The 60,948-nt window shown below is 36.4% G+C and overlaps 2 protein-coding genes across 2 annotated transcripts; both read left to right on the forward strand.

Annotated features, from left to right (window-relative positions):
• The first annotated feature begins 32,465 nt into the window (after positions 1–32,465).
• LOC110937424 (transcription factor IIIB 60 kDa subunit) lies at positions 32,466–41,151 on the forward strand. The gene is made up of 19 exons (XM_022179845.2): positions 32,466–32,618; positions 32,719–32,785; positions 32,885–32,966; positions 33,046–33,121; positions 33,202–33,275; positions 33,347–33,423; positions 34,742–34,798; positions 34,881–34,993; positions 35,379–35,461; positions 35,997–36,083; positions 36,258–36,338; positions 36,481–36,720; positions 37,155–37,218; positions 37,311–37,468; positions 39,413–39,496; positions 39,699–39,749; positions 39,919–40,002; positions 40,083–40,133; positions 40,899–41,151. Exons 2-19 carry the CDS (start codon positions 32,721–32,723, stop codon positions 40,947–40,949), a joined length of 1,578 nt encoding a protein of 525 aa, XP_022035537.1. The 5' UTR covers positions 32,466–32,618; positions 32,719–32,720; the 3' UTR covers positions 40,950–41,151.
• Positions 41,152–52,755: 11,604 nt separating this feature from the next.
• LOC110933980 lies at positions 52,756–58,970 on the forward strand. The gene is made up of 8 exons (XM_035989485.1): positions 52,756–52,849; positions 52,941–53,231; positions 53,330–53,545; positions 53,802–54,068; positions 54,192–54,630; positions 54,751–55,691; positions 55,849–57,066; positions 57,307–58,970. The coding sequence occupies exons 1-8, from the start codon at positions 52,756–52,758 to the stop codon at positions 58,968–58,970; spliced, it is 5,130 nt and encodes a 1,709-aa protein (XP_035845378.1).
• Positions 58,971–60,948: the final 1,978 nt, after the last annotated feature.

Genomic DNA, 60,948 nt, shown 5'->3' on the forward strand with positions numbered 1-60,948 from the left:
ACCTTTCTTAGTTCGGTTTATACATAGTTCTAGCTTAGAAGTCAATCCGTCGTAATTAACGGTTGACTTAACGATAAATCACAAATGGTCCAGTGGTTTGTCGAATCAAAAGTAGTTATATGTTGGTCATCATGTGGGCATTAAACCCCTAAAAGGGCACCCTCTGATTCCCACTCTAACTAGTCCGAATGTCGAGTCAAACTTGCTTAGAAAAAGTCAACAGAATGCTATTTTGCGATTTTAAGCATAATCAGTAATGTAGATGGCATGTAATCTGTTTTAACACTCATATAACATGATAATAAGTATATTAACTAGTCTAAGCTTGTTCGATCCGACCATTAACTGTTTTGACCCGGTTCGAAACCGAAAGTCGCAAAACTTTGACTTTTGCTTTGACTTCAGTTCTGACCCGTTATGGTATGATTTAGATATGCCTTAGGACTCTCTTAGGACCAGGTTACATGATGGTATAACCCTCTGTGACCGGTTCGTTGTTTGTCCGAGTCTTTAGCACATTTTCGTTAAATGCTTAAAAGTTGACCGTAACGCCCTTTTCAATTTAAAACGAGAATTTTTGACATGTGAAAGGACATTAACCTTAGTCACTGATTTCTAAGCATGTCCCTAAAATTTCACGTCAATCCGAGGTCCAGAATAGGAGATATGCTAAATAGCGCAATTACGGAAACTTTAGTAATTAAATAGCGCAATTAGCATAACGCCTATCTAAACCCAAATTTCGACACCAAACCTTTTACCCACTGATGTAAAATAATATTTTGAGATTTTTAAAGATTTTTAATGATTTTTAACCTGCTCATAACCTGCGGTTATGGCATCGGTTCGGTAAATACCGAATATACCCTTTTCGAGCATAACTTGAGTTCTACAAGGTATTTTGACCCGATTCCAGTTGCTACTGATTTTAAATAATAAATAAAGTATTTTGGACTTTATAAACTGTTCGGAAAACTCAGATTTCCTGTAGAACTCAGAAACCTCTTTTATAATCCTTAAAAATGACCGAAATACCCCTACGGGGCATATGATGGATTTAAACTCGTTACGGGCATTATGGAAGGTATCCTACTGATACCACAACCTCTTTAAAGCACATTGACTTAGGAAACCTGTGTAGGACTCTTACGGTTACCCGTTACGCCTTTGGTGCGCACGGTTCGGTTTATGTAACTAGTTTACATAAACTAGCCGAAACGGGTCAAACCTTATCGTTTTCACCTCAAAATCCAGAATGTGATTATATTACCCATATGAAACAAGTCTTCAAACTTTTTGGGTCCAAATCACATTCCATTCCCGGTTTTCGCCTTTCACGCGATTAAGCCGTAATTATCCTTTGAAACCAACCGGTCTAGCTAAGGCTACATTAAAGACCCGTTAGGATTCTAATAGGTTGTTATAAACCTTCGTTCCAGAATAGGATACCAGTAAAAGATACTTGAATTTATTTGATTGAGGATATTACTTGCAAAGGTAAATACTTTTAACTTATTTTCCGTTATACGGGCTTGGGTTACGGTATTTAAAATACCGCTTGGTCGGGCAAGTGACCCCAACTCATTAGTAGTTGGGTATTATCAATGTGACCCGTTTAAAAACTTGTTTTGTTGGCTTTACGCCTTTGGGAGCTTAATGACCATGTCCCGGATATCCTTGGCATCATTTTACGAAATGGCCACGACCCCGACACACGGGTGTAGGCGTACACCCGTAATGTGTCTATATTATTAAAGGTATAACCGTTGGTTTTCCCGCCACGGCTTTATGCTTTGTGGCGTGTCTATTAACCTTTAACCCGGCACGACCCGGGCGACCGAACGCAAAGTAAACATGTAATTCTTTTACAAGATTTAATTATAAGTTATCCCAAGTTATAAAGAGTTTATGCCATGTGCATTCAAATCAATTTTATTAAACATTTTACAAAAGTGTCGGTTGAATGTATTTACCAGTGTAAACTGACGTATTTTCCCAAAAAGATTAAATGCAGGTACTAAGCGTAATAGGCTGGATATTTCTCCTTAGCATCAATAAAGAGTCTCGCAACCCTAAGATGCCTACGTCTGTTGAACAATTATTTTTCTATCTTATTTTGATCCTCTGTGGATTATATTTCGACGATTGTGATACTTGGATATTACATTCAATAGTTGAAATATATTTATCTTTATGCTTCCGCTGTGCATTTATATATTGTGTGGTTTGACTATATTGTTGCCAACTACGTCACGGCAATCCCCCACCGGGCCCACCGGTGAAACACGTGGAAATCGGGGTGTGACAGGTTGGTATCAGAGCCAACGTTGAGTGAATTAAACACTATCCTTATGTGTTTAATCTCAATGACACAATTGCACATACTCGAGTCTAGACAAGAACATAGGACAAATTCGAATTGTTATTCCAGTTTGTCTTTTATCGTTTATTGTGATTTAAAGATTTGTTAAGCAGGAATTATGCCACCAGCAATTAAGAGAGGAGGAAGAGGCAAAGGGCCGATCACTACTCATAATGATCACGAGGCCGGACCTTCGAACATGCGAGCTCCTTCCAGCATGAGGAGCGAAGAACCTCAGAGACGTAGAAGAAACCTCTTTGAGCCAGCAAGACGGTCTACCTCACACAGTTCGACACCTTCATACCGTCACTCTTTTGGACCAGATTCGGAAAACAATTCCAGTAACCCTCAACCTTCGTTTATACCTCTCCAGCAATCTGCATCGCACCGTTCCTATGGCGATCCTACTCCTTTCTTTCAAGGCCGATTTAACCCGGCTGATTATGTCCAAGAACCAATAGGTTATAACCCTTTAGGACCTGAAGACCATTTCTCCGAAGATAATGCGGTAGATATGGACGAGGATACAGATCCCATAGAACCTGCACGAGGTACTCCCAACCATCCAATCGAGATCTCTGATGGGTCATCTTTCCATGGAACACCCTATCAAGGTCCCGACAGTTACCGGGCGAGGTTTAACCAGTGTGATTGGTACTTCACACCTTCTCATCACTTCTCGCCTCATGAGCAGCAACAGCAACAGGATCCTTCCGAGGATTCGCGTTTCGTGGCAGTTACGCCACCGCCTCCTCCGCCACCAGTTCAGCAAGCACCTCCTGATCCGCCAAGGCGTAGGAGATCAGGCGCGCGGATGTCTACCCGAGGAGGGGAATTCCACTTTAGCACCCCTCGCCACTCGAGTGCAAGTCACTTTCCGCCAGTGCCTGAAGAACCACAGTTAGGGGAACCTTCTGGTCACCCTGCAGAGGTGAATTCTGCACCAGTTGCACCACCTCCGCCACCTTTCGGATATGAAAATCCGATACCAGCGTACGCCGGTTCCACCGCGTATGACCCGTTTGAGCAGCCGACTCACACGCACTACAACTATAATTACGATGCCGACCCATACGTGGTAGCGGCTAATTACAATGTCCTCCATCACGACAGAGCTTATGGAAACCTTTGGGGAGTAGATTACTCAGCTCATGGGTATCCAACACCTCCTAGACCTCCGGTTCAACAACCGTCGCAGCAGCCACGTTTTTCTCCACCGGAGCAAGAAGAAATCCTCCACCGTCTAAACCGAGTGGAACGAGACTTTGAACCAGAACACAAAAGTAATCGTGGATTCCTTAAAGGCCTAGCAAACCTACTAAAAGGGAGGAAGAAACGAGATCATTAGTCTCTTCATGTACTATAGTATTCACTATTACAATCAAGTCCCTGCGAGGACAATTTCCTTAAGTATTTTAGTCCCTGTGAGGACATCTATCGTGTTTAGTCCCTGCGTGGACAATTGCATTTCAGTCCCTGCATGGACTTATCTTTTTAGTCCCTATGCGAACATCTATTGATGTATTAGGTCCCTGCGTGGACTTGTTTTCTGTAAACCTCTGCGTAGGTGATTATCTATTTAAAAGTCCCGTTTAGGGCAGTGTGTAACCATTATTATGATTAATGGAATATATGTTATAAATTTCATTTTTGTTATAATATACAATGAATCAAAGATCATTCCTTTTTAAATTAATCTGCCTAAATAAAGAATCTTAATAGTGAAACCTAGCCTGGTGTCATTATAAGACCCGGCCAAGATGGTAAGACTTAATTAAAAGATTCAGATTCCAGTTAACCTCTGTAAACACGTTAACATCCTTGACAGATGTGATTCGTTAAAAATCACACCCGTCATTCTCATACAAGAATCCTTCAACGGATTCCAAGACCCGAATTAATGATTTATAAATCATGGGCTAAATCGTCAATAAAGATGATCATTTATCAAACATCCATTAGTGATGTAGTGCCCATGGGCCATACTTATTGTCAAATAAGGCAAAAGACAGTTGTAGTCTATGACTCCCTGTCAGAAAAGGTAAAAGGACTACGGTTCAAACCTCCATGCCTTGATTCTCTGTAATCCCGGCTTATATTATAAAAACGTCCTTGTGACTAGGCTTTTGTGCCACTGACTATATTAATTTGTAAAAAGGATAAGTTATATTCAGTCCTAAATAAAAGTGAGTAACAAGTTAACCAGATATGGTCTATGTTTACCATGGTTAATAAATTGCCATAACAGACAATTCCATAATAAAACTCCTAAATAAAACTTTGTCATTATCTTCTATAGCAGATTCAAGATACAATGACTGAACCAAGTGGAGTTAATAGTCATTCGAAGGAAGATGACAATGATAACGCTCAGATTCATTTAACGGGCGCTGAACTAAAAGCTTTGGTAGACAACGCTGTTAAGGCAGCCTTGGATCGGCAGTATGAAGAATACACCGAGTCCCGAAGCAGAACCCTATCTACACCACACTCAAAGCCAAAAACCCACTCTAAATCTCACAGCAAACCACCCTCAACTCCGTCTAAGCCTAAGAAGGACGACGATAGACACTCATCCAATGAGAATAGCGTCCACCCTAAGAAGAAAGTGGTCGATGATACACCTCGTGCCAGGGGTTGCACGTATAAGTATTTCGTTTCCTGTAAACCCCGAGATTTTACTGGGGAAAAGGGCGCGGTGGACTGTATGACCTGGTTAGACGAAATGGACACTGTTGTGGACATCAGTGGTTGTGCTGAGAGAGACTTAGTGAAGTTTGTTTCACAGTCGTTCAAGGGTGAAGCCCTAGCATGGTGGAGATCTCTGGTTCAAGCCTCTGGGAAGGTTGTTCTGTATAGCATGACATGGGAGGAATTTATGGCTCTCATCAAGGAAAATTACTGCCCTCAGCACGAGGTTGAGAAGATAGAGTCTGACTTCTTATCGTTGGTCATGAAGAACCTGGATTGCCAGGCATATCTCACAACTTTCAACACTCTGTCGAGATTGGTTCCGTACCTTGTTACACCAGAACCCAAACGGATTGCGCGCTTCATTGGGGGTTTGGCCCCAGAAATAAAAGCTAGCGTAAAGGCTTCTAGGCCTGCTACTTTCAGGTCCGTGGCAGATATATCTCTGTCTCTCACGCTTGATGCAGTGAGGCAGAGATCGTTGAGGAATGCTGATAGTGAGAAGCGGAAACGTGAGGATGATGATTCACGTAGATCCAGCAAGAAGCATCGGGGCAATCGTGACCACAAGAGGGGGTCGGAGAACAAGAAAAATGACCGACAGTCGGGCGATAAGCCCTTGTGCAAGATCTGTCAGAAGCACCATTTTGGAAGGTGCAGGTTTGAGAAGAAATCCCCACCGAAGGCATGTGGGATATGCAAGTCCTCTGAGCATAGGACTCTTGAGTGCAAGAAACTCAAGGATGCAACTTGCTATAGTTGCAACGAGAAAGGGCATATCAAGACGAACTGCCCAAAGTTAGTGAAAAAGGCTGAAGATGGGAAGAAGACCAATGCGAGGGTCTTTCAGATGGATGTTAAAGAGGCTATCCAGAACGACAACGTTATAACCGGTATGTTTCTTATCAATGATGTTTTCGCAAGAGTCTTATTTGATTTTGGAGCAGATAAATCCTTTGTGGATGATAAGTTCTGCGAGTTATTAAAATTGCCTGTTAAATCCTTGAATGTGAAATACGAAGTAGAACTAGCTGATGGGACTATGGGAACAGTCTCAACTGTTTTAGATGGATGTGTTATATCCATTAGGAATCACTCATTTCCTTTATCCCTGTTACCCTTTAAATTAGTTGGTTTCGACGTAGTATTAGGTATGGATTGGTTATCGCATAACCAAGCCCAAATCGTGTGCAACCAGAAATAAGTGGTAATCAAGACTCTGTCTGGAGAACCACTTACCATCCAAGGAGATACTCGACATGGATTGCCTGCACATGTATCTATGCTAAAGGCATCCAGATGTTTGAAGAAAGGATGTGTCATTTATATGGCACAGGTAATCATCGGTGAGGAGAAACCCAGAATTGAAGACATCCCAGGTATCTCTGATTATCCTGAAGTTTTCCCAGAAGAACTGCCTGGTTTGCCACCAGACAGACAAGTGGAATTCAGTATCGACATCATTCCAGGAGCCGCACCTATCGCGAGAGCGCCTTATAGATTGGCACCCACGGAAATGAAAGAATTGAGGACGCAGCTAGATGATCTGCTGGCCAAGGGTTTTGTTAGACCAAGTTCATCTCCTTGGGGAACACCAATCCTGTTCGTCAAGAAGAAAGATGGTTCGATGCGTCTATGCATCGATTACCGTGAGCTGAATAAAGTTACGATCAAGAATAGGTATCCTTTGCCCAGGATCGACGATCTGTTCGATCAGTTGCAAGGAGCGAGCTACTTTTCCAAGATTGACCTAAGGTCAGGGTACCATCAATTGAAGGTCAAGGACGAAGATGTGCACAAAACTGCGTTTAGGACTCGATATGGTCATTTCGAGTTCCTAGTGATGCCTTTCGGGCTCACGAATGCACCTGCCGCATTCATGGATCTCATGAATCGCGTTTGCAAGCCTTATTTGGATAAATTTGTCATTGTCTTCATCGATGACATCCTTATCTACTCGAAAAGTCAAGCTGACCACGAAAAGCATCTTCGATGTATTCTCAAACTGCTTCATCAAGAAAAGCTTTATGCCAAGTTCTCTAAATGTGACTTTTGGCTACGAGAAGTCCAGTTCCTTGGGCATGTAGTCAGCGAGCGTGGTATCCAGGTGGATCCCGCTAAAGTTGAAGCCGTCATGAATTGGCAGGAGCCGAAGACACCTACGGAGATTCGCAGTTTCCTAGGTCTAACAGGATACTACAGACGCTTCATCGAAAATTTCTCAAGAATTGCTGCACCCCTAACTTCTTTAACTAGAAAGAAGATAAAGTTCAATTGGGGCCCTAAGCAGCAAGAAGCTTTTGATATCCTCAAACAAAAGCTGAGCAATGCTCCAGTGTTGACATTGCCAGACGGAATGGAAGAATTTGTCGTATATTGTGATGCATCGCACACCGGTATGGGTTGTGTGCTTATGCAGAGGGGCAAGGTGATTGCCTATGCTTCGCGACAATTAAAAGTGCATGAAAAGAACTACACCACCCATGACTTGGAGTTGGGTGCCGTTGTATTTGCACTAAATCTTTGGAGGCATTACCTTTATGGCATTAAATTTGTGATCTATTCTGATCACAAAAGCCTTCAGCATCTGTTCAATCAGAAAGATCTGAATATGAGGCAGCGACGCAGGATGGAAACTCTGAACGACTATGACTGTGAAATAAGATACCATCCAGGCAAGGCCAATGTAGTCGCAGATGCCTTGAGTAGGAAAGAAAGAGTGAAGCCAATAAGGATCAATGCCAAGAGCATTGAAATAAAGAACAGTCTGAATGAACGATTGTTAGCTGCACAGAAAGAAGCTGTGTTAGAAGCTAACTATCCAAACGAAAAGCTAGGGGTAACTGAGGAGCAGTTATCTTATGGCAAAGACGGAATTCTGAGATTGAATGGAAGGATATGGGTTCCTGTTTATGGAGGTCTTCGTGACGTTATTCTTCAGGAAGCCCATAGTTCCCGATATTCCGTTCATCCTGGTGCTGATAAAATGTACCAGGACTTAAAGGCAAATTTTTGGTGGATAGGCTTGAAAAAGTCTATAGCCACCTATGTAGCAAAGTGCTTGACTTGTGCACAAGTAAAAGCCGAGCATCAAAAGCCGTCAGGCTTGCTACAACAGCCTGAACTTCCCGAGTGGAAATGGGAAATGGTGACGATGGATTTCATCACCAAGTTGCCAAAGACAAAGAAAGGAAATGATACAATATGGGTAATAGTTGATAGACTGACCAAGTCAGCACATTTCCTACCCATAAAGGAGACTCATAGCTCTGATATATTAGCCCAGTTGTTTGTAGACAAGATTGTAGCCCTTCATGGAGTGCCTGTGTCTATCATCTCTAATAGAGATACCAGATACACATCACACTTCTGGAGAAGCTTCCAACAATCTTTGGGTTCACGTTTGAATTTCAGTACGGCTTACCACCCTCAGACAGATGGACAGAGTGAGCGTACGATCCAAACGTTGGAAGACATGCTTCGTGCATGTGCAATCGACTTAGGTGGCAGTTGGGATAACCACCTACCATTGGTCGAATTCTCCTATAACAACAGCTACCATACCAGCATTAAGGCTGCACCTTTGGAAGCTTTATATGGTAGAAAATGTAGAACGCCCGTTTGTTGGGCAGAAGTTGGAGATGTCCAGATGACAGGACCTGATATAATATTTGAAACAACGGACAAGATTGTCCAAATTCGCGATCGATTGAAAGCTGCCCGAGATAGGCAGAAGAGCTACGCAGATTTGAAGCGTAAGCCTTTCAATTTCGAAGTAGGCGATAAGGTATTACTTAAAGTATCACCCTGGAAGGGGGTGATGCGATTCGGTAAGAAAGGCAAACTAAGCCCGAGATATATTGGACCTTTCGAGGTAATCGAACGTGTCGGATCGGTTGCCTACAAATTAAACTTACCGGAAGAGCTTAGTGGTATCCACATCTGTAACCTGAAGAAGTGTTTCGCTGACGAATCACTGGTTATACCGCATACAGATGTACACATCGACGAGAGCTTAAAATTCATCGAGAAACCTGTGTAGATCGAGGATCGACAGGTTAAGAAACTTCGCAGGAAGTATATACCAATAGTGAAGCTAAAATGGGATGCACGTAGAGGTCCCGAGTACACATGGGAGGTAGAGTCCACGATGAAGGAGAAGTACCCTCATCTATTCCAATAAATCTCGAGGTCGAGATTTCTTTTAAGGGGGTGAGGATGTAACACCTCGAAATTTTGCGTCCAATAAAGTATTGACACGTGTCTTAAGTTTACACATGGTGTTAAATACTAATTAAAGGACTAAAGTTGACAAACATTGAAAGTATGTAAATTCGAGGGTTAAAAATGTAAACGAGGGATAAATATACTGTACAGTAACCCTAAATGATGCTCGTACCTTCAAACGGATAAATCATGGATCGTACGGGACGAAATGCGGAAGAAAGTGAGAGATTACAAACTACAGGGGTTAATTGTGTCAACATGTTTAAGTTATACCTCTGAGTGACCCTTTAACATACCCGAGGCTTTGTAACAGTAGATTACGCTCACTAGAATATACGATATAAATTTCGCGAAGTTCCGTTTTAAAACAAGAAAGTTATGATCAATTTCGTATGCGAGGGGTTAGAAGCATCAACAATGAAAGTTAAGGCTTTTCGGATAGTAATTAAACTAACCGGGGACTTAACGATGCCGTTAAAAGTCGCGAGGCCCTTATTCGTAAATAATCGAGGCCCAAATCGCAAAGTTACCCCTTCGAAACCGAAAGGTCAGGCTAATAATGGCAAAAGATTTGAAAATCTTGAATTACAGGCCTCAGGCGGGCCGCGTTGAAGAAACCAGGAAGCTTACGCGGGCCGCGCGGGCAGTGAAGATCCGGTTCCTGACATAAGGATTCAGGCGGCCCGCGTAAGGGTAGCCTGATCCTTAATGCGGGCCGCGTTAGACCGCCAGATGCAAAATTCGGGGACAGGTTCACTGTTTGCTATTTTAAACGCCATAGAATGCCATTATGAGAGCATGGGCGCCCCCTACACGTCCCCTAGCACTCAGGGATAGCTGCTGATCATCCATGAGCAATTATAGACTTAGTTGTGATGATCTTGTGCTCCAATTTTCACTATAAAAAGGCCTTCATGTGCAACATTGTCTTCACACCTTCAAACTGCATTTGTGAAGACTTCTGGAGCTCCAAAGCAGAACCAAGCCATCCCTAGTCGTGCTTAGGACTTTGGTAAGCACCCTTAACCTTTCTTAGTTTGGTTTATACATAGTTGTAGCTTAGAAGTCAATCCGTCGTAATTAACGGTTGACTTAACGATAAATCACAAATGGTCCAGTGGTTTGTCGAATCAAAAGTAGTTATATGTTGGTAATCATGTGGGCATTAAACCCCTAAAAGGGCACCCTCTGATTCCCACTCTAACTAGTCCGAATGTCGAGTCAAACTTGCTTAGAAAAAGTCAACAGAATGCTGTTTTGCGATTTTAAGCATAATCAGTAATGTAGATGGCGTGTAATCTGTTTTAACACTCATATAACATGATAATAAGTATATTAACTAGTCTAAGCTTGTTCGATCCGACCATTTACTGTTTTGACCCGGTTCGAAACCGAAAGTCGCAAAACTTTGACTTTTGCTTTGACTTCAGTTCTGACCCGTTATGGTATGATTTAGATATGCCTTAGGACTCTCTTAGGACAAGGTTACATGATGGTATAACCCTCTGTAACCGGTTCGTTGTTTGTCCGAGGCTTTAGCACATTTCCGTTAAATGCTTAAAAGTTGACCATAATGCCCTTTTCAATTTAAAACGAGAATTTTTTACATGTGAAAGAACAATAACCTTAGTAACTGATTTCTAAGCATGTCCCTAAAATTTCACGTCAATCCGAGGTCCAGAATAGGAGATATGCTAAATAGCGCAATTACGGAAACTTTAGTAATTAAATGGCGCAATTAGCATAACGCCTATCTAAACCCAAATTTCGACACCAAACCTTTTACCCACTGATGTAAAATAATATTTTGAGATTTTTAAAGATTTTTAATGATTTTTAACCTGCTCATAACCTACGGTTATGGCATCAGTTCGGTAAATACCGAATATACCCTTTTCGAGCATAACTTGAGTTCTACAAGGTATTTTGACCCGATTCCAGTTGCTACTGATTTTAAATAATAAATAAAGTATTTTGGACTTTATAAACTGTTCGGAAAACTCAGATTTCCTATAGAACTCAGAAACCTCTTTTATAATCCTTAAAAATGACCGAAATACCCCTACGGGGCATATAATGGATTTAAACTCGTTACGGGCATTATGTGTAACACCTCGAATTTTTGTGTCCAATAATGTGTTAACACGTGTCATTTGTTTACACGTGGCATTGATATTAAATAAAGGACTGATTTTGACAAACCTTGAAAGTATATAAATTCGAGGGTTATAAATGTCAACAAGGGTAAATATACTGTATAGTAACCCTAAATAATGCTTGAACCTTCAAACGAATAAATCATAGATCGTGCGGAAGCGAAACGCGGAAGAAAGTGAGAGATTTCGAGCTACAGGGGTTAACTGTGTCAACATGTTTAATATTACCTCTGAGTGACCCTTTAACGTTCCCAAAGCTTCGTAACAGTGTTATACGCTCACTAGAATATACTGTATAAATTCCGCGAAGCTCCGTCTTAAAACGAGAGAGTTATACTCGAATTCGTATGAGAAGGGTTAAAAGCGTCAATAATGAAAGTTAAGACTTTCTGAATAATTAATAAATAAACCGGGGACTTTATAATGCGGGTAAATAACACGAGGCCCCTATCGGTAAATAACCGAGGGCCAAACCGCAAAGTTACCCCTTCAAACCCGAAAGGTCAGGTAAATCATTACGAAAGATTTCGTTATTAATTACCAGGATTTCGCAATCATGACAAAAGATTTAAAATTTCTGAAATCTTAACCTCTCGCGACCCGCGTGAAGGTTAGGCTTAAGTGTAGGCGGGCCGCGAGCCTCCTAAATAACACGCCTGATATTTGAACTTTAGGCGACCCGCGTTAAAGGAGCATGGAACTTCCATGCGGGTCGCGTAAAGTGCCCAGATGCAGAATTGTTGTAGTTACTTGCCTTTTGGAGCCTTTGAACGATCAAACCTCAATCAATGAGGCATGGGCACCCTACACTTGACCCATAGCTCTCTGGGACACCTACCCATCATCTCTGGACTATTGTGGGGGTTTGTAATGATCATAGATGCTTGGCATTGGCTATAAATAGCCACATTTTTGCACATAACATTCACACAACTTAAACATACACCTCTGGTCATTCTAAGGAGCTCCCAAGCACCCTTCTCTGCTCTCTAAGCAAGAATCAACTTCTGTAAGTGATCTAACCCTTTGTGGTTTCACATTTCCTTAGTAAATGGCTAAGAACCAAACCGTCGTAACTACGGTTTGACTTTACAATAAATCAGTAATGGTTCAGTCTTATGACGAATCAAAAGTGGTTATGAGTTGGTATTTATGTGGGTAATAAACCTCTAAAATGGTTCCCCCTGATCACCACTCTAACTATGTCAAATGTCGAGTCAAACATGCGGTTAAAAAGTCAACAGAAAGCTATTTTAGCGATTTATGCATAATCTGTAATGTATATGTTATGGAACCTGTTTTGATAATCATAAAACATGATAATAAGTATATAAACTTGTTTGCGCTCGTTTGAATCGACCATTTGCTATATTGAACCGGTTCGGAGCCGAATGTCGCAAAAGTTTGACTTTTGCTTTGACTTCAGTTCTGACCCGTTTTAGTGAGGTATAGATATACCTTAGGACTCTCTTAGGACCAGGTCACATGTTGGTATAAACCTCTGTGATCGGTTCATGAGTTATCCGAGTCTTTTGCGCATTTCCGTCATTCGCCTAAAAGTTGACCGTAACGGCCTTTTGAAACTAAAACGAGTATTTCGGACACGTGAACGGACCAGAACCTTGCTTATTAAATTATAAGCATGTCCTTAAATTTTCACGTCAATCCGAGGTCTAGAATGAGAGTTATGCTAAATGGCGCATTTAAAAGTTAACTTTAATAATTAACAGCGCAATTAGCATAACACCTATCTAGACCAAGATTTCGTCACCAAATCTTTTACCCACTGTTATAAATTAATATTTTGAGAATTTTAAAGATTTTTATAATTTTTACCTCGCTCATAACCTGCGGTTATGGCTACGGTTCGGTAAATACCGAATATGCCCTTTTCGGCCAAAACATGAGTTCTACAAGGTCTTTTGACCCGATTCCAGTTGCTACTGGTTTTAAATAATAAATAAAGTATTTTAAGCTTTATAAGCTGTTCGGGAAACTCAGATTTCCTGTAGAACTCGAAAAGCCCTTTTTAAGTCTTTAAAATGACCGAAAAGCCCCTACGGGGCATAATACTAACTTAAACTCGTTACGGGCGTCACGGAAGGTATCCTACTGATACCACAACCCAATTAAGGCATATTGACTTAGGAAATAAGCGTACGACTCTCATAGTTAACCGTTTCGCCTATTGCGCGCACGGTTCGGCTTATGAAACTAGTTTTCATAATTTAGCCGATACGGGTCAAATAATATCATTTGAACCCCAAAATCCAGAGTGTGAACCATTAACCCATATAAAACAAGTCTCTGAACTTGTTGGGTCAGAATCACACTCCATTCTCGGTTTTCGCCTTTTCGCGCGATTTAACCATATCTATATATATCGGAACCAACCGGTCTAGGCTACGGCCATTATAACGACCCGTTAGGATTCTAAGAGGTTAATTAAAACCTTCGTTCCAGATTAGGAGCCCCAGTAAAAGCTATCGGTGATTTAATCCAAAATAAGGAAATATACTTGCAAAGGTAAATACTTTAACTTATTTCCCCTATATGGGCTTGGGTTACGGTATATTAATACCGCTTGATTGAGCATTATATAATTCCATCGCTTAGGTGGTTAATTGATTAAATATGATCGGCTCATTTAAACAGTTTTGTTGCTTATAAGCCTTTGGGGGGTTTAATGACCTTTGTCCCGGATATCCTTGGCATCATTTTACGAAATGGCCACGACCATCGACATCCCGGTGTAGGCGTACACCCGGTATAAAGTGTCGACATTAAATTAAAAGACGTAGCCGTTGGTTTTTATACTACGGTTTTACGCAAACGTGGTGTGTCTATAAATCTTTAACCCGGCACGACCCGGGCTACTGAACGCATAAAAGAACATGTAAAACGTTCACAAGATTTTATTATAATTTTCCCAAGTTATAAAAGAGTTTGTGCCTTGTGCATTCAAATCAATTTTAATAAACATTTTCAAATGTGTCAGTTGAATGTATTTACCAGTGTAAACTGACGTATTTTCCCCAAAAAGATTAAGTGCAGGTACCTAAACGTAAATTGGCTGGTATTAGCTCCCTAGCGTCGTGATAAGTCTCGCAAGCTTGATTGCAGTATCTGATGGAACAATACTTTATGTTTATTTACGATCCACTGTGGATATATTCAACCCCTGTAATACATTTGATATTACAACCAGAGGTTGAAGTTTATATATTTATCTTTAAGCTTCCGCTGTGCATTATATAATTGTGTGGTTTGACTATATTGTTGCCAACATCGTCACGGTAATCCCCCACCGGGCCCACCGGTGAGACACGTGGAAATCGGGGTGTGACAGGTTGGTATCAGAGCCAACGTTGAGTGAATTAAACACTATCCTATTGTGTTTAATCTCAATGACACAATTGCACATACTTGAGTCTAGACAATAACTTAGGACAAATTCGGATTATTACTCCTTTTTGTCTTTATTTTCGATTCGATTTTTAATAAGTTTTGGAGCAGGAAAATGCCACCTGTTATATTCCGAGGAAGAGGAAGGGGAAGAAGAGGCCGAGGAGAAATCGTGACACATCACGATAACGAGGCTGGACCATCTGGTACAAGACATCCTTCGATGACACGGAGCGAAGAGCCACAACGACGAAGAGATCTTTACGAACCCGCGAGGCATTCCACTTCGCACAGCTCAACGCCATCCTACCGGCACTCCTTTGGGCCAGATTCAGAAAATGATCCCAACAACCCACAACCTTCCTTCATACCTCTACAACGTTCGGTTTCGCACCGGAATTATGACGACCCTACTCCTTACTACATAGGTCAGTTTAATCCAGCTGACTACATACAGGAACCTTCAGGATTTGTTCCGCTTGGTCCACAAGACCACTTTTCTGAAGATCCCATGGAGGAAGATGAGGATCCTACTGAACCAGCTCGTGGTACGCCCACGCATCCGATAGAAGTTTCTGATGGGTCATCCTTCCATGGAACGCCCTATCAGGGACCAGACAGTTTCCAAGCGATGTTTGACCGACATGAGTGGTACTACACACCACCTCAACAGACATCTCAACAACCGAGACATCCACAGGATCCCTCTGAGGATTCACGCTTTGAGGCAGTTACGCCACCACCTCCGCCACCAGCGCAACCAGTAATACCTGATCCGCCGAGGCGTAGGAGGACAAATGCTCGTATGTCTACACGAGGAGGAGGGGGTATCCACTTCAGCACTCCTCGACATTCTAGTAGTAGCCACTATCCGCCGCTACAAGAAGAAGGACCTTCAAGTCCTATACAGGAGGCGAACTCCGCACCAGCTGCACGAAATTCGCCACCATTTGGGTATGACCAACCCATACCTGCTTATACGGGTCCAACGGCTTACAACCCGTTCGAACCGTCACAAGCACAATACAACTACGGCTATGAGCGCGACCCATATGTGGTGTCGGCAAGATATAATGCGCGCTACCCTGACGGAGCACATGGAAACATGGGACCACCGGACTACTCAGCTCATGGGTATCCAATACCTCCCAGACCTCCTGTTCCGCATCAAGCGCCACAACCACGTTTCTCTCCTCCTGAACAGGAAGAAATACTCCATCGACTAGATCGTGTGGAGAGGGAGTTCGAGGAAGAAAAGAAAAGCCACCGAGGATTTCTCAAAGGCTTGGCGAACCTACTAAAGGGCAAAAAGAAGAAACGTGACCATTAGCCCTTAATAGTTGTACGAATGTAATTTACTTTAAAATAAGTCCCTGTGTGGACAACTTATCGTATTTCAGTCCCTACGCGGACTTATCTTTAGTCCTTGCATGGACATCTATCTTGTATTAGTCCCTGCGTGGACTTGTCACTTATTTTTAAACCTCTATGGAGGTATGTACTATTTGAAAGACCCGTTTAGGGCAATATGTAATTGTATTTGAGATTATGGAATGTATGTTATGAGTTTTGTTTTAATATATATAAAATAAATCAAAACCATTCCTTTTATATTGATCTGCCTAAATAAAGAATCTTAAAAGGGTGAAACCTAGCTTGGTGTCTTTTAGATCTAGTCAAGATGGTACGACCTAATTGAAAAGATTCTGATTCCCTGTTAACCTCTGTACGCATGTTAACAATCATGGCAGATGTGATTCGTTAAAATCACGCACGTCATTCTTATACAATAATCCTTTAAGGATTTCAAAACCCAACTAAATGATCTATAAATCATGGGTTGAATCACCAATGAAGGTGATCAATATTATTAAAACATCCATTAGTGATGTGGTGCCTACGGGCCAGTATTATAAAAACATCCATTAGTGATGTGGTGCCTACGGGCCAATATTATTAAAACATCCATTAGTGATGTAGTGCCTACGGGCCAATATTATTAAAACATCCATTAGTGATGTGGTGCCTACGGGCCAGTATTATAAAAACATCCATTAGTGATGTGGTGCCTACGGGCCAGTATTATAAAAACATCCATTAGTGATGTAGTGCCTACGGGTCAATATTATTAAAACATCCATTAGTGATGTGGTGCCTACGGGCCAGTATCATAAAAACGTCCATTAGTGATGTAGTGCCTACGGGCCAATATTATTAAAACATCCATTAGTGATGTAGTGCTTACGGGCCAATATTATTAAAACATCCATTAGAGATGTAGTGCCTACGGGCCAACTATATTAAAACATCCATTAGAGGTGTAGTGCCTATGGGCCATAATAATTGTCTTATAAAGACAAAAGACAGTGGTAGTCTATGACTCTGTGTCAGAAAGAGATAAAAGAACTACGGTTCAAATCTCTATGCCTTGATTCTCTGAAATCTCGGCTAATATTATAAAACATCCTCGTGATTAGGCTTTATGCCGCCAATACTATTTATATAGCTGAAATAGGATATATTCAAATCCTAATATTTAATGAAATAATAAGTTAACCAAATATGGTCTCTGTACCATGGTTGACAAATTGTCATAAAAGACAATTATATAATAATCGCCTAAATAAAATTTTGTTATCTTCTGTAACAGATTCAAGTTACCATGGCGGATCCCAATGGAGAGAACAGCCACACAAATGAAGATGACTATGACAATGCGTCAGTGCATTTGACAGGCGCACAACTGAAGGCTCTGATTGACAATGCTGTTCAGGCAGCTATTGATCGTCAATATACTGAGTCCCACGGCAGAACCGTGTCAAAACCACCCTCTAAACCAAAGACACACTCCAAACCACCCTCTGAACCCAAGAAAGATGACGACAAACACTCGTCCACTGAGCACAGCGTTCATCGCGATAGAGAATATACTGATGCATCCAGTGCTAAGGGTTGCACCTACAAATACTTTGTATCATGTAAGCCCCGTGAATTTACAGGGGAGAAAGGTGCGGTTGACTGTATCACCTGGCTAGACGAGATGGACACGATTGTGGACATCAGCGGGTGCGCTGAGAGGGACGTGGTAAAGTTTGTGTCCCAGTCGTTCAAGGGCGAGGCCCTGGCGTGGTGGAGAGCTTTGGTGCAGGCTTCAGGTAAGTCTGCCTTATACAAAATGTCATGGGGGGAGTTTATTGCCCTCATAAAAGAAAACTACTGCCCTCAACATGAGGTTGAGAAGATTGAGGCGGATTTTGTCTCACTAGTGATGACAAACCTGGATTGTCAAGCATATCTGACAAGCTTTAACACCATGTCACGCCTGGTGCCATATCTTGTGACACCAGAACCTCGAAGGATTGCCCGTTTCATTGGGGGCTTAGAGCCGGCGATCAAGGCCAGTGTGAAGGCCTCTAGGCCGACGACCTTCAGGTCAGTTACTGACCTCTCCTTGTCTCTTACACTTGATGCTGTCCGTCTGAGGGCACAAAGGAGCAAGGAGGCTGAAAAGCGAAAACGTGAGGATGATACCTCACGAAAGTCTGGGAAAAAGCACCGTGGAAACGGTGAGGGCAAGAGAGGGTCGGAGGCAAAGAAGGAGGGGCAAGCTGATGGAAGACCTCACTGCAAGGTCTGCAAGAAACCTCACTCCGGGAAGTGTAGGTTTGCGTCTGGTTCACAGTCGCAACAAAAGACTACATCCTGTGGGCTATGCAAGTCCAAGGATCATAAGACCGTGGAGTGCAAAAAGATAAAGGATGCAACCTGCTATGGTTGTAATGAAAAGGGGCATATCAAGAGTAATTGCCCAAAGTATGCCAAGAAGGCGGAAGAGACGAAGAAGTCGAATGCGAGAGTTTTTCGCATGGATGCAAAGGAAGCGGTTAAGGACGACAATGTGCTTACAGGTACTTTCCTCGTAAATAATATATTTGCAAGAGTACTATTCGATTCTGGCGCTGATAAATCCTTTGTAGACCAGAAATTTTGCCAACTACTAAATATGCCTATCAAAACCCTTGATGTGAAATACGAAGTAGAATTAGCAGACGGCACGATAGAAACCGTCTCTACTGTTCTAGAGGGATGTGAAATGTCCATTAAGAACCATTCTTTTCCTTTATCTCTACTTCCCTTCAAATTAGCGGGTTTTGACATTGTGCTAGGCATGGACTGGTTATCCCGTAATCAGGCCCAAATCATTTGCGGCAAAAGGCAGATAGTTTTAAAGACTCCGAGTGGTGAATCTCTTACCATTCGAGGGGATACGCATTACGGATTGCCCGAAGACGTATCTATGCTGAAAGCTTCAAGGTGTTTGAACAGAGGCTGTGTAATTTACATGGCTCAGGTGATAATAGAAGAACCAAAGCCGAAGATCGAGGATCTTCCCGTCATTTCTGAATACCCCGAGGTTTTTCCCGAAGAACTACCTGGTTTGCCACCAGATAGACAAGTGGAGTTCAGAATAGACATTATTCCTAGAGCAGCTCCGATAGCAAGAGCACCTTACAGGCTAGCTCCAACGGAAATGAAAGAACTGAGGACCCAGTTGGATGAACTGCTGGCGAAAGGTTTTATCAGACCTAGTTCATCTCCCTGGGGAGCTCCTGTCCTGTTTGTAAAGAAGAAGGACGGATCAATGCGATTGTGCATTGACTACCGAGAGCTAAATAAAGTTACCATAAAGAATAGATATCCTTTACCAAGGATCGATGATCTATTCGATCAGCTGCAAGGAGCGAGCTACTTCTCCAAGATCGACTTGAGATCGGGTTATCATCAGCTAAGGGTCAGAGATGAAGATGTACATAAGACAGCATTTAGGACTCGCTATGGTCATTACGAGTTCCTAGTGATGCCTTTTGGGCTCACAAATGCACCGGCTGCGTTCATGGATCTCATGAATCGCGTCTGCAAGCCGTATTTGGACAAATTTGTCATCGTCTTCATCGACGATATCCTTATATATTCTAAGAACCAAGCAGACCACGAGAAGCACCTCCGTTGCATTCTCGAACTATTACAGCGTGAGAAACTCTACGCCAAATTCTCGAAATGTGAATTCTGGCTAAGAGAGGTTCAGTTTTTAGGACATGTTGTGAGTGAGCGTGGTATTCAAGTAGATCCCGCTAAGGTAGAGGCGGTCATGAACTGGCAAGAGCCAAAGATGCCTACCGAAATCCGTAGCTTCCTGGGGTTAGCAGGATACTACAGGAGGTTTATTGAAAATTTTTCGAGGATTGTTGCGCCCTTGACTTCCTTGACCAAGAAGAAAGAAAAGTACATTTGGGGCCCAAAGCAGCAAGAGTCCTTCAAAATCCTGAAGCAGAAGCTAAGCAACGCTCCTGTGTTAACATTACCAGAAGGTACTGATGAGTTCGTGGTTTACTGCGACGCATCACATACAGGCATGGGGTGTGTGCTTATGCAGAAGGGCAAGGTGATTGCCTATGCTTCAAGGCAATTAAAGGTGCATGAAAAGAATTACACCACCCATGATTTGGAGTTGGGTGCCGTTGTATTTGCACTTAAGTTGTGGAGGCACTACCTTTATGGCATTAAATTTGTGATTTATTCTGATCACAAAAGCCTCCAGCACCTGTTCAACCAGAAAGAGTTGAACATGAGGCAACGCCGTTGGATGGAAACCCTGAATGATTATGACTGTGAAATCAGGTACCATCCCGGCAAGGCAAATGTGGTCGCCGATGCCTTGAGCAGGAAGGAAAGGGTAAAACCCATTCGAATCAATGCCAAGAGCATTGAGGTTAAGAATAATTTGATGGAAAGGATATTAGCTGCACAGCGAGAGGCTGTGTTGGAAGCTAATTACCCTAATGAAAAGCTAGGAGTAACTGAGGAGCAGTTGACTCTTAGCAAGGATGGAATCTTGAGGCTGAACGGACGTATATGGGTTCCGATTTATGGAGGACTACGAGATGTTGTTCTCCAGGAAGCCCATAGTTCCAAATACTCGGTCCATCCTGGTGCTGACAAAATGTACCAAGACTTAAAGGCAAATTATTGGTGGATAGGCTTGAAAAAGTCTGTAGCCGCCCACGTAGCAAAGTGCTTGACTTGTGCTCAAGTCAAGGCAGAGCACCAAAAGCCATCTGGCTTGCTACAACAGCCTGAACTTCCCGAGTGGAAGTGGGAATGCGTAACTATGGACTTCATAACCAAGTTACCCAAGACCAGGAAAGGAAACGATACAATATGGGTCATAGTCGATAGGCTGACTAAATCAGCTCATTTTCTACCCATCAAGGAGACGTATAGCTCCGATATGTTAGCCCAACTTTATGTTGATAAGATTGTAGCCTTACACGGCATACCTGTGTCTATTATCTCCGACAGGGATACTAGATACACATCTCACTTCTGGAAAAGTTTCCAGCAATCTTTGGGCACGCGTTTAAACTTTAGTACGGCTTACCATCCACAGACGGATGGTCAAAGTGAGCGTACTATCCAAACGCTAGAAGACATGCTTCGTGCATGTGCGATCGATTTAGGTGGTAACTGGGATAAGAACCTACCCCTGATCGAATTCTCCTACAATAATAGCTACCACACCAGCATAAAGGTTGCGCCTTTTGAGGCATTATATGGTAGGAAATGCAGATCGCCTGTTTGTTGGGCGGAAGTAGGGGAGGTCCAACTATCAGGACCAGAGATTGTTTTCCAGACAACGGACAAGATTGTCCAGATCCGGGAACGTCTCAAGGCTGTCCGCGATAGGCAGAAGAGCTACGCTGATCCAAAGCGTAAGGATTTTCCCTTCGAAGTAGGTGAAAAAGTGTTACTTAAGGTATCACCCTGGAAAGGGGTGATGCGTTTCGGCAAGAAAGGCAAGCTGAGTCCGAGATACATAGGACCTTTTGAGGTCATTTGAACGGGTCGGATCAGTTGCCTATAAGTTGAACTTGCCTGAAGAGCTCAATGGAATTCACAATGTGTTCCACATTTGCAATCTCAAAAAGTGCTTCGCCGACGAATCGTTGGTGATTCCACACACAGATGTGCATATAGATGAGAGCTTAAAATTTATAGAAAAACCTTTGTCGATTGAAGATCGACAGGTGAAGAAGCTTCGCAGAAAGCACGTACCGATTGTAACAGTCAAATGGGATGCTCGTAGAGGTCCCGAATATACGTGGGAAGTCGAAGAAACAATGAAAGAAAAGTACCCCTATTTATTTGAGTAAATCTCGGGTCGAGATTTATTTTAAGGGGGTGAGGATGTAACACCTCGAATTTTTGTGTCCAATAATGTGTTAACACGTGTCATTTGTTTACACGTGGCATTGATATTAAATAAAGGACTGATTTTGACAAACCTTGAAAGTATATAAATTCGAGGGTTATAAATGTCAACAAGGGTAAATATACTGTATAGTAACCCTAAATAATGCTTGAACCTTCAAACGAATAAATCATAGATCGTGCGGAAGCGAAACGCGGAAGAAAGTGAGAGATTTCGAGCTACAGGGGTTAACTGTGTCAACATGTTTAATATTACCTCTGAGTGACCCTTTAACGTTCCCAAAGCTTCGTAACAGTGTTATACGCTCACTAGAATATACTGTATAAATTCCGCGAAGCTCCGTCTTAAAACGAGAGAGTTATACTCGAATTCGTATGAGAAGGGTTAAAAGCGTCAATAATGAAAGTTAAGACTTTCTGAATAATTAATAAATAAACCGGGGACTTTATAATGCGGGTAAATAACACGAGGCCCCTATCGGTAAATAACCGAGGGCCAAACCGCAAAGTTACCCCTTCAAACCCGAAAGGTCAGGTAAATCATTACGAAAGATTTCGTTATTAATTACCAGGATTTCGCAATCATGACAAAAGATTTAAAATTTCTGAAATCTTAACCTCTCGCGACCCGCGTGAAGGTTAGGCTTAAGTGTAGGCGGGCCGCGAGCCTCCTAAATAACACGCCTGATATTTGAACTTTAGGCGACCCGCGTTAAAGGAGCATGGAACTTCCATGCGGGTCGCGTAAAGTGCCCAGATGCAGAATTGTTGTAGTTACTTGCCTTTTGGAGCCTTTGAACGATCAAACCTCAATCAATGAGGCATGGGCACCCTACACTTGACCCATAGCTCTCTGGGACACCTACCCATCATCTCTGGACTATTGTGGGGGTTTGTAATGATCATAGATGCTTGGCATTGGCTATAAATAGCCACATTTTTGCACATAACATTCACACAACTTAAACATACACCTCTGGTCATTCTAAGGAGCTCCCAAGCACCCTTCTTTGCTCTCTAAGCAAGAATCAACTTCTGTAAGTGATCTAACCCTTTGTGGTTTCACATTTCCTTAGTAAATGGCTAAGAACCAAACCGTCGTAACTACGGTTTGACTTTATAATAAATCAGTAATGGTTCAGTCTTATGACGAATCAAAAGTGGTTATGAGTTGGTATTTATGTGGGTAATAAACCTCTAAAATGGTTCCCCCTGATCACCACTCTAACTATGTCAAATGTCGAGTCAAACATGCGGTTAAAAAGTCAACAGAAAGCTATTTTAGCGATTTATGCATAATCTGTAATGTATATGTTATGGAACCTGTTTTGATAATCATAAAACATGATAATAAGTATATAAACTTGTTTGCGCTCGTTTGAATCGACCATTTGCTATATTGAACCGGTTCGGAGCCGAATGTCGCAAAAGTTTGACTTTTGCTTTGACTTCAGTTCTGACCCGTTTTAGTGAGGTATAGATATACCTTAGGACTCTCTTAGGACCAGGTCACATGTTGGTATAAACCTCTGTGATCGGTTCATGAGTTATCCGAGTCTTTTGCGCATTTCCGTCATTCGCCTAAAAGTTGACCGTAACGGCCTTTTGAAACTAAAACGAGTATTTCGGACACGTGAACGGACCAAAACCTTGCTTATTAAATTATAAGCATGTCCTTAAATTTTCACGTCAATCCGAGGTCTAGAATGAGAGTTATGCTAAATGGCGCATTTAAAAGTTAACTTTAATAATTAACAGTGCAATTAGCATAACACCTATCTAGACCAAGATTTCGTCACCAAATCTTTTACCCACTGTTATAAATTAATATTTTGAGAATTTTAAAGATTTTTATAATTTTTACCTCGCTCATAACCTGCGGTTATGGCTACGGTTCGGTAAATACCGAATATGCCCTTTTCGGCCAAAACATGAGTTCTACAAGGTCTTTTGACCCGATTCCAGTTGCTACTGGTTTTAAATAATAAATAAAGTATTTTAAGCTTTATAAGCTGTTCGGGAAACTCAGATTTCCTGTAGAACTCGAAAAGCCCTTTTTAAGTCTTTAAAATGACCGAAAAGCCCCTACGGGGCATAATACTAACTTAAACTCGTTACGGGCGTCACGGAAGGTATCCTACTGATACCACAACCCAATTAAGGCATATTGACTTAGGAAATAAGCGTACGACTCTCATAGTTAACCGTTTCGCCTATTGCGCGCACGGTTCGGCTTATGAAACTAGTTTTCATAATTTAGCCGATACGGGTCAAATAATATCATTTGAACCCCAAAATCCAGAGTGTGAACCATTAACCCATATAAAACAAGTCTCTGAACTTGTTGGGTCAGAATCACACTCCATTCTCGGTTTTCGCCTTTTCGTGCGATTAAACCATATCTATATATATCGGAACCAACCGGTCTAGGCTACGGCCATTATAACGACCCGTTAGGATTCTAAGAGGTTAATTAAAACCTTCGTTCCAGATTAGGAGCCCCAGTAAAAGCTATCGGTGATTTAATCCAAAATAAGGAATATACTTGCAAAGGTAAATACTTTAACTTATTTCCCCTATATGGGCTTGGGTTACGGTATATTAATACCGCTTGATTGAGCATTATATAATTCCATCGCTTAGGTGGTTAATTGATTAAATATGATCGGCTCATTTAAACAGTTTTGTTGCTTATAAGCCTTTGGGGGGTTTAATGACCGTTGTCCCGGATATCCTTGGCATCATTTTACGAAATGGCCACGACCATCGACATCCCGGTGTAGGCGTACACCCGGTATAAAGTGTCGACATTAAATTAAAAGACGTAGCCGTTGGTTTTTATACTACGGTTTTACGCAAACGTGGTGTGTCTATAAATCTTTAACCCGGCACGACCCGGGCTACTGAACGCATAAAAGAACATGTAAAACGTTCACAAGATTTTATTATAATTTTCCCAAGTTATAAAAGAGTTTGTGCCTTGTGCATTCAAATCAATTTTAATAAACATTTTCAAATGTGTCAGTTGAATGTATTTACCAGTGTAAACTGACGTATTTTCCCCAAAAAGATTAAGTGCAGGTACCTAAACGTAAATTAGCTGGTATTAGCTCCCTAGCGTCGTGATAAGTCTCGCAAGCTTGATTGCTGTATCTGATGGAACAATACTTTATGTTTATTTACGATCCACTGTGGATATATTCAACCCCTGTAATACATTTGATATTACAACCAGAGGTTGAAGTTTATATATTTATCTTTAAGCTTCCGCTGTGCATTATATAATTGTGTGGTTTGACTATATTGTTGCCAACATCGTCACGGTAATCCCCCACCGGGCCCACCGGTGAGACACGTGGAAATCGGGGTGTGACATTATGGAAGGTATCCTACTGATACCACAACCTCTTTAAAGCACATTGACTTAGGAAACCTGTGTAGGACTCTTACGGTTACCCGTTACGCCTTTGGTGCGCACGGTTCGGTTTATGTAACTAGTTTACATAAACTAGCCGAAACGGGTCAAACCTTATCGTTTTCACCTCAAAATCCAGAATGTGATTATATTACCCATATGAAACAAGTCTTCAAACTTTTTGGGTCCAAATCACATTCCATTCCCGGTTTTCGCCTTTCACGCGATTAAGCCGTAATTATCCTTTGAAACCAACCGGTCTAGCTAAGGCTACATTAAAGACCCGTTAGGATTCTAATAGGTTGTTATAAACCTTCGTTCCAGAATAGGATACCAGTAAAAGATACTTGCATTTATTTGATTGAGGATATTACCTGCAAAGGTAAATACTTTTAACTTATTTTCCGTTATACGGGCTTGGGTTACGGTATTTAAAATACCGCTTGGTCGGGCAAGTGACCCCAACTCATTAGTAGTTGGGTATTATCAATGTGGCCCGTTTAAAAACTTGTTTTGTTGGCTTTACGCCTTTGGGAGCTTAATGACCATGTCCCGGATATCCTTGGCATCATTTTACGAAATGGCCACGACCCCGACACACGGGTGTAGGCGTACACCCGTAATGTGTCTATATTATTAAAGGTATAACCGTTGGTTTTCCCGCCACGACTTTATGCTTTGTGGCGTGTCTATTAACCTTTAACCCGGCACGACCCGGGCGACCGAACGCAAAGTAAACATGTAATTCTTTTACAAGATTTAATTATAAGTTATCCCAAGTTATAAAGAGTTTGTGCCATGTGCATTCAAATCAAATTTATTAAACATTTTACAAAAGTGTCGGTTGAATGTATTTACCAGTGTAAACTGACGTATTTTCTCAAAAAGATTAAATGCAGGTACTAAGCGTAATAGGCTGGATATTTCTCCTTAGCATCAATAAAGAGTCTCGCAAGCCTAAGATGCCTACGTCTGTTGAACAATTATTTTTCTATCTTATTTTGATCCTCTGTGGATTATATTTCGACGATTGTGATACTTGGATATTACATTCAATAGTTGAAATATATTTATCTTTATGCTTCCGCTGTGCATTTATATATTGTGTGGTTTGACTATATTGTTGCCAACTACGTCACGGCAATCCCCCACCGGGCCCACCGGTGAAACACGTGGAAATCGGGGTGTGACAGTAACTTCCTTATCAGCAACAGAAAAAATGCTTAGGGGTGAGTCAAACAAGGACGGATCAACGCCGCATGTCCGTGGTGTGACAACAGGGTCGACGGTAACAACTACAGATGCGGTAGGCGTCGGAAGCGGCATGGCGCAGCTTATAACAGTGGTAACGCTGGCCTGGGTTTTGGGCTCTGTGGGGCCGCCAGTACCGGAACCAGGCAACGACACCCCCATAGACGATACATGAGCTGATGTAACAATCTCAGTTTGAGTCCCGCCAGAGATACCTGCACATCAAACGGCATGGTTCAGCAACATGAAGCTCTTAAACTATATCAACATGCAAGGTCGATCAATACATACCTAACGGCAGAGCATGAGCAGCTTGTACAGCCTCGAAAGCACTTAAAGTAGGGACAACAAATGTTTTCCGCTTTTTCGAGGTACGAACAGGGCTCGTCATAACGGCGGTCACAGAAATATCTCCCCCAGGAGACGCGGTCTCCTCCATGGAAGAAACAGCTACATTGGTCGCCGTATGTTTCTTTCCAGTAAGCTTTATCCGGGTGGACCTCTTCTCCAACGCAGGAACACTGGTGTTTGGGACAATTGGTAGGGGGAAATGTATATAGCAGGGTCTGCTGGTATAGCGGGTAGAGTAAACTGCTCAAGGTGCATCCCTAATACATCCAGCACGCGGTCAGCAGGCCTCAACGCAAGGTGTCGCGGAGGATCAACAAAATCAAACATACTCCATTCCCCTGTGGATTATGTGTACATCATTTTTAAAATCTAAGGAAAATGTGACCAAAGGTAATTAAACATACCTGCATCATCCCTTTGAAATGAAGGGTACTGCCTAATATCACGCCACAACAAACTCATGCCTGCCATCACCAGGGCACCTTCAGGGATCACCGTGTACTCGAAAGGACGACCACACAATTTCGTGTACAGGACATTCGACACACACGCATCCTCCGAAGGACCGTCATCCTTGACCTTATCCTTCGACCCTTTTTCCCTCCAGTACATCTCACCGGGAATAACAGAGGCATCAATATAGAAAAACTTTTTCTTCCAATCTTTGTCTCTAGAACTGGTAGGAATGTCCCTAAGACAGGACACATCGGTGTCTCTCCGGTCAAAGGTAAAGAAGGGGGATTTCCATACAAGAACGAAGAAGGCCCTAAATACAACTAGTTCCGGAATATGACCTAGGGCAATGCAAGCAAATTCGAATTGGCGAAGTTTCACCAACCCAAGGGGATGTAATTGAGAAATGTGAATACGGTAATAATCAAGCACCAATTTAAGAAACTTGGTAACGGGTAATCGAAAGTTGCAGAACCTGAAAAAATCACTAAACAACGTGATTTTGCCCGATTTCAATGGAAACGCGGTGTCCGTTTTGGACGGCAATACAGGGTTCCATTCGGCCCGGATGCCGTAGTCTTGCACAAGGTTGTTGTAAGACGTTACACCCCACTTACAGAAAAGCGCATCAGTGGTGGCAGAAGCAGAGGAAGACGATTCACCAGGTTTCGAAGCCATTTTTGAGAAATTAGGGAAATGAAAAACAAAGGGTGTGAGGGAAAGGAATTTGAACCCTCATATGTAGAAGTGTTACTTATATGCAAAGGTAACCTTTCAAATTCAAAAAGGCGTACGGACGGAAATACGTGTCCAAACAGGGTAAATACAATTGTCATCCCAATGATGACCCAACTGTCACATCCTATCTTGTCGCCGTCACTTCCCCACAACGTAACGGCACTACACCCAACGAATTTAGTATTGAGCATAATACACTAACTTTTCTTTTCTCTCCTAGTCCAAGCTAATGAAATTCTTTTCATGAACTCGGACTGGGGGGACATGACGAGGTATGACCCGCATCGGTCAACCCGACCCGGTCATTACCTATTATTTTAATATAAATAGATAATTATAAATGATTATTCTAGAACTTTCCATCTCCGCACGGAAGTTACACAACCAAATCTCCAACTTTTCGGGAAGATCATGCAAATCCCTAACTTATCGGAATATATCCTAAGTTAGAGGAAACCCTCATGGAAAAACTATAAATAAAGGTAAACGTATAAGGTATGATCATCTTGCTCTCATATAACTTTCTCCTCTCAATCTTTACTCCCACAAACCGAGACTTATTCTCACGCCGGAGGGTGGTTACATGAATAACCTCATTCCTGTAACGAGTCCTAACGGTGTTTCTGTTTTGCAGCTAACTGTTCGGGTCACTGATCATTGAAGTCCTAGCCCGTGATCACCGTGTAGGTCAATGTTTCTTCATATATCATATTTTCGACAAGAAGAAAATATATTATTTTTGAGAAGTAAAAATATATTTTCCTAGAGTTTTTAGAAGGTATATTATTTTTGGGAAAAATATACATTTTCTTGGGTAAACTTGAAAATATATTGTTTTGAAAATATATATTGGAAACATATTGGCATTTAGAATAATACACCGGAATATGACGCCAATACATGGCAAGATATACAAATACAACAACACGAATACACATGTATGAGATACCCCCATCCTTGGGAAGGAAATACGAATAATAATACTTGAAAAGCATTATTGCAAAAATGTTGTTTAACAATTATTCTGAAATTTAATAAATATAATTTAAGTTAAAATATTAATTATTTTAACAGATAATTATATGCTTGGAATAATAACGAAGACACTTTAAAACGTAACTCAAAGGCACTAATTAATACCAAGACAAGGCACGACCCGTCCGTCTAATAGACATTAGTACTTTGTAGGTAGTCGTGTTTGCTGAAGGAACGTGAGTTACGAGTATTGAAGACGCAAGACTGTGAGTTCATGTCCCCCTTTTCTCTTAACTGTTTTCATTTTTATAACTTCAGGGGTGAAGTACATGTTTCAAACGACTACAAATGCTTACAGACAAATACAATTGGTATGGTTAGCTAAGGAAAGTACAATAGATCATGTGAATGGGTAGGCGCATACTTAAGGCCATTAATCCTCGCAGTAGGACCGAGGGACAGGAGTGATAGATCTTTTGGGTGTAGCGAGCCCCATCCATGAGTCTGCCGAATGGGCCATGTGGTGACTATGTCTTACAGCCGGAAGCCCGGTACAAAGTCTGCTAGGTTTGAGTCTTCCTGCACCATGTCACGTATATTAATGTATTAGCTACACATTAATTGATCTGTTTCCTTGTTGCTTTCATACCGGGACTTATAAACTTACATACATACTTACAACGATTTCAAAGGTTTATACATACACACAAACAAACACATGAACTCGCTCAACTTTTGTTGATGTTTTCAAACTACATGTATTTCAGGGATTTAGTAAGTGGATCTGGTGGACGATGGAAGTTTTTATGCTGCGTTAAGGATAAAAGATGTCATCCATGGTCTTTGAGTATGGTCAGTGTGTCTTATTCCTGGACGAGACACGCCTTCAAAACCTTGGTGTTATTCAATATCTTTTGATGAGTCCTTAATGAACTCATAAACAATTTGTATGGTTTGTAAAACTTGAATTTGAAGTCTACGTTTTCAAAACAATGTTGTTATGTTTTAAACTTATTTAATGGTGACGAATCTATGGTTTTATCATATAGTTGTTGTTATGATTGAATGCAATGGTATTAAGAAAGTCACACCATAATCACGCTTCCGCAAAAGTCAGGATGTGACATTTGTGTCAAGATGGTTAGTTGTGAATGCATGGATGTGGGCATAAATAATCCAAAATAAAGAATTTAAATGTTTTATACTTATGTTATTTGTTTTTTTTTTGCCTGGATCTTGTTTTGGAAAACGTTTATTCTCCTAGTAAAAATTAGTATTTCTTTATTCCAAGTGTGTGATTCAATTCATCATGCCCCGATGTTTTTACATTAGGTCGGGGTGTGACACTTCACATAGTGAGTCAAAGAAGGCGATCACTACCTTTTTCTAGTGAGACGTAAAAGGTGGCTACTACATTGATATTAGTGAGACGAAGAAGGTGATCACTTCATTTGAAGAGTGATGATTGTACAATGTAAATTACCTTTATCTAGTGCGATATTGGTGTCCCGATGATCTATTGTTTTAAGAAACATTTATAGTCTTTTTACCCACTATCTATCTATTTAAAAGACAACCTAATGAACAATAATTATCTATCTATTTAAAAGACAACCTAATGAACAATAATTATCTATCTATTTAAAAGACAACCTAATGAACAGTAAATGTATTTGATTAGTGGATGGGGGCCGGTCTTGAGCTATGATTGAACTGAGTATTCCTTTGTTTTTTCTGCCCGCTACACGTCTAGACTTCACCATTGTTCTCCTCAGCCACATATTTATTCCTCATCCAACAGTTCCCATCCCCATTAAAGTGGCATCTGATCAAAGTGACATCGAATTTCACATGACGATTCATTATATTCATTAGAAGGTGTATCATGTATGGATTAGTCTCAGGCAAGGGTGCACATAAATTTTAATAAATTAATATAAAACAAAAATAAAGTTCCCATCTATATCTCTGTATCTCTTGCTACTTTTCTCCCTATCTCTACCCTTTTTATCACCTCTATCCATCATACTACCACCAACAACCACCATATATCTCTCTCTCACACACATCCTTCATCCAACCGAAACCCTAACCCCTCATGTAAACAATCCACCGGAGCTCCCAACCCTGCCACCGCAGCCGCCGGAGCTGATGCTGCGGTCGTCACGTCGCCGGAGCAAAACCACAGCAGGTGGTATGCGTACAGAAAATCACAAAGACGTGAAGCTAAAGGCTCGGATATATGAGATGGATCTTTGAATTGCGTGGATACACCGACACCGGAGGCTAAAGGCTTAGGTGTAGAGAAATATAAGTCGTGAAGCGGTTGAATTTCTCTTTTGTTGACAATGTTGTCAAAGAGGTTTCAAAGGGTATTCATGATTTTGCTAAACCGTTGATTGCTTTAATGAAGGATTCAGGATGGGATCTAGATGAAGCTGCAAGTTCAATCCAAGATTCGGTTGTGTACTCTGTTAGATCTCATAAGAAATACGCATTTGAAGCTTACATTTCAAGGAGAACGTTATATGGATTTTCTTTGAAATCCCACAGTGTTGATTATGTTTTGAGGTTATTAACTCGTCAAAATGGCAAGGTGGGTTAGGCTTCTTCAGGGTTTCACGGCTTCAGATCTAGAAAGTGAAATTTTTGTAGTGAATCGTGGAACCGGATTCTCTGATAATTATGTGGAGAGTATTGAAGGATTGTTTGATGATATGGGTGGTCAGAAAGAGAGAGGGGTCAAAGAGAGATAGAGAGAGATAACTTTTAAAAATCGTTAGGATTTTTATATTATTTACATAACTAGTCCCTATGAAGATGAATTGACAAAAATACCCTCATGTGCAAGGCACATGACTAAATTTAACTAAAAAAATTGACTGGGTTAGGCCTAAAGGACAAAACGTGCAAGATTTTAAAATATAAAGTATAAAACTCGTCGATTATAAACACAAAGAACACCGCTTGAAAATGAATATAAAGATAAAGGGCTATTTTTGCAATTCACTCTTTAAAAAAATATTAAGAATTGTTTTGTTAAATGATAAACGAATTAGAATTTAAACTGGGAAAAAAAAAAAAGAAAAGTATTAAATTTAAAATAAAAAAAAAAGACAAAAAAAAGGAAGACAAATAGTCAGTTAGTGACATAGGCTTAAGCTCTTTAGATTTTGTTTTTGCCGATAACCCCCAACCCAACCCAACCCAACCCAACCCTAGCCCCAGTGGTTCGCCTGGTATTTTTTCAGCTTCGATCGAGACGAAACATCCACCACTGCGAATCACCACTTGTTTTGGTCGACATCTCATCTCAAAGCTGCAGGTCTCCGATACCTTTCAATCTCTCTTTCTTTCTTTCACTTATGTGAAAGAAGTGCTTTGTTGTATATATAGATAATAACTTTTGTTTAATTTGGTGATAGAGATGACTTGGTGTCAACATTGTGCACAAAATACTGACACACATCGTGATTATTCAACCGGCACCATGTATCTAACCATTCTATTTCTCTTCCTTCCTTCCTTCCTTCCTTACTCTTTTATTTTATTTATTATTATTATGTTTAACTGTTACTACTTTACTTTCAGATGCTGTGTTGATTGTGGAAAAGTAGTATCTCAAGAAGTATACACAGAAGATACCCAATTTGTTAAAGATGCAGCAGGAGGGGTCTGTTTCTTTTACTTTTACTTTTTTTTTTCTAGTGTTCTGTCTGTCTGTATATCTAACTTGTTGTATATAATCGCAGGCCCGTATGGATGGCAATATTGTTAGATCGGCTACAACTTCTTTTGCGGACTCGCATAGAAGGACATTGAGTAAAGGTACTACATTTTGTGTTTGTGCTTGATTGTATATTGTTACATTGCATACTCGATTGCAACGATATTTTCTTATGCTGCAGGGAATGATATAATTTATTGGCTCATAGAAAAATACGGGATCAATGATGTTAATCATGCTACTCAGTATTACGTGGTTTGTGTTCGTGCTTTTCATATATATTAGTTTTTTTAGATATTGGCATATTGATTCGTTCGTAATTGTAGATAGCTGTTGAGCGTGGGTTCACGAGAGGACGTAGAACGGCACAAGTTGCAGGTGCTTGTCTCTATGTTGCGTGTCGGTAAGTGGTTACGCTATCGTGTTTTTATTTGCAGATAACATCTGAATGCTAATGGTTCAACAATATTAACTGTTTGGTTGTGACTTTGATTGGATTTTGATAAATATTATATTGGCTGTTTTTTTTTAAAATAAATTGAGACTCGGGTTATGATGTAGCATTAACAAACATCTTTTCTAGCTTAATTATTTAGAATTTTATAGGCCCGTTCAGTTCTTCTTGAGGTAAAATGTCACATTTGTGTGAGCCTGAACATGGCTTACAAGCAAGTGTGAAAGGCATTTGACAAATGATTTCACTATATATGTACTTACATATACGCACATGTCTATATAGGGGAATGATCAAATACAAAACAATCTTAACCAAGGAAGTGTAGGAAACCGGGTCAAACGGACTCTTGGTTTTAAAAAGCGGGAGGCGCACAAAAGCGACGAGGTCTAAAACCGAGGCGTGAAGTGCAAAGCGCCAAAGCGGTGGGCTTTTCGTACCCGAGGCGCAAGCTAATTATATATACTTTTCTATACATCCCATATGTTTTTAGCTTTCCATACCTAAAATATAGCTATAAGTATGGTTTTTGTATGATTTTAGCTGCATGTACATTCCAAAAAACCCAGGGTTCAACTGTTAGATGTATAAAAACCCCTGGGTACAAGAGGCGCGCGCCTCAGGCCAAAAAAGCCCAGAAAAATTCCCAAAAAGCGCGCTTTTTTGGCGCTTTTTGTAATTACTCTAGAGTCTAGGCGCTGTTTTTAAAACCAAGAACGAACTACAGTTGACCTCATTCCAACGGTGTTGGAATCGGCTTGTCGAACCCTATTCAACTGTATATATGGTTTAGCTTTTAGGGTTTAGAGTTGAACTTTTGGGGTTTAGCTTTAGGGTTTAACATTAGTATTTTTTGGTTTAGCATCGGTGGGTTTAGCTTAGGTTTTAGCCTTTAGGATTTAGCTTTTAGGGTTTATAGTTTAGATTTTAGGGTTTAGAATTAAGGTTTAGGGTTCAACGAGCCGGTTCTAACGCCAGGAATGAGCTCAATCGGAGTTCATTTGACCCGGTTTCCGATACTTCCTAGGTTAAGGACATTTTGTACCGGATCCTTACCCTGTCTATATATACACACACACACATACATGTCTTTGTGTTTACCCGAATTTCTTGCTTCTAATTTTGGTTTACGCTGTGCTATGTACCAATGTATGCACTTTCTAACTGTGAAATTGCTGTCAAGTGTTGCCCAAATATATAATTATTCTTCGTTGTCATTTGGCATGTGATTTGCGGATCTATTAATGGTTGTTGTTATGTTAAACAGGGAAAAGGAGAAACCGTTTCTGCTTATAGAATTCTCGAGTGAATTGGGTGTTAGTGTGTAAGCAATCACCTTCCTTAACTATCAAATATTTTTCAAGTTCTTTTAATAACAATATTTATTTGTTATTTATATTTTCTAGCTACGAGTTGGGCACTGTTTATTTACAGCTTTGCCAATTGTTGAGCCTCCAGAATCATCCATTTGTACAAAGACCAGTTGATCCTAGCCTTTTTATGCATAGATACACTAGGGGTAACAGCTGATTGTCTCAGATTTATTTGAATATCTTTTATTTTTTTCTTGAGTAAATTACACGAATGGTCCTGCTTAACTGATGTTAAAATATTTATTAATTCCATGTTTAGTTTTTTTTTTCAACGAACTTTTCAACCCATTTAAGTAAAAAGGGTATATGGTCATTTCACATGGTTTTAACAAATATTTTAATGCTCCTTAGTGAATGACCAAGGGTGTTACTGGTCGGTGAACAATAGGGACCGTATATGTAATTTCTGAAACAAAAAGGACCAAACTTACAATAAGACATTACCACAAGGACCATTCATGTAATTTGCTCTTTATTCTTTGTTTATATGGTTGATGTTGTTATTTATACCTTATTGTTTTTGTGTTTTAGAACTAATGAAAGATGGAGACAATAAGAACGTCCTGAACACTGCATTGCATCTTGCAGTTAGTATGAAAAGAGATTGGATTCAGGTTTTTTTTTTTTTTTGAATTTTTATAATTCTCATTTTGTGAGTATATTTAGGGGGTGTTTGGGATTGCGTTTTCAACCTGATTATTTGATTATTGTGTTTTGAAATCACAAAAAATCTATTTTGAGTGTTTGGTAAAAAATTAATAAAAAGTGATTTTTTACGTTTTGTAGAGTTCAAAACGTGATAATCCATAAGTAGGTCACCCCTTGCTGCAGGAAAACGTGATTATCCAAAAACTGATTTTTTACGTTTTCACTTATTTATTTTTTTGAAATATATATACTTGCCAAACACTCAAATAGTTGATTATCTGATTATTGTGATATCAAACAACATAATCAAATCCAAACAATGTTGATTATCTGATTATTGTGATATCAAACAACATAATCAAATCCAAACACTTTCTTTCTGCAGCACGTTTTGTTACAGCTAATTATCTGATTCTGATTATTCAAAACGCATAATCTATTTTCAAAACTCAACCCCAAACACCCCCTTAATAACTTTTCTTCTTCATGATGTTTTCACAGACAGGAAGGAAACCTAGTGGGATATGTGCTGCAGCTATTTATGTTTCTTCTGTGTTACATGGATATAATTTTTCAAAAGCCGATGTCGTGAGTATAATTCTAAAGCTTTTTTTTTAATCATATGAATGGTTATTTCAATTTGTTTAATAAATTCTGTTATGTTCAGTAACATTATGCTTTTGACATGTTAATATTTAATTGATGAAAATAGCATTTTGTTTGGTTATCTGAAGTTGAGATTTTTGCTAATATTATTCTTAGGTTAAAGCTGTACACATTTGTGAAGCAACGTTGACAAAGCGACTGATTGAGTTTGAAAACACAGAAGCTGGGAGTTTAACAGTGAGTTCTATTGCTCTGATCACAACGAAATGAACACATATATGTGCATAATTTGTCATCTTGTATAGTTTTGTCATTTGAATTACTTGAATATATATATTTTTTGTGAGTTTTCTTACATATGGTCTTGTTGAGTATGTAGATTGAAGAGTTCACTCAGAGCGCCTTGAGTTATGAGGAGGAAATGCAGTCTTGTAAACAATCTGCCGATGATCTAAAGTTGCCTGGAATGACAGATGTGGTTTGCGAGCACAAAAGGAGTGCAGTTCAATCTGGTTTTGGGCTTTGCAAGGATTGCTATATGGAGTTTTGTGGTGGACTTGAGGGTTCGGAACCTCCAGCATTTCAACGTGCCCAAGTGGAAAGATTATCCGTGATAGAGGTGGGTACTGTTTTATCCTTATTTCGTATCATTTGATTTTTGGAAGTTTAATCTTGATTTCACATGTGAAGGTTAGTTTGGCAAAAGTTAAAAGGGTTTAAAGTTGAAATTAATGGGTAGATTAATTAGAAAAGTATCGGCTGGAAGATCTGTTTGATTTTGTATTAGATTAGAATTCTTGTAGGTCATGTTGACTTGATTGATGATTAGCAAGGGTTGTATCGAGTATAAATATAGGGTTTAGGGGTCACGGATGATCTTTTGCTTTTATCAAAGTTTAAAACGTGACTTGTGATTTGTCACCAATATCGTGTTATGTGATTGCTCGATCCAGTTTTCCAACACTAATACGTGTACTTTGTACATGTAGAAGTTATTATTGTGTTTACTATGCTTAGTGTGAAATTAGGATTTTGACTTGTTCATAATTGTAGGGAACACAGGGTAACATGAAAGAAACTGAAAATACAGTCACTTCAACAGAAGTCGAACGCGTTGGTAAGTTGACTTTTTTCATTTTTTTTTTCTTCAGTTGAGAGGATTTCCTGATTTTACTGTTTGTTGTTGTGCTTCTGTGACAATTTTATCAGCTCTCAACTCTGGAAAACTTGACAATAGTGTTGATGCTGTTGAAAGCTCAAAGGAGGCTGTTGAAAGCTCAAAGGAGGCCCTTGCTGATGAAAATGATACGAATGATAATAACGAGACTGATGAAAGTGATGCCTTTGACGATCTGGATGATTCTGAGGTAAGTGAAACTGTTATTTGAAGCTGATAATCGGTATCACGCAGGTTAAAACACGGAATGATTGTCAAAATCCCTTTGCCACAACTCTTTTATTTGATAATAATAATAATATAATAATAATCTTCCTATACTAATAAATGAAAATCTTTTTGTACACGTGTCACTCTCTGGTGCCTCCTCCCTTTTAATAATAATATTACATATTAATTTTTATACACAATATAATATAATATTAATTAATATAATTAGAGATAAACGTATAAATTCAAATTTAATCAATCTATACTATATAATAAAAGAAACCAATGAAGGGACACTTGTCAATATTTTAGAGCATCATTAATTGTAGATAATTATTATTTAATTTAAATTATTAAAAAAATTATTGAATATTAAACCAATGTTGTATTCCATTGCACCTATACGCCTTCTACAAATTAGAAAAGTCCGGATTTAATGGGTGTTTGGATTTGGTTATTGTAGTTGCTTTACACTTTTGAATTAATCCAAAACAAAACATTATTATCTAAACAATTTTTTTTTTCCCAAACAATTCAAACTATTATTTGATAACAAAAAGCAGGAGCTGAAGCAAAGGATATCAAGGGGACCGCTAATCTCTTGTCATTGAAATTTATATGGTTTTTTTTTTAAGTTAACCGTCCCTTTCGTCCCTGTGGTTTGTCTAATTATGCAAGTCCAGTCCAAATTTCAATAAACATTATGTATGTTTCTCTATGTTAAGTGAAACAATTTTTTTTTTAGTTTAGATAAGACTTTAAGATTTGAAGTTATGTTTATGCCAATAATTTAGAGTTGATAATATGTATATTAATTTAATTAATATTTAATAATTTAAATTAAATAAAAATTATCTACAATTAAGGATGGTCTATAATAATGACAAATACATAGAGTTTTTTAAAGATATAACATTTTATTTATTATTTGCTATATAAAATTAGATTCATTCATCCCATACAATACACAGAGTTTTTTTAAATATAACTTTTTTATTACTTAATATATAAAATTATATTTCTTCCACCCGTGAATACATAGGTTTTTTTTAAATATAATATTTTTATTTTTTGATATATAAAATTATATTTATTCAAACCGCATAATAAACGAGATTCTTAAAGATAACTTTTTTATTATTTAATATATAAAATTATATTTACTTTAACACATGTAATAAATAAGGTTTTTAAAAATATATTGTTTTTTATTTAGTATATAAAATTACATTTACTAAACCCGTGTAATACACGGGGTTCTAACCTAGTAATTATCTATAACAAATATAAATGTATCAAATAATATAATAAGTATAATATTTTTAGTAAGTATAATATTATTTAATATAGTTAGAGATCAAACGTATAATTTCAAATTTAATTAATAGTAAATTACTTTTTGAGTCCCCATGTTTTAGTGATTTTAACCATTTGAATCCAAAATCAAAAAGTTTAACGCCCTGAGTCTCTAACCGCTCATTCACACCCTCTGTAAAAAATTCAAAAAACCTTTTGTAAGGTTGAGTTCTCTAAGTTCTCACAACTCGTAGAAGTTTTCATTTTACCCTAACCATATATATTTGTTAAGATAAAATATATTATTTGGATATAACCAATAATTACTAATAAAGTATCAAATCACATGTAAAAGTAACGAAAATATAATTGTTCTTTTGTTTTACTAATTTATCTAAATAAGTCATTTCATTAATAAGGATTATATACAAGTTTATAATTTACGTTTTTCGTCATTCAACTCGTGTAATACACGGGGCTGTAAGCTAGTAATAATAATACATAAACATATCTATATATACGGCCCTGTATACTTCTACACTATCTCTCAAACAGGAAATAACATACTGAGAATTCAATGATAGCTAATATTTTGTGCTGATATATTTACGTATATTTTGTGGTGTAGATCACTGGCTACATACTTGACCCTGAAGAAAGTTCTTATAAGACGAAACTATGGGAACTAATCAACGGAAAAGAGAATATGCAGGTGATTAACTAACTTCTTCATTAGTTATGTATGAAGGGCTTGATTATCTTTAATGGCTAACATTAAAACATTTAGCTTAATAGGAAACGAGAAGTGTATTTTGCAGTTCATGTTACTCATAACTTTTGAGACACTAGTTATGAAAAAAATTGAATTTTGGGCAAACAAACGTTTTGTGTCAACCTACCCTCTTTTCTTCCAGGAACGAGCTGCTAAGGAAGCTGCTGCTAAGGAGGCTGCAAGCAAAAAAGACGTACGTGCTTTTATTTTACATTACGAAATTTAAATTTGGAAAAATAAGTTGATAATTGTAAAACGGGCGGGAGGGAGGGCGGGCTGGGTAAGCAAATACTTTTTGACTTTTTTTATTGATGCATGATTAATTAGCGCCTCTTTGATTGTATGGTATGACGTGAAAACAGAAAATCAAAAGAAAGAGAGAGGTAGAGGCTAACATTAAGCCTCCCCAAACAGCGGGAGAAGCTGCCAGTCAACATTTTTCGAAGGTAATTTTGACCAACATAAGTTAAAATGATTGTACCGGTATTTTGTCTTAACTTGGCTGTTTTTTTATTATTTTGTGCAGAAATTTGGTTCAAAATTTAATTACGAGGCGATGGCTCGTCTCTTTGATGAGGTAACCAATATGTTCTTATCTTGGTTTCTTAATTTGTTACAATTTTATAAATATTTAGAAATAGGGGCATAAACGAGCAGAGCCCGAGCTTAGCCCATACAACATAAGAGAGCTTGAACTCTACTCAATTTGAGCTCTATTTCTAAAGGGTGCACATGAGTAGTTTTTCATGCTTGCTTGCTTGTTTATTATTTACTTTTCTTTTAATTATTTATTTATATAATCTAAAACTACTTTTACATATATTTATAATTATACTTTTTATATATCACATACTGCGTATATTTTATTAATTTTTTTATATCTTAATATAGAGTAAATTACAGATTGCGTCAGTTAATTTTTGTAAATAAAAATCCTTCCACTCTCTTTATATTCTTTTCTGCCGGCAACACCACCCAACCCAATTCGATAGTACCTTCAACAAAAATGGAAACGATGCCAACATATGAACTACGCCTATGCATGAATATGGGGTAGCGAGGGTGCGGTAAGAAATAAGGATGAACTACCTTAAAGATATTGAAAACCCCAAGACAAGCTTTGATGCAATCGTTTGATGAAAACACTAAAAGCCTTGAAACACATGCTCGTTTTAGCTCGGCTTGATTCGAGCTTTTAGCGAGCCGACTTCGAGTAACTTGGCTCGTTTACACCTTTAAAATTTGCTTATAGATGTAATATTTTTGAAAATAGTTAAATGGGTCAATTTGACTTGTAATCTTTATGTTTGAAGTTTAATATATATATATTTTTATGTTCTAGGAGCCAATCCCTAAACATCGTGTCGATGATCAGATGGTGGCGGAAGTATGACAACGAACAACATATTGGTGGAGGTAATGGCGGTGATTATGATTTAATACTTTTGAACTCAACACCTATTTTTTTTTTTAAATATATATGAAATTGTTGTAAAAGTTTTTGTTCTTTGTTGTATGCATATATTTTTTTTTTCTTCTGGTAGGATGCTTAATTAAACTATGGTAATGAAAGATGTTGGAAATATTTTAATTTGGCCTTGCTGTTAATCGGTTATCATCTTTTACTAGAATTTGGACCATGCCGCGCGTTGCAGCGGCAACATCGTGTTTGTCAACTCATTACACGCGTAACGATAATGACATTAACGTGTGGTGCCCGTACATGACGTTACACATTTTTGACTTTGTTACACACGTTACGTTTGTGACAATAATATCATTATACATAGATAATAAAAAGAGTATAATGTCTTGGATGTTGCAGTTTAAAATTGTAAAGATAATTTAAACAACGGTGTAAAGTCGTAAAAGTAATTTTGCTATTAACATGGTTAGATATAGATAAAAAAAAAGTATAATATTGTGTTACATGTTACGGTGTATGACCTTAAAAGTAATTTAGATAAAATGAAGTGTCAAGTTATTAAGTAGAAAAGGTTGCCGGTCAATTTGTTCATTAAATAAACAATGTATATCAACCAAAGCCTCATGTACAAAATCCTTTAAACAAAGAAAACCTCTAAAGCACGTGTTACTATACCATAATAAAATATATTAATTAATATTAATAGTTATATAATTTGAGTTGCAGAAAAATAATAAAAGGATTAAATAAAGTAAATTCGATATTTAAAAAGACAATATAAAACATAAACAGGAAAAAAGAAAAAAATCAATAAAATAATTAAAAGCAATTACTTAGAAAAACAGAAAAGGTTAGAGAGAAAAAGAAAAAGGAAAAATCACTAAAAGAATTTAAACCAATTAGTTAGGAGAAAAAAATTACAGATAGAGAGAAAAAGAAAATAAAGTGGGGAGAAAAATTTCTCTAAGAAACCATACTGGGATTCGAACTCTACGACTTTGTGTCATTCATGCAACTAACAATAGACCATCTGGACAACTACTTAATTTGAACAAATATTCAGGAAAAAGAAATAACAATTAAATAAAAAAGCAAAGAAAAAGAAAACAAAAGAAAAGCTGAGAATATGTTGAAATGTGAATAGGGAGTTTATAAAGTTAGCATAATTAACCCTTGTTCAAAAGAGATATAAATGCAGTGAAAGGGTATGAAAAAAAGTGCATAAGTGGGATTCGAACCCGGGTTGGAACTGAGAATACCACATGCGTCAACCACCTGATCCAACCATTTCTCTGTTGATAGCTTTGCTTTCAGTAACTAATATAAACAAACAAATGTTGGTGGCTTTTGATGGGACAGTCACCGACATTTGTTTTTAAGATTATATAAATAAATATAATTATAAAACTATTTATTGTCATACAATTATTATTTTTTTATAAAAAGTTTAGTTTGTCCAAGCGTCAAAACCAAACTGTTTTGGTGTTCCAACTATTCCGATACATTGTTTCTTTTACTTTAATTAGCAATTTAGCTCAAGTGTTTTGAGTGAAGGACTTAATTTGCATAAAGGAAACTTATATATGTAACTAGGACTTGTTACCAGTTCATTGTCATGACTCGTAGTGTATATTCTCAACTTGCTTGATGAGTCTTCTTATTTTGTTTTCATTGTATGTATCACTAAGTGAGAATTAACCCACTTATTGATGTGTTTTGTGTCTCGGATGAGGGAGCTGTTGATTCCAAATAGAATTAGCATTTTTGGGTTCGTTTCATGTTTGAATGAAATGTCTCGTTGCCAATATGAAATTTTTTGTTGCAAATTGTGTTGGTTTGACGTGCTGAATTTGTGAACCCATACGTGACTCATATCTATGTGTCAAAAGACATCCATCGTAACTTAGATATAATTAAAATCATGTAACCCTGACATAATATGTTTAACCCATTTATTTAAACAAACCAAACATGTTAATAGGTTGTAATAAAGTTGTAAAGATTTTAATCAAGTCATAACAAAAAGAACAAATTCAAATCATTACTTTTTTCTTTATCAAAGATTATTTTTCTTTATGTAAACGAACCAAACATGTTGGAGGTTATGTATTAAAAACCAACAAACTAATTTCTTTATACAACCTACATATGTTTAACTTGTATTCATAAACAAATAATTGTGTTTATATATACATGGCTGAGGATCATTTCAGAACTCTAAATAATTACAGAACTTTCAGAACTTCTAATAAACAATTATTTTATATATAAATTTCTGTATTTAGGGTACTTTTATCATTTATCATATGAATTTTTATGATTACATACATGTTAAAAGTAGTTTACATATGTATAATAATCAAATTGTATATATGTGTAACAACTAATGATATATATGTAAAAAAACCAGTTTACATATGTGTAATCATAAATTACATACCAAAAAAATGATAAACTACTTTTAACATGTATGTAATCATAAAAATATATGGAAAAAATGATAGAAGTGCTCTAAAAATTAAAAAAACTAAATAAAAATGTTGTTTATTAAGAGTTCTGAAGGTTCTGCAATTATTTAGAGTTCTGAAATGAACCCAACCAATATATACATACATACATACATATACATATATATATATATATATATATATATATAGGTAGAGGATCCTGTAAAAAAGGCCTAAAGTGTGAGAAAGGTAAGAAAGAATCTCAGCCATTAGATTTTTGATCTAATGGTTGAGATAATAGGGACCAAATTGTAAAATATTTTTATTAATTTGGACTGAATTGAAATATCTAGGGGCAATTGTGTCTTTTTATCCCCATTTTCTAAATCAAAATCCCTACAATTTCTCTCTCTCTCTCCAGATCTCTCTCTATCATACGTTCAGAATTTCTCTCTCCATTATCAACTCCAAGACCACCACGAATCGGAAGATTAAACATCAATCGGAAGCCGGTGTCGGAAGCGGTTGTTGAAGACGATCGTTGTTGATTTTGGATGACGGATGCGAGCGGTTGTTGAAGACGATCGTTGTTGATTTTGGATGACGGATGCGAGCCGGCGGTGGTGATTTTGTTGAAGACGATCGTTGTTGATTTTGGATGAGCGGATGCGAGCGGTTGTTGAAGACGATCGTTGTTGATTTTGGATGACGGATGCGAGCCGGCGGTGGTGGTGGTTCGAGCGGCGGCGGTTGTGGTGGTGCTGGATCGGCAGCGGTGGTGCCGGATGTGGCAGTGGTGGTGGTGCCGGAAGTGAAGAAGATGATACAGAGGTGTTTTATTTTATTTTCTGAATGGTGTTATTTTGTTTACTGAATGGTGTTATTTTGTTTGCTGAATGGTGTTTTTTTTGTACTGAATGGTGTTACATTCTTTGTACTGAATAGTTTTTTTATTTTTATTTTACTGATGAATGGTGTTATTTTTGTACTGAATGGTGTTAGTTTTTTCTTTTCAGTAATGGTGTTTTTTTCATTTTTCTGAATGGTGTTATCTATACAACCTAATAAAAGCCTTAATTAGGGGACACATGTCCACCTACTAGGGCCTCCATACCTCTTTTTCCCGCCAAAATACACATACCCACATATTCTAGCAATGATCCGACACGGGATCCGCATACCCATTCGGGTCCTTAAAATTCGTTCCGTATTTAACACACCTAACCGTTTATCATTCCCATATCTCTTTCTTCTCTTATACTCTTTTCTGATTTTAGGGTTTTTTAACCTTCATATCTATCGATCGACTGGACGATTATTCATCAGATCTAACCCCGATTATTGTAAAATCTACGGTATGTACAGCTTCTCATCAGATCTAATTTTTTCATGTGTAGTTTGTTATCAATTCTGATTTTAGGTTTTTTTTTCCTTTTTGTACTTTGAATGTTCATAAGGTGTTATATCGATTCTTCGGACATACAAGGTATATAAGTTCTTCCTGTAAAACGTAATCTTTTATTCTGTTATGTTTTTTATCTATTGACGAATCATATTCTTTTGTTATTGCCTTCCTTTTTTTCGATTCTTCATCAGGTGTTACAGAGATTCTTCAAACAAACAGGTTACTGCTTCAGAAATTTTTTGATTATATGAAGTTGTTTTTTGTTATAGTTTTTTTAATTTCAAAATTTTTGAATATGTATTCATGATATTTAATTTTTGTAACTGTTTTGTGTAGGTGTTGAATATGTCAGGAAGTTCATCAAGGTAATATTTATATATTCTACAATACAATATTTTTTGTACTACTCTTTATTATAATTATTGTGTTATATATGTAACTGTATTTATACAAATTTTTTTTAAGGTTTATTGAAAGTTTTAAGTTTGTGTTTATAATCTGTATAATATGTATCTGTATTCTGTTTTGTTAGATATGTTTATGTTTATGTTTATCTGAATGTTTATGTTTATCTGAACGTAATATATTTTTTATCAAATTCAAAACAGTAGCAGGGTGCCATCTTTCTGTAGGCATTTGAGTAGAGCCGATGAATTTATTATGGTACATCATAATTTATAACATATAACATATTTATATATATTTTTCTTTTTCATTATATTCATTTGTTTATTTTATTTTTTAATTAAAATTTAATTTCAATTGTTTTATTTATAAGGCTCTTCCCTCTCACGCGACGACTAAATTATGGGGTGTCTATATGGCTCCTACTAATGTTCACATAGAAACAGACGACGGCCGTAAATTCACTGTTTACATAAGTGAAGCAAAAGGTCTCTTTTTCCTTTTCCACGGTTGGTCTGATGTCATTACACATTTAGGAATTAAAGCTGGCACTTTTGTAATCTTCACTCCTTTGGATTCTACAACATTCAAGTTAACATACTGTGTAAATGGATTGAGTTCTATTTGTTTCTGGTCATCCATTGTAGCTACGCCTTCTCAATTTACTGTAAGAATAATTTTCAATATATTTATATTTTGATTATATTTTTCATATATTTACATTTTTTAATAATTCCTTACAAGTCTTATGTTTATTTAATTTTTTTTTATCATTTATACAGGTAATACCTGATTCTGTCCTTTCAAAGTCTCATGATTATATGTCAGCTGATATAATTTCCACTATGTATTTGGACAATAAAGAGTTTCATCTTAAAGTTCAAGGTTGTAATGGTAAAGTCTGCTTTACAGCGGGTATTGATGTGATAGTTACTCAATATCAATTGGAGGCCGGTTCTTATTTTTTATTTACAAAATGGTTTGGTCATTCTTTCCATTTAAGAGTATTTGATAAAAATGGTATTGAAATGAACTTTGATCATGTACATGTCGATGATGTAAGTTTTTTTTTTGTTTATTATTTATATATAAAATATAAATATAATAATTGATTATTTGAATTATTAAATCTAACAAATTTTATATGTAAGTTTCAGGTTGATATTGCACCTATTGATTCTCTTCAAGATTTGCCTCCCTCTGCTGTTGCTGAACAAGCCACTGGACATATTATTCGTTTTGTTCGAATGGCTGCTGACTATTTTGTAAGTTCTAATATCTTTTTAGTTACTAATAAATATTCGATATATAATTTTTTATTTACATAATACATAGCTTATATAAGATATAAGATAAGATTGATGTTCTTATTAATTTATATTTTTTAATAAAACACAGCGGCTTCCTGATGATGTTTCCATAAAGGCTAAACTTGATTTGGGTGTTAAAAGTATCACAATGAGACTTTTGCATCTTAATCCTCAGATGGAATTTCGTAATGGTACTATACGTCAAGCGAGACTCGAAGGTTATTGTTATGCATTAAGTAGTTGGTCGAGATTAATGAACATTGCTGGCATTAAGGTGGGTGACACGGTTTATTTTTGTTTTGACGAGACTGAACAAGTTTTGAGTGTAGAAAGGGTTGTTTCTCCTTTTTAACCATATTTAGTACTCCTTGGACATTTTGGTTTGTTTTTTTTTGGTTTTTATATGATACGTATATTAATTACTTATTTCTATACAATCTTATCACAAACTTTATAGTTTTAAACTTTAAGTTATTACAATTTATGTTATCTGACCTATGTTTGGAATATTAGTTTGTGTTCCCATTATTGAATTACACCTTATCCTAATATATAGTTATATTAAATTTTTACTTTGTATCATTAGAATACAAAAACAATGTTTAAAAAGATTGATCCAAATAAACCATAAAGAAATAAATTTTACAATATTAATCCATTTTACATATAGAAAATATTTGTTAATAACTGATGTTAACATCATAGTTATCATAGTTAGTAAATATAAATAAACATATTAAGATATTTTACCATGTCTGTTTATTACTCTTTATTATACACCTAAATATTTTGAGTTAGATTATACATTAATTAATAGAAATTACAAAAAATGTAAATCGGAAAAGTGACTCATATATCTGTCTTCTTCATACTGTTCGCCTATATCTATCTAAGCTTAATATAAATTATAAAATGTTTGCCTCATTTTACAATTTCAACGTTAAAAAATTATTAATTTTGACTTAATTTTTATTGTATGCACCATAAATTAATTGAACAAGTTTTTTTTTATAAAGAATTTTTTTTTGAGTTGTTGTTTTTTTTTCTTATTTTTAATTTTAATTTTTGCCTGTATCTGTTTTTCATTGATATCTGTTGCATGAATGATAATTAACATTACTGTTGATTTTCAGTATAGAATCTGATGTCTAATTCGTATACAAACATGTTTTTGTAGGTTTATAGTATTCCTGTGCCGTCTACATGGATTTATACATTAAGGTTCAGTTGAACAAAAAAATCAGGCAAAGTGTTTTGCTTGGAACATAGAGGCGTCGTTGATATTGCCAAGGAGTCTGAGCAAATGTTAAGTTATATAATTTTCTTACACTCCTCGGCAATGTCAACGACTCCTAAAAAAAGTTCCTTCGAATCTCTCTGACTGATACCTTCATCGACATATTGTTTCTTTTTCTCATCACAGATTTCCTATATGTTCATCTCAATACTTAACCGCCATGTTTTCATTATATATGTAAAATTGTTTCTAATTTAATGTTTCAAACGTTAACTTCAATTGAAGGTTCCCTTTTTTTTTGTTCACCAGCAGACATCCAAATACAAGCATCGGTAAGTATATTGCACCTCTCTTTCAAATTTTTATAATTTATTATATATAACCACAATATAGTTATTTGCTTTTTATGTTCTATTTAAATGATTCGATTATACATTAATAACAAAAACTGTACATATAAAAAGTGATTCATATAAATGTCTTCTTCATACTGTTCAATCATATCTATATATCTTTGTCTATCTATATATATATACTCAATACAATAAGTAAAATAGGTTTATTTATTTTTAGAAACAATATGTTATTTTTTAGGAATGGTGATTACTGTATTATTTACTTATATAAATTCCGTAAATTTTGTTTAGGTTACTAATGATACACTTAAAATATTCTTTTATTTTTGGATAGAAGTTTCAAATTGATTTTATCAATAATAATTCGTTATTATTTTTTTTTAAAGAAAATTCAAAGTCATACTATCCATATTCATTTTTTTAGTAATTTTTTTGTATTGATTTAGAAGATGTTGTTGATTGGATCTTGATTGATGTTTGCTGATGCTGATATTGAGTCTTGCTGCTTGATTATTCAAAATTTGTCAATTTTATTATAATTGATTGTTTCCTTATATACATTTTCATTTTGGTACTATAAATATTATTTCAAAACTTCATCCATTTCCGCATTGTGTCATTCATATTACTCCATTATTTGGTTACGTTCTAATTTTTCATCCTACATTTTTATAGAACCATATTATAATCTTCTTTGACTTCTTTGATTTAAAAGATTTCTTATAAACTATTTCTGTATTTCGAAATTTTTTATGCATTTTTTTTTACTTAGATTCATATTCTTTAGTTATCTTGATTCGTATATTGAAATACGTTTTATGTCGTCTGATAGATATAATGGAAAACCATAACATTACCATGTTCAGAGCTGTTGATGCCTTTCAAGAGCGGTTTTCTGTCAAGGTTAGGGTGATCAGGGTTTGGGAACACCCTGAAAGGAGGAATCCCAGTCAGTTATACTCATTTGACATGATTCTAATGGACGAAGAGGTATATTTATTTTATTTTTATCAAATTTTAAATATATATATGATTTTTTTTTTAAAATGTATACTTTATTAAGTATAATTTTCATACGTTATACAGGGGACAAAGATGGAGGCAACATGCTTGAATAGAGTTTTACCACAATTTCGCCCGTCATTAGTTGAAAAGAAATGTTTGATTATCAGGAATCCAACTATAGGTTTTAATAACTCTACGTACAGGTATGTTGACAATCAAAATAGGCTATGTTTCCAGGGGACAACCGAAGTTATTCCATGTGAGGATATTGGTGGATCACCGTATGGTTTTGATTTCTTGAGTTTTTCTGACCTCTTGAACAGTAATCGTATTTCAAACTCTACAGTAGGTATGTATGTTATAGTATTATTTAAAAAGATGTTACTCTTTTTTTAATTAACATTTTTTATTTTCATTCTGTGGCGTCTTCTTAGTGATGTATTTTTTATTTTGTTGTAGATGTTATTGGTTATTTGGTTCGATCATTTTCTAAAGAGACTGTAACTAACAAATTAACTGGAAAGCAGGCTGTTAAGGTTACTATAGAGATATCTGATCTGGAGTAAGCAATTAACCCTTATCTTAAAATCCAGTATACATATTATTGTTACAATTAATATGTTTGTATATTTTTTTACCATACTTATATAATGAAAATTATCCAACTTTATTTTTACCATGTTATTATTATTAATTTGATTAATTTGATTAATTACTTAGGGGTCGGACGGTATTTCTTACTCTGTGGGATCAATACTGTGATAAGGTTTTGTCGTTTTTTGAGAGTATCAAGGGAAAAAATATTCATGCAATCATTATATTGCAGTTTGGCAAGGTCAAGTGGTGGAATGGTTTGTTTTCTTTCTTTAATAACATTTTTTTAATTAAAATCTGATTTATTTTATATATTTATTATCCCTAACATACAACTGTTTATTTATAGGGGTTGCGTATGTAAACAATTCATACACTGTTAGTCGTCTTTTTTGCAATCATGATTGTCCTGAAGTCGATGAGTTCAGAAACCGGTATGATAAAAAAAAACTGTACACATTATTTCTTATCTATCATATATATTTAAGTATTATCCATATTATGATGAATGTATAAGTTAAAAAACTTTACATTTTTATTTTTTCTATTCAATAGTTTGTTAGAAAATTCTATTGAAGTCAGTGAATCCACGAGCCTTGGTTCCATCGCCAAATCTGTTGAAGAGGAAATCTTGCAAAGCAAAGACTTTATGAATATTTGTGATGTTTTTTCGCTTAAGATGGTATCATTTTTTTGATAATTTAAAACTTTTTAGTGAAACTTTAGTTTATATTCTTTTATGTTGTCATATACATATGCAGGTTTCCAAGGTAATTATTCTTGGTAATATACTGGGTGTTTACAAAGATGAAGGATGGTTCTATGAGGGTTGCAATAGATGTAACAAGAAGATCAACAAAGTTGTTAATCTGAGTGAGGACAACCAGGAATCAGGTTCTGCTGTTACAAAGGAGGTTCTTACCTGTGTATCTGATCGTTGTGCTTTTAAAACTATAACTTCTTCACTCAAGTAAGACAATAGACCTTTTGAACCCTCAAAATTTTTAAGTATAACATTTGTTTTGATTTTAAAATATGTATTTATGCTATCAATAGGTTTAAGATTCAACTTAGAGTTCAAGACCCATCAGCTTCTGTTACACTTACTTTGTTTGATCGTGAAGCACGGAAGTTGTTAGGAAAGTCTGTTGATGATATTCTTAATGCTAACCCAGAATTTGTAAGTTTTATTTTTTTTATTAAAATTTTTTATGTTTTGTATGTACAAAAAGTTTAATAAAAAATGATAAAATATTTTACTATTTTTCAGCGTTCTGATTCCATGAAGATTCCTGCTGAAGTTGACACATTGGTTGGCCAGACTGCTGCTTTTAAAATTGATGTTACTGGCTACGTCTTGAAGTATAACATACATAAGTACGGTATACTGAAGCTGACTGTGGATCCTAACGTTATATCTGTTCTTCAAGAGAAGCAATCCTCTTCACAGATAACTGTATGTAATATAAATTTTTTTTACCTTATTGATGTACGTTTAAAATATTTTACTTTCCTGTAGTTTATATTTTTTTTATATGAACAAAATATGCAGTCTTCTCAAAATATGTCTCTCAATGTTGATGCTTCAGAATTTGACTCTCAGACATCTGATGGTTTCAAGGTATTCGTGTCAGATTTTGTTTTCTTCCTCTTTCTTTTATTATATATATGTTAATTTATGATATGCAATTGTAACCTGTTACATTTGTCTTTTCTTAGAACTCTGCTTCCAAAAGAATCGAAAACACTACTCCTGTCTCTAACATGGCGAGCACCGTTTCACCTGTTTCATTGGATCTCACTGATACTCCTGATTCCATGTTAGCTAAGGATGAAGTGAAGCGAAACTTGGTCCAAGTCTACGATGTTGAAGAAGATTCTCACACATCTGCAACGAAGATCCAAAAGACTGGAGAGGTTCAGGATTTCAACAGTGCGGAGAAGAGGAAACTCTTAATTCCTAAAGTTGAGAAATAGTTTTCAAGTTTTCTTAACATTAAGATATTTGGTGACTTTTGAGAATTTGGTTTTTGTTGATGTCGTCTAAAACAATTTATTGTTTGAATTCGTGGTTTGGATTTATGGTTTTTATTTAATGGTACGGACAATACATGTTTTGAATTTCCAAAGTTGTGATACTTGGTTTCGAGTAATAATTTTTATTTTTATGTACCTGTTTTTTTAATTTCCTTAACACTATTTCTTCAGGACAATACATGTTTTGAATTTAAAAAGTTGTGATATTTGGTATCGAGTAATAATTGTCAACAAGTGTGTACCTGTTTTTTTTATAATAATTATTGTTTATTTCTTTTTTCTTTTTTACATTTCAGTTAACATTAATTAATAGTATATGCGTATTTTGTATGTGGTTTTTATTATAACAAATCATTTGTGTTAGAACATTTATTATGATAACAACTATCCAAATTTTACAATCTGTATAAAAAACAAATAACATTTTTTTAAGTATATTTTTTTTCATGAATTTATGGTGTCCGTTATTAGTTACTAAAAAATAATTTTTTAAATATGGTCATGTTTGCTAATTATAGAAAGCATACCTATCGGATATGTGATTTTGCTACATTCCATATGTATTTATGATCCAACTAATAAGTTATTTAAAAAACTGCTAATTACCTTTAATGTATATTTCTTAAATTAAGGGTACACCATAATGAATTATTTCTTAATTACTATCAATTAAATTTATATCCATATTTAAGGTTATTTCCTTTTCACCAATTGAATACACTCTCATCTATTCTTATTTATATGTACCTCATTTCATCTCACCACAAAGAACATCATCATCGAATTTGACAAAGTATGAAATAGTGTTCTATTATGCTTACCGGTTTCATGTGATATAAGGTACGTGTTCTATCCTCATTATACATTTTCTTTATCTATGTGTATATTTATATATTATTTATTATATATTATATATGTTATATATAAACTTATGTCCAACAATATATGACAACTAATTACAGTTTGCATTTTAGAAAATGTCTCATATTCGTAAAGGTTCATCCGCATCAGATAAAGATTTACGTAACATAAATGTTACTTCAGGAACTCCTTTGTCTGATATATCTAACTGTATGTTCTATAATTTTTTTTTTAAGATATTATTATTTCAATTATCGTTTCAGTTCATTTCATTGTTTTACTAATTCATATATCATCTCAGTTGATACATGCAGCAACATTGACAAAATTGAAGCTGTCGAAAGAACAAAAGCTAGAAGAATATATGGAAACAATAAAAGATTCAATACATCCTCATCGCAGACTCAAGCCACACTAAATTATTCAACTCATAATAATAAAGAAAATGTAACTTCATCCACATCTACCTTCTATAACAGATCATTATGTACGCCTGGTATAAACATCAATTTTTCGTCTGGTATATCATATTCGGAAACTCATAATACGTATCTTCCTTTTTCAACAAATCCTTCACATGATATTTCCAATGGTATTTTCAAATCTATACTACTTACTTTATTACAAAAATTTATATTTATATAAATTTAACTAATTTACATGTCATTTGAGTTTCTATACTTGATGTAGACAAGGATGAGGCTGCAAAAAGAAGGAAGGCTAGACGTATAATCTTGAATAGCAAAAGATTGAATAAAAATTCAACACAGACTCAATCGTCACTAACCTCTTATACGCCAAGTAAAGAGAATATTAGTCCGAACACTACTTTTACGTTGAATAAATCACCTTTTAGCGTCCTCTCAAGTATCAATGTCTCTTCTGCTTCATCTAATTTCAATTCAGGTAAGGCGCGAGTAATGTTGTTCTTAACATATTATGTAATAAAGTTTGTTTTCTTATATCATCAAGTGTTTTATAAACCATAACAACTTTATATCCCTCAAATTTTACTAATTCATGTCATTTATGTACATTAATTTTAATTTACTTACCAATATTATTATCAAGCTTTTTAATATATAGTTAACGAAATTATATAATTTTTTAATTATGTTTTTATTATATGATTTTATAGCATTTGTTATAATAATTTTTATAGGAAACATTGCATCTTCCAGTGGTATTCCAAGAAACATTACAAGCAACTCAGCATCAGTCATGATACCTTCTTCGTGTACTACAATTCCACCAAATACTGTTATAGCATCAGACGAACCTTCACCATTGATAAGAATGTCATCAGGAAAGCGGAAATTAGTAAGAAAACGACGAAACTTAACACCTATACCTATTATTGATTTGACAACAGATGATGATAACGAGGTTGCAGATATAATTGATCAACATTTAAAAGGTGTTTCAAAAGGTATAGTTAATCTTCTTTTATTTAATACTGCTTCAATGATTTATTTTCATATTGTTTTTTATCAACAAAGATTTATTATTTTTAATAACACTAATCTTTTAACTGCAATAAACAAATGTACAGACTACTTGGATCATGGTGACCAGATTATCGTGTGTCGAACGTGTAGCGCAAAGCTATGGAAAGCAGAGGCGGATAGGGGAGAACAGAAGCGAAATAAACCTAACTATTTCCTTTGCTGTGCATACGGCAAAGTTTTGTTACCTGATTTTAAGCAGCCTCCTGAAATTTTGAAAGATCTATATGTTGGCGTCAGTGCGAAGAGCAAATTCTTTTTAAAAAACATTCGTCGTTATAATTCTATGTTCTCATTTACATCCATGGGAGGAAGGATTGACAAAACTATCAACCGTGGAAATGCACCTTATGTCTTTCGATTAAGTGGTCAAAATTATCATACTATTGGGAGTCTATTACCTGATGACGGAAAGGAGCCAAAATTCAGCCAGTTGTATATATACGACACAGATAATGAAATATTTAATCGACAAAATGCAGTTGGGTATGTATTAATTTCATAGTGTTTATAATTACCTATAATTGTCGATTTATTTTAAATGATATTAATGTTAGTAATACATATATAATTGCTATTAATCCATATATTTTCTTACTTTTATAGGGGGTCAAACACTTCTTTTACAATAGTTGAGTCAGCTTTTGATGTTCAGATCATTGAGGAACTTACACTTATGTTAGACACTCACAACGCTTTGGTTAAAATTTATCGACAAGCTAGAAATTCTTTAAACGAAAACCCTTACATCGACTTGAAGCTTTGTCTAATTGGTAAAAGATCCAAAGATGGTAGGACATATAACCTTCCTGAAGCTTCTGAAGTTGCTGCATTAGTTATTGGAGATCTGACTCAAGCTGTTGAGAATCGTGATATAGTAGTAAAAACAAGATCTGGTCGGATTGAGCGCATAAGTGAATTACATCCTTCTTATCTTTCTCTACAATACCCTCTTTTATTTCCATACGGAGAAGATATGTACAGGGTTGACATTCTTCATAGAGGTCTCAATCCAGACACGAACAGCAAACGTCCAATGTGTACTATGCGTGAGTTCTTTGCTTATAGACTACAAGATCGTGTCGATAAGTTTTCTTTGATTCATAATGCAAAAAGACTTTTCCAACAATTTGTTGTTGATGCTTACACTATGATTGAGAGTGAAAGGTTGTTTTACATACGGCGACAACAAACTCATTTGAGGTCAGAAACTGTTCAGAATATTCAGAATGCAAGTAATGCTGGAAAAAAAGATATGTCAAAAATTGGAACACGTATATTTATTCCATCTTCCTTCACTGGCGGTTCTCGATATATGATGCAAAATTACTTAGATGCAATGTCTTTGTGCAAATGGTTTGGGTATCCAGATTTTTTCATCACTATTACGTGTAATCCAAAATGGCCGGAGGTGCAAAGGTTTTTAAAAGATACAACGATAAGGCCTGAAGATAGACCGGACATTTTGTGTCGAATTTTCAAGATAAAACTAGATGCCATAACAAAAGAATTGAAAGAAGGCAAGTTGCTCGGTAGAGTTAATTCTGGTATGTTTATTTATACGATAACATTTAAAGGCTACTATTTTTAAATAACGTTACGTTTTTTTTATTAGTATTATTATTATTAATATATATTTAATGTTCATAATATAAGTTACTTAATTGTTCTAATTTATTATATGTTTTTTGTTGTACTCTGTAGTTGTCTATACTGTTGAGTTTCAAAAACGCGGACTTCCTCATGCACACATATGTGTTTTCATGCATTCTGACAGCAAGATTCTATCTGTTGACCAACTAGATCCAATCATTTCTGCCGAAATTCCAGACATAGTCGAGGATCCAGAGTTATATAAACTTGTGGCAGACTACATGATTCATGGTCCGTGTGGTCCTCTCAATATGAATTGTCCTTGCATGATCGATCGTAAGTGTTCCAAGAAGTTTCCTAAGAAATTTGTTAACGAAACATGTTTGGATAAAAAAGGATTTCCAGTTTATCGTCGAAGGGATTCTGGCCTATCTGTTGTTAAATCACGTGTGAACGTAGACAATAGATATGTTGTTCCATATAGTAAAGTTTTGTTAAAAAGATACCAGGCGCATATTAACGTTGAATGGTGCAATCAAGTTGGTTCTATCAAATATTTGTTCAAGTACATTAACAAAGGCCCAGATAGAACTACTCTTAGAGTTGTTGAAAGTGGAAATCAGGATGAGCAGGAACCTGTAGTCGATGAGATAGAAAAGTATTATGATTGCCGGTATATTTCTGCATGCGAATCTGTTTGGAGAATCTTTTCATATGATATTCATTATCGATATCCCGCAGTTATTCGATTGCCGTTCCATTTACCTGGTCAGCAAAACGTAGTATATGGCGCAGACGATGACATTGACGATGTTCTTAACAAACCATCTGTTGCTTCTACTATGTTCTTATCTTGGATGAAGTGTAACGAAAAATTACCGGAGGCACGTAATCTTACTTATGTTGAGTTTCCATCAAAGTATGTTTTTAAATTAAGAACTCGCAGTTGGGATATAAGGAAACGACATCCTTCAATCGGTAGGATTCACTCGGTCTTTCCTTCAGCTGGTGAAGCATACTACCTCAGAATATTATTGAACAAAGTAAAGGGACCAAAATCTTTTGAAGATATTCGTACTGTAAATGGTACTTTGTATCCAACTTTCAGGGACGCATGCTATGCGCTAGGGCTTTTGGACGATGATAACGAGTACATTGAAGCTATAAAAGAAGCTAATTTGTCTGGAAGTGCTACTTATCTACGTACGTTATTTGGAACAATGCTGATGTCTGGTAGTTTGTCTAGACCTGATTTTGTATGGGAGAAAACATGGACGTATTTATCGGATGACATTTTATATAGACAAGAAAAACATTTGAATGTTGATGGTATGTCTTTTTTTTTTAAATTTTGCATGTTATCTAATATTCAATTAATATATTTATTAAATTAAATATTTTTTGTTGATAATGTTTTTATTTGAATGAAATAAAGAAAACTTCATTTGTACAAAATTTTTTTTGTTATTTACCCTTCAACTTCTTTTATGTATATTTACCAAAATATACTTTAATATTCGAAACTACGAATTATTGTATTATGAAATACATCTTCAATTATGTTTGCAGGTTTAAATTATTCTGACGAAGAAATAAAGAATTTGGCGTTGTTAGAGATTGAGAAGTTCTTACTTCGTAATAATTCATCTCTGAGGAACTATTCAAATATGCCTTATCCTGATGATGAGTCTATTTCTTCGTCTAATAATCGATTGATCAACGAGGAGTTATCTTATTTCCAAAATACCATGGAAGATGAGTTGAATAATATGTTACTACTTTTAACAGATGAGCAACGTAATGTTTTTGATCAGATTATGGAATCTGTTAGAACAAACAAAGGTGGTGTCTTTTTTGTTTACGGATATGGTGGCACCGGTAAGACCTTTCTTTGGAAGACATTGTCGGCAGCAATTCGAAGTAAGTCTGAAATTGTTTTAAATGTTGCTTCAAGCGGTATAGCTTCTTTGCTACTTTCTGGAGGTCGAACAGCCCATTCTCGATTTTCCATCCCCCTGAATCTAAATGAGGATTCTCTTTGCCGCATGAAGCCTGGATCTGAACTTGCGTGTCTTTTAAAAAAAACACAACTTATTATATGGGATGAGGCTCCTATGATTCATAAACATGCCTTTGAAGCATTGGATAGAACCTTAAAAGATATATTGATGCCTGATTGTTCAAATAGCGAAGCTTTACCATTTGGAGGAAAGGTAATTGTATTTGGTGGTGACTTTAGACAGATTCTTCCTGTTGTTCCTAATGGCTCTAGACAGGATATCGTGAATGCTTCTCTGAGTTCGTCATATATATGGAATAAATGCAAGTTACTTAGGCTAACAAAAAACATGAGGCTTACTGTTGGCATGAATCATGGTGATATTGACAAGACAAAAGAGTTTGCTAAATGGCTTTTGGATATTGGCGAGGGAAAACTTGGTGGTCGCAACGACGGAGAAGCTCTTATTGATATACCTCAAGAACTGTTGATTACTGAGTCCACTAACCCTATTGGTAATCTGATCAACTTTGTGTATCCGTCAATACTTGAATCGTTCAATGATCCAAATTATTTCCAGGAAAGAGCCATACTTGCTCCTAAGAACGACGTTGTTCACGAGATAAATGATACCTTATTAGCAATGTTTCCTGGTGATCATAAAGAGTATCTAAGTTCAGATTCCATCTGCCAATCGGAGAATGTAACTGACCATATTCGACACAATGTTTACCCCCCCGATGTTCTAAATGGTCTTAAGGTTTCAGGAATGCCGAATCATAAATTGGTTTTAAAAGTTGGTGTTCCTATCATGCTGTTACGTAACCTTGATCAGAAAAACGGTCTGTGCAATGGTACAAGATTACAAGTTGTAAAACTTGGTGATCGGATTATTGAAGCCAAAGTGATTTCTGGTAATAATATTGGTACTAGAACTTTTATACCAAGGATCAATCTTTCCCCCTCTGACAAACGAATACCTTTCAAGCTACAAAGAAGGCAATTCCCGATAGCTGTATGTTTTGCAATGACGATAAATAAAAGTCAGGGACAGTCTTTATCTAAGGTTGGTTTGTTTCTAAAGCAGCCTGTTTTCACTCACGGACAACTATATGTTGCAGTTTCAAGAGTCAAAAGCATTGATGGTTTAAGGATGTTAATATTAGATGTTGAGGGAAACGTTACTAATAAGACTACAAATGTTGTATACAAAGAGATATTTTCAAATTTATAGTTTTGATTCTAAGATTAATTATTTTAATATTAATATCCAACTGTCATATTTTTTATTCCTTTACTCCGATATTTATATTTCCATTTTACTTTATATTTTTTATACATTTCATTTGTAATATATATCACATACCACTTATAAAAATAATCATAACCACATATAAACAAACACAAGTTAGTTTGTAAATATAAAAATTTAAACATTGAAAACCAACAAGTACTTATGCATGATACCAACTGTTAGTTACATTAAAATTTATGGTACCGAATTAGATGATATAATAGTAGTTGTCTTAAACCATAAACTACATACTAACAAAATAAAACATCAAAACCACATAAACTTTGTCCAAAAAAGAGTAAACCAAACAACATCATCACAAAACAGTTATCATTTGTTCAACACAAACACCTTCATCATTAGATTACCTGTTATCATGCATTAACCCCATCCACATTTGATAAGATCAGGAGATTTGATGAACTTACAAATGTGAAATGCAGTCTATCACCCAAACAAAGTCCATTCTCCTTCATGAACATCGGCCAACCTTCAATTGCATACCTTATAGCATTTCCATTCTTTTGGCGCCTAACATTCATTTTGATTGTTTTTCCCTTCATGTTCCTCACGTTTAACTTATGAGATTTATTTCGGAATCCCGCTGCTCTTACAACATTAGCAGGCATTCGCTGCATGCAAATCCGTATTTAAGAATTCATTCAGCCATATTCATTTTAAAATATTTCAGTCTATGATTTTTATGTCAAAAAATACGTACCATGCGGTTTTCTCCTTTCATTGTGAAATCATACTTTCCAATTTTCTCAACAGTAGTTGTTTTTGCAACAACTTTCCCTTCAACCTCCGCTATCTTTAATCCATGATCATCCCTCTTTCTTTTTTCCTTTACCTTTTTTTTAACACATACATTATATTTAGAATAAAATCTAAGTTAATAATAAATGTTGGTCACTAAATATTGTTTATTTTTGATAAACGTACCATCCGTTTCCGAGTTATCTCTCCATCTGTTGAGACCGTTTCCATTTCAAATTCTGTCCTGCATATCAGCTCCTTACTGACCTCCGCATGACAATATGCCTCTACATGTTTACCTTTTTTCGTAACCTATTAACATAAAAGAAAAAAACATATTAAGACAATATTCCTCTACATGTTTTCCTATACATGTTGAGACCTTTTCCATTTCAAATTATACCTTTGAGTTTTCTTTTCCAGCACTGTTCTTAATCACTTCCTGTTTTTTACTAATTTCATGAATCTGTGTATCATATTTAATAAAATTACAACATCTGATTTAAATGTATTTTAATCTACATAAATATAAGGTTACTACCTCCGAAATCATCTCATCTGTGGAGTCATCATCATCATCACCGAAACTCTGTTATACAATAAGATATTATCAAAAGAGACGTAATTATTACTAAAGTGTTTAACTTTAAGCTGTTTATACTTACAAAGTTGACGGTTTTGTAGTATGTGTCTTTCGCTATCTCCATCAGAGACTCATCATCACTTTCTTCTTTTTTATTCAAAACAACTTCAACTCCTCGACGATAAATCTTTATCTCAAATTTTTTGCTTTCCGTATTCCTCAACAACATTATATCATCATCTTCTATCCCAAGATCATCAAATAGTTTCGGACAACCTTTCGTGAAAACATAATGATCATTTATTTTCTCCCTCTCAACTTTCCAAATCTGACCTGCTGCACATATGTTATAATAATCGTTGACTGTCGTGTGAGAGTAACATTTTGTAACATAAGCTTCGGGAATCACCTGAAAAGTTTAGTACCATTTTACTCTCAATTATATATGTATATCATTTATTTTACAACTATAAAGAAAAACAGATTAATATATAAATGTATACGTACTATTATTTTTAGAATGCCGTAACGGTTTACTGTTACGAAAGATTCACCACATATGTTGTTGACGAAACA

Source organism: Helianthus annuus, chromosome 4, assembly GCF_002127325.2.
Source record: "Helianthus annuus cultivar XRQ/B chromosome 4, HanXRQr2.0-SUNRISE, whole genome shotgun sequence".
NCBI classification, from domain to species: domain Eukaryota; kingdom Viridiplantae; phylum Streptophyta; class Magnoliopsida; order Asterales; family Asteraceae; genus Helianthus; species Helianthus annuus.

What these genes read in the sequence shown, in the direction of transcription:
- LOC110933980 (XM_035989485.1), top strand. Translation starts at nt 52,756, where the DNA reads ATGTCTCATATTCGTAAAGGTTCATCCGCATCAGATAAAGATTTACGT. An exon ending in TTTAAAAGGTGTTTCAAAAG is followed by an intron (nt 54,069 to 54,191) that starts GTATAGTTAATC and finishes ACAAATGTACAG; the next exon opens with ACTACTTGGATCATGGTGAC. An exon ending in AATCGACAAAATGCAGTTGG is followed by an intron (nt 54,631 to 54,750) that starts GTATGTATTAAT and finishes TTACTTTTATAG; the next exon opens with GGGGTCAAACACTTCTTTTA.
- LOC110937424 (XM_022179845.2), top strand. Translation starts at nt 32,721, where the DNA reads ATGACTTGGTGTCAACATTGTGCACAAAATACTGACACACATCGTGAT. An exon ending in AACAGAAGTCGAACGCGTTG is followed by an intron (nt 37,219 to 37,310) that starts GTAAGTTGACTT and finishes CAATTTTATCAG; the next exon opens with CTCTCAACTCTGGAAAACTT. An exon ending in CCAGTCAACATTTTTCGAAG is followed by an intron (nt 40,003 to 40,082) that starts GTAATTTTGACC and finishes TATTTTGTGCAG; the next exon opens with AAATTTGGTTCAAAATTTAA.